Source organism: Brassica napus, chromosome A2 (genome assembly GCF_020379485.1).
Source record: "Brassica napus cultivar Da-Ae chromosome A2, Da-Ae, whole genome shotgun sequence".
Lineage (NCBI taxonomy): Eukaryota > Viridiplantae > Streptophyta > Magnoliopsida > Brassicales > Brassicaceae > Brassica > Brassica napus.
In genome coordinates, this window is record NC_063435.1 from 28,006,637 (window position 1) to 28,062,935 (window position 56,299).

The 56,299-nt window shown below is 32.3% G+C and overlaps 4 protein-coding genes and 3 pseudogenes across 4 annotated transcripts in view; 4 read left to right on the forward strand and 3 right to left on the reverse strand.

Moving 5' to 3' along the window:
• The window catches only part of LOC106404278 (protein DOWNY MILDEW RESISTANCE 6), a 7,422-nt gene extending 1,326 nt beyond the window's left edge, over positions 1-6,096 (reverse strand). Inside the window, exons 1-3 of the mRNA XM_013845010.3 lie at positions 5,680-6,096; positions 4,329-4,576; positions 1-109 (exon numbers count right to left, since the gene is read on the reverse strand). The exon at positions 1-109 is cut by the window's left edge and continues 216 nt beyond it. Coding sequence (XP_013700464.1) covers positions 1-109; positions 4,329-4,576; positions 5,680-5,877 — 555 coding nt within the window. The 5' untranslated portion in view covers positions 5,878-6,096. The remainder of the gene's footprint in view (positions 110-4,328; positions 4,577-5,679) is intronic.
• Positions 6,097-18,633: 12,537 nt separating this feature from the next.
• LOC106415171 lies at positions 18,634-19,753 on the forward strand (annotated as a pseudogene).
• Positions 19,754-22,076: 2,323 nt separating this feature from the next.
• Positions 22,077-23,569, forward strand: LOC106404287 (protein fantom). The gene is made up of 3 exons (XM_013845018.3): positions 22,077-22,914; positions 23,191-23,264; positions 23,357-23,569. Exons 1-3 carry the CDS (start codon positions 22,162-22,164, stop codon positions 23,439-23,441), a joined length of 912 nt encoding a protein of 303 aa, XP_013700472.2. The 5' UTR covers positions 22,077-22,161; the 3' UTR covers positions 23,442-23,569.
• Positions 23,570-31,629: 8,060 nt separating this feature from the next.
• On the forward strand, positions 31,630-34,092 carry LOC106404304 (two-component response regulator-like APRR5). The gene is made up of 6 exons (XM_013845035.3): positions 31,630-32,069; positions 32,244-32,405; positions 32,492-32,766; positions 32,854-33,098; positions 33,184-33,682; positions 33,760-34,092. Exons 1-6 carry the CDS (start codon positions 31,832-31,834, stop codon positions 33,868-33,870), a joined length of 1,530 nt encoding a protein of 509 aa, XP_013700489.1. The 5' UTR covers positions 31,630-31,831; the 3' UTR covers positions 33,871-34,092.
• LOC106404294 (general transcription factor 3C polypeptide 5) lies at positions 33,868-38,221 on the reverse strand. The gene is made up of 15 exons (XM_013845026.3): positions 37,970-38,221; positions 37,607-37,765; positions 37,300-37,528; positions 37,110-37,199; positions 36,922-37,012; positions 36,660-36,726; positions 36,521-36,563; positions 36,230-36,401; positions 36,050-36,148; positions 35,829-35,897; positions 35,357-35,495; positions 34,899-35,100; positions 34,510-34,613; positions 34,377-34,419; positions 33,868-34,279 (listed from the first exon to the last, which is right to left on the reverse strand). Exons 2-15 carry the CDS (start codon positions 37,739-37,741, stop codon positions 34,098-34,100), a joined length of 1,665 nt encoding a protein of 554 aa, XP_013700480.1. The 5' UTR covers positions 37,742-37,765; positions 37,970-38,221; the 3' UTR covers positions 33,868-34,097.
• Positions 38,222-44,584: 6,363 nt separating this feature from the next.
• On the reverse strand, positions 44,585-49,839 carry LOC106415180 (annotated as a pseudogene).
• A 1,290-nt stretch (positions 49,840-51,129) lies between these two features.
• LOC106404340 lies at positions 51,130-55,918 on the forward strand (annotated as a pseudogene).
• Positions 55,919-56,299: the final 381 nt, after the last annotated feature.

The following is a 56,299-nucleotide window of genomic DNA, read 5'->3' on the forward strand; positions in this document are numbered from 1 at the left end:
AAGCACTTTCTTCATGTAATCTTTTTCTAAACCTAAGCTCTCTGATATCAATTCCTCTATTTTAAATCCCAATTCTCTTATTTCTCTACTATATTTACTCACAACTTCCCTGCAAAAGGACTTGCACAAAGTAAGCTTACTGAAATAGTTAAAATGGTCAATTTATAGTTAAATCGTTATATATATATATATATATATATATATATATATATATATATATATTCACTTTTTAACAGTCCCTTTTTAACATGATACATATATTTAGTTAAATCCATGAAACTACATGATTTTGACTTAATAGTTTATGTTTGGGTAAATCATTTTTTCATGCATTGATCTATATATATATGTTAAAATTGTTTTTTTGTTAGAAAATTTTTTACATAGATCTACATGATAAAATTATTTTTCTTACATGAAATATTTTAATATAATGTGTTAATATTTATTTAAAATAAAATATACAAAATAATTATTTTATATATTTATTATAAATTATGAGATCCATAAATTTAGGGGCCACTCCAATGGTCCATGTGTATCCTCAGACCGGGCCTGGATATAATGTCTCAAACTAATTAACCACTAACTTAATTATGGTCTCAACAGCGTTTGAGTCTAGCTCTATTTTTCAACGTAATCTACTAAACTTGCGATGACCAAAAATATCTACTAAACCTGCAATCTTATTCAAATTTTGTTTATGTTTACATTTGAAATTATAGTTATTTTCTATAACGAAATAATATGTATTTGATAATTCTATAGTAAAAACGAAGATAAATACTTATCAACACAATCACAAAAAATCACAAAAAGTTCTTATGTATTGGTTCTCACAGTTTTGTAACGCCAACGTAGTGGTCCCCTTTTCACCAAAGGACATCTATCGGTTCGTTTAAGGAAAATTAAAATATTGCAAAAATAAATAGAATAGGAATTTTCTATTCCAAAATAGGAAATATGAATACTTTTGTTCTGTACTTGTCCATATTTTAAATACTTCTTTTTATATTTGAAAGTAATTTATATAGTATACTTTTTGTAGAGGTTCGAAGTATCTGGACGGATCTTCAGTAGTATTACTCCACTTTTATAAAACAGAAAATATTAAAGGTTGTTACGAGGAGCTGGATCTCGTAATAAAAAGAACTAGATTTTGAACCGCGCTTAAAAGCGCAGATTTATTTTTGAAATTAAATAATTTTATTTAAAATGAATTTCTAGAAAAAATAGTGAAAATCTAAATACATTTTTTCAGAACCGCGAACCAAACCATACTAAACTAAAAAGCCGAGACTAAAATTAAATTAAGTTTTATAAATGCTGCAGAAATTTATATCGGTGGAACCAAAAAAACTGAAACCGAATAAAAAAAAAGTGTGTACCTAAATTTTTAAAATAAAAACTATATACTAACAAATATTAATTTTATTTAATTGCTGAATAACCAAATATTTTTAAAATACTATTAATAAATTGAATTACAAAAAATATCGAATTACCCAAGTATTTTTATATTCAGATATTAAAACGGTATTCCAATTATCCAATATTTTTTAATCCGAACAACCTGAGTTACTTAATATTTAAACTCAAAACCTTAATTTATCTACTATTTTTAATTTATAAATTTAAAATTACCGAAGAAAGCAGAATTGAATCGGAACCATTGGACATAGCGTTTTTGGATATTTGTCGGTTCTCAACTTTTCTACCAAACAACTCAACCGAAACCAAACCAAATGTGTATATAAATGAATGGTTCCAAAACACAAAAAAAAACCCGAACAGAGTGTTGATGACTAATAATGCATTTACATTTAAATGGTGCGAGAAAAAACATTTTATTTTCTAAAAAAATATTTAATTCATTTTAGTGGAGGTACATATGTGATTTATAAATGAATTAAGACATCATGTTTTCATATCCTATCCGGAGATGCGACCTAACCAGTGGCCATATATAATATGAACTGACTTATGTTCTTCATAAAACATTCAATCATAGTTCTACTATTTGATATGCTTCCACAAAATTCTGGACATAATGAAAATCTATTAATTAAAATTTATAAAAACTCAAAACTCCGCCATCGACCTAGAAATTGACATAGGTTAGTCTGGCAAAAATCCAAAAAGATCTGATAATATTTTTCTAAAATCTGATTAAACTTTTCATATACTTTATAATAGTACAATAAACATAATAATTTTTTATTGTCATATAAATTAAATTTATTGTATTAATGTTATGTATTTTAATTTATAGTAATTATATAACTACTATAGAATAATTAATTGTTAAGCTGACGAACACTCTAACACCAAGCGGTAAGTCGACCATGTATAATTAAATCGTTTAAATTGTGATTTTAGGTTGAATTATTATTAGGCGAAAAAAATCATACAATTTGCACCAGAAAACATTTTTTAATGCTTGATAAGAAGAAAAATTAATGCTACACGTTCTCATGACTGCGTAAATATTCTATGAATTCAAATTAATATTCTATGAATTTGAATATAGTAAGAAGCCGGTGTTCATATTTTTGGTAGTAGTCTTAATTAATGTAACGCTATTGTATTGTTAGGATAAAATGTAGTAGTAATTATAATAAATGACTTGGTCCAACAACCTTCTCTAAATAGATTTTTTTCAAAGTTCTCCACTTTTAATAGTATAGACAGTGGAGTATGTCGTCAGCTTCGAACCAACCAAAGGAGATGTTGGCAAGAATAGTATAAAAAGAGAGAATCTATCTGTTAAAGAGAAATTTAAAACAAGTCCGACTTTTTTTAATGTTTAAATCAATATGAAAATTCAACAGAAGATTGGCATGATATCACGACTCTGACATCAACGCGGCTCACGAGTGACGTTTCTTCCCCGTTTACCACACATATCATATTTTACAAGGTTATATGATTGACCAACAAACATTTCACTTATATATTATTTAACTGTATTATGTCAAAATTACCTTTGCTAACATAGATTATGATAATTTGAAGCCTTTTGGATGGAATTTGTCAGATAACTGAGTTTAGTTAGTGTCTCCTAAAGAGTTTTAAAGATTGGGTGGTTTTGCTTTCAGTCTCCGCTTGATCTTCTCCACTGAAACTATCTTCAATCAATTTCTGTACTTTTTTAGAAAAAAAAGTTGTAGGAAATATAATTTTTATAAAATATAGAAGTGACTTAGAGATGTTCTAACATATCTTTTTATAACATTTATTTTTACTTATTTAAATACATAATCTCTCTATATATATATATAGACATATAGGTATCATAGAGTACAGTACACACACGTTGCTGTTAAAAAAATCAGTTGTATTCATGGTTGTAAGTTAATAGTCGGCCGAATTAATTCACACGGCTTTGAAGAATATGAAGTATGGTGACCACTTCTTATTATAAACCCAACAGCCACATGAATGCATAGGTATTGTGCAATGTACACATCTTAGCAATCCATGTGATCACATGGGGAACCAAATCAGAAAAGATAAAATACATGGGACCATAAGTTAAATTATATTTTACCAATCAAATTTTAAAATATATAACTAGTTTGAAGAAAAACAAAATCAGTTGACTTGACTCGGATGAAGTTCCAATTTTCTTTGTTCAAATCCAAAATCGACTTTTGTATCTCTAGGAATGAATATACCCAAGATTCTCGTTATAAAAATGAAAATAATATTATGGTGATTTAAATAGGGCATATGCTTGTTTATTTTATAATGTTATAATACAATAGACGATATAGTATGATATGAGAAAAATACCCACATTAAGGCTACTTCCTGCTGGAAAACATATAGCTTGCTCTACTTTTGTTTTATTGTGTGTTTTTAAGGAATCACGATATAGCTTCGAATATCTATAGCTCAGCCTATATATTTTCTTGATAGGCAGCCTATATGGATATATGTGCTTTCAGCAATTAGTTTATTTTCGCTAATAATTTATAGTATAGTATGATTATCTATATAGGGACCAGAGACAAAGAAAATAGATTCTGATGAGGTAAATGATAGTTTTAAAATAGATATGTAAGTCTATTTATAGCCTAAAACTAGCTTTATAAGTCTATTTTTTGGCAATCCTGACATATCAGAATTCACCAATAAAATAAAACCATGGCATATACCATAGAAGCTGACAGACCGTTCTTTACCTATTTAAAATCTGAAATATTGTTTATATTATTATTGACTATATACCGATACAAAATTAGAAGAATAGTTACTAGACATATTTAAGAAAAAGATGCAAACCCAAATTATAACAAAAACAAAAGAGTGATATAAGTGCTTACTTGAAAGAAGATGGGTTTGAAGGCCACTCATGGACATACTTGTCGATAGGATAACAATGGAGTCTTAGATAGTCTCTCCAATTGTTAACCTCTTCTTCCTTCACATTAAAGCTCGTCGACAATCTCGGTGTCTTCGTTGGATCGTCCGAGTATAGCTTCATTTTTTCGTCCATAGGCATGCCAAAGAACTCATGTGCAACAGTCACCATCTCATCTATAGTTGCTTTGCTAACACCATGATTTATAACCTAGATCCATCAAAAAGGTTAGTCGAAAGAAAACTTCTCTGTCTTTGGTAAATAATGTCACCATAACATTTTTTATTGTTACATCAAAATATTATTTAAAAATTCCAAAATAATTTATATTTATTTTAAATTAAATATTATTTATAAAATGCATCGAGCTTATAAATACATTAATTTGTCTCAAAAATTATTAGTTATATGATTATAATTATTAAGAAAATGTATTACGATTATCTTTTAAACTTGTTGGAAAATATCAATTGACACTCTTTAAAAACAGAAGGAGTATTAATTGTAAAGTTCAAATACTTAGTTATATTATACTTTAGTATTTGTTTCATATTAACTGTCATTTTAGTATTTTCTTTTGTTACAAAAAGAGTATCATTTTAGAATTTTAATGCAATTTTCAGTTTCAAATTAATTACAAATGCATTGATTTTATAAATAATTTCATTTATCTCAAATACTATTGGTTGAATATGTGTAATTAATAAAGAATTTAATGCATTTCAATCATTTTCTTATTCTGTGTGAAAAATGTCTATGAACCAGAAGGGAGTAGTCAATAACCATTTCATGTTATACTTAAGCTACATTAAATATTTAGTTGTGGTTTTGTCCAACGGTTAGTGAAATATTCAAGTTCCAATGAAAATAAATCGTAAAACATAAATTTGGTTATTACGTACGAAGCCCACAAAGCAAACCAATAATGCTAGTGCTTTTAACATTCATAATAAAAACAAATGCTAGTGCAAAAAAAAAGTTTTCTTTTTGTTTACTCCGTTTGGGTACAAGTAACCTATTATTAATAAAGAAAATGCATATTTTTTTTTTTTTTAAATATATATATATAGTTATTTATTCTTTAATGGATTCAAAAGTTCATATACTCAGGTACTGAAAATTTGGGGGTACTAGACCATTTAGTAAATATTTTAAAATTTTGGAGGCTAAAATTTTTTCTTTTAAATTTAGGAACTTTTTTACGTATAAAATTTTTCAAAAATTTTGGTGGCTCGAAGCGAATGTTTCATTAGGCTTGGCCCATGATCGGTCCTGCTTATCAAAACGTGTATAATACGAGTATATATAGGTACCTGAAAGAAACCGAAACGGGCACAAGCTTGGTGGATTTGTTGGACGAGCCGAGGTCGATCTGTGGCAGATATATCGATGAGAGGGAAATCTTCAAGCTGAGAAACTTCGGAGAGACGTGGACGGTCAGAGAGAGGCCGGACATAGTTTTCGGGCAAAGTAGTAAGACGGAAACCAGTGGATATTAGCTTTGCCGCCATGTTATGATATCGGAGATGAAAGAAGTTGTAAAGGGAAAGAGGAGATAAAGGAAGGCTTGAGTTTGACTATGTGCATCGTGTATGTGTATAAATAAACTCATGATATTAGGTCCTACTCAGTAAATTAATAAAAGTGGTGACATTTTTTTATTTCAGTATGTATATATTAACATATAATTTTGTGGAGTACGTGGTTTAACAGTTTAATAAGGGAATTTTGAAAAGGACAAATGTTGTTTTTAACCATAAAACAATATAGGATAGAAATCTATTTGTATGCCTGATATACTTTTGTCTTTCTGTCAAGCTAACTTTAAAAGAATAGTCGTCTCATCTTTAAACTGAAATTATATTCTACGGAGTAGCTTAGCATATATTTGCATTCTGTCACCTTATTCGATAGTATTATATTAGAAGCTGTTTATAAGTATAACTGTATAACTAATCATTTATTTCGGCCAATAAGACGCCGAGAATGTTATTAAACAAATAAGGGACAAAATAGCCAAACTCTTAAGACCAGAGAAATAAAAATAAAATAGCAAAACTATATATTATTGGGGAATTAATTATATATTGACATGGCGTTATTCCAGCGTCATAGCAGTGACGTCATGAATGATTTTATTGCTTGAGGGGTGGATAGTTACTCACTTTGAATTCTGAAAGAGATTTAAAAAAAAAAAAGATAATCGGCCCTCGTAAGAGAAAATAGTAATTTTCCCAACTTTTCACCTTTTATTTACCTCTTCAAATTATTTTGCAAATAGCTAGTTCTGTGATAAGTAAAGACCTAATAAACTCCATCATTCGATATTAACAAAATGTGTGAAAGTCTAATAATAGTATAAGAGAATTGGTCTTTTGTGCTTTGATTTCAAACTCTTTTTGATACAGGATATTATTTTAAATTATAATTTTCAAAATTCAAAAATCGAATTTATTAGAGAGTGTTATGGGTTGAATGTCAGAAATTTCCACATTCTTTAAATATCATCAGCACTCTATTTAAGAAAGATAATACATACAAAATAACTATCGGAGATAGAGGAGGATCGTTTTTCAAACTAAAAATAACAACAAAATATTTATAGGGAATATGGATAAAACAATAAACAACGGTAACCAAATTAATTGCGAATCTTATCATTAAAACTGGAAAATAAATGTGGGGTTGGGGCAGGCTGTTGGTGGCTTTCAAACGGCATTTTAGTGTATTCATTTTATGTTATTTGCTTGGAGAATTATTTTTCCTACTAATACTCTCTCTCCGTTTCATAAAGATAAATTTTCTACTATTTTCACACATATTAAAAAACACATTAAATTACTATAATAAATATATTATTTTATATAATTTTTAATATTTTTTAACCAATAGTAATTTAATAAATTCAATTAAATTTCTTAAAGTTTACAATTTTTTATAGAAAACACAAAATATATATATCTTTGTGAAACAATTTTTTTCTAAAACATCTATCTTTTTCAATCAGAAAAAATATTAAACTTCACCATGATAAGATTTTGGTCTAAATATATTTCTATTAGGATAGAACAAAAGCAAATTAGCTTACTTGGTCTAGCCACTAAATATCAATCACCGTCCTTAAACCTCAAAAAAGAGAAAAAGTCATCCCGGATTGTATAAGAGCATCTCCAATGTAAAATTCTATTATTTCTTCCAAAATAGAATAAAAAATAAAATGAAGTAAAATTGTTTCAACCCAACTTCACATTTCATAATAGAGTAATGAACAAAAAAAACATGTTACTTTATTTTTATTTATAGAATAAACTCCATTATGAAATGAGATATAAAATTAGGTTGTAGCATTTCTTATTCCATACTTCATTTCACTTTATTCTAGAATAAAAAATGCAGTGGGGTTCGAGATGTCCTAAGAACATCTCCAAAAGTAACTCTATAGCTTCAAATATAGAGTTTTTTGTTTTCTAAAAAAGAACTTCAAAATTTTCAATTTAGGCTCTATATGTAAACGGTGACCAAGAGAATTGGTAGAATAGTGAATTAATACGACCCTAATCGAAATGCATACATTTGTCTCATACACTATGGGGATGGTGAGAAGAGATATATTTTACATCCCAGAGGGGCTATATAATACAATGAATAATAATAAGTCGGCTTTTGAATCTTTTCTTATCGTTCCTTACAATTTACACCATTTAGTATGAATATTTGTTCTTATGATTTCCTTAAATTTTTTAACATTTAAGGAATAAAACACTACAATTATTCCTTATCAAATTATGAGAAAAAAAATAGTTTTTCCTCTTATTTTATTCATTTCCTTCTTATTCTCCATATTCCCTTAATGGTTACCAGTTAGAACTTTTATATTTGAAGTTTCACTATTCAAAACTCTACATTTAAAGTTTCATCTTTTTATTTTCATTTTGGTCCTTATAATTAATTATACATCACATTTATGATGCTTAAGCATTTTCTCATTCATAGTTTTAATCTTTATAACTTTTGTATATTTTAAATATTTCAAATTTATTTTTATGAATTTATATTTTACACATAATTTTTATTTAAAAAACTTAAAATAAGATTTATAATATTTTAAAAGTAGAATTAAATAACAAGAATATTACAAAAGAAACTTGATAAATTTTTTTAGAAAGATACATGAAGGCATAATTGTTACACAAATTTAAATATTACAACAACACTAATTTTGTGTAAGCGATAATGAAGCATTAAGAAAATAATTTATGTAATAATATGGCATTTTGCTTGTAGTTTAATATTTAATTATGTATTTTATTTATAATTTTATATTTTAGTGTAAGATTTTATTAATTAATATTACTATAATATTTTTTATATATGTGCTAGTTATCTAATAAAGTTTCATAGATTTATATTAATTATGACATATATAAAGAGCATAGTGTAATTACAAATACTTTTGAAGTTAAATTTAACTTTTACAGAAGAACACCTTGAAACTTCAAATATAGAGTTTGCAAATCTCCATAATAAAAAGTATTTTTATAGTTGCTCTAAGAACCCATTGTCGACAGTCGACACCGAGGTCACCCTTTCTTGAAGGCATGTGAAGCATAGGGTTTATGCCACAAATTTAATTTAATTTTAAAGTCACTAATTACTGCATTTGACCACATGTCAATTAACCTAATGTGCATAATAACACAATGGAATGGTATATCGATGCATGATTTTTGAATCGAATCCACAAAGAACTAGTGATATAGCATTAAAACTACACAAACTTTCCAGATTTAAACAAATAAGAAGAATATAACTGGCAACAAGCTAAGATCCTAGAATTGTAAACAAAGATGATCTCAAATCCAATCAAGACCTGCCTAACCCATGGATTCAAGAAGAATATACTAACTGATCTCCATGATAAACCTTAAACCCACGATAGATTAAAACTAATCATGTTAATGAGCAAAATAAACACAAATATAAGATGAAGTACTTCCTTAATTGATCAAAAAAATTAAGCTTTTACAAGATTAGACAAAATCGATGAGATAAAATCCATGTTTTATGTTTACAATTATTTATAGTAGCTTAAAATTTTGAACCGGGTCAACTCGACAAACTCGAGTTTGACCCAAAAATAAATGAGTAAGTTGGTCTCGATGTTAACTGCGGACGGTCTCGGTCCGTGGCCGTGTTCTGTGGATTTTCCATCCTAAACTTGACTCTTTGCCTCGGATCCGTGGACTGCCTTCACCCACAGTTTCGGTCTGCGGTTTGTACACTCCAAACTTGACTTCTCTGGCCCGAATCCATGGACGGGGTTGGTCCGTGGAATCAACCCGCGGCCGACTACATTCTTTGTTCTTTGCCATTTTAGTCGCCCAAAGTTTGATCTTCACTTTTTTTAACCCAAGATGGTTCCAAACACCTCCAAAAACTTCAAAAGAATACTCTGACATCTAATAGAAACATGTGCATGAAAATACAGCCTAATAGTGTCTAAATGCTTCTCTATATGATAAATATGTACACTAAATGGTAGTTAAGATCATGCAAATATATATGATATCAGTCACAATTTTTATGCTTTCTTTATAGTAATGGTTGTGTAATATTTTAATCTCTTACTACCTTATATGATAATTGCATCATCTAATTTTTTCTTTTTACTTTTGATATTCTTTAAATGATTTTATATTTTGTTACCATGCTTCCATTATAAAATTTTGATTAATGTATATGTTTTTGTTTAAAAACAATTAGTTAGGATTATATATATATATATATCGGTTTGACCATTCCTACTACTAGTAGGTCTCCTCTATACCCTTTTCCTCGGTCCATGAGTTATACCACCCAACCGATGTTTTATTCGTAGAGTTTCGAAATATTTGTTTACTTATCTTATATAATTATCACATGATATTTCTATATATTTTGATCTCACTTTTACGATATAGGAATCATTTCACAATTGATCACCTATTCTTCGATTAATTGAGGCCAGGTATGTTATTTTAGAACTCTTTCTGAATATGTATCTTAATATAAGTATTTTAAAATTTTAACATAGGATAGAATATACAGCAAAATTATTTTGTATGACAAAAAACATTCTTTTTTCTTTCTTTTTTTGAGAAAAATATTTGCTTATACTTATATTATAATTACTACATGATATTTTTACATATTCTAATCACACTTTTACGATATTAGAAATCATTTCACGATTAGTCACCTATTCTTCGATTAATGTAGTCCAAGTATATAAAATCCCTTTTTCTTTGTGTCACTAAAATTATCGAGACGGCACTTGTCGACACCAGACACCGACCAAAGAATTACAAGCTGGTGAAGACTATGAAAAAGAGTTTACAAAAAAAAAGGACTATGAAAAAGCCCACAGGAAGACATGATTGTGCAAATTAATGTAAATGTTACACACGTGTTTTTTTTCGATCTGAATTGCATTTATATATATACGAATTAATAAACCATACAAACTAACGACTAAAGATCCACACCACAAGAAAGGGATCCAAAGAGCTTACTTCTAGAGCACTGAGCACCCACGACGACACTACTTCCCCTATGCACCTATGTATTTAAGAACAACAAAAGTTATACATGTGTGGATAAAGATTTTCGTGTATTTTTGGTTCAAAGATTGAGATTGAGAAAAAGCAAGACACGTGTCAAAACAAAGTTATCTATATTGTTCCATCAAAATAGTGGACATGATCCTAGCTATATGGTTGTGACTTGATGCAAGTCAATCTTGATAAGCACAATGATGAATCTTGTACCGTGTCAAACACTTCTAATTAATGGCTCGTTGTGACACTATCTACAGTTTTATAAATATATACATACATATATGTTGATTTTAATAAAAATATAATTAATATGGTCGGTGGAAACCATGTCTCCCATCAGCATATTAATCAATTACCGATATTGAATCAAGATACATTGCCAGGAAAAAAAAAGACAAATTCAAGATGCATGAATGTGTTATGGGTAAAAAATAATATATACGTTCTTTTCTTTTTTGAATCGTACTCCCTTCGTGATTCATGTGTTAACCTGTTTTTTCTTTGCCTTCTCATGTGTGTTGTTAAATTTTATCATATGATCTTCTTATTGATTTTAATATATAATATTTTGGTGTAGTAATATACAACACAATCGTACCTAAATATGACTAAAACTGTGATCCACTCTCATACGTGATTCATGTGTTAAACTGTTTTTATTTCATAGGGTCTACACAAATTAGTTTTTATCACTTTGGCAACAGGCCTAATTCGCACCCAAGATTTTGATTAGAAGATTAATTAACACTTCACTTATATTATGCATAAGAATCACTATTCTATACTAGTCCTAGGAATATAATCCGAAATCCGAAAACTGTACCAGAACCGGTTCGAAAATTACAAAAATTCGAACGGTTCCGAAATTACAAAGACCCGAACGTTTCCGAAAATTAAAAAAACCCAAACGGTTCTTATATTTTTTAATCCAAAAACGAACCGGGACCGAACATATCCGCATATTTTGAATATATTAAAAATATTAATTATTTTAATTTTAATATATATAAAATATAATTTATAAATAAAATATCTAAAAAAATTTGAACGATCCGAATAACCAGAATATTTTTTGGATTTTTCCGGGTTTAACCTGGATTTTCGGGATTTTTTTGATTTTTTGGACTTTAAACCCGAGCCAAACCTAAATTATTTGTAATACGGTTCTACTTCGAGTTTTATAAAAAAAATAGAAATATGATCCGAATCCGACATTATCCGAACCTAACCGATCCGAAAAATGTCTGGTTCCTAAACGGTACCTAAACATCCTAACCCGAATAATCCGAAAATCGAATAAACCAAACATCCGAATGCCCATGACTATTCTGTACGATAATATATTTTATCTCAGATGATTATCTTCTTTAGTTTATGGTCATTAATTCTCTGTTTGTATATATCAAAACCATATAGAAGTCTGAGTTATCTTTGATGGTGTAGGGAAAAGTTGTGTCAGATCTGAAAAAGAATCGCTGATGAATTCTCTTCTGAGGATTGGGAAATTGCTGAAGATCGAATATGAATCAAGAGTGATGACTAGCAATTTCGTGATATCGATGTTTGTTGATATAGATAACATTTATGTTAGTAGTCATTTTACTTGTTATCCAATATTATTATGGGTGAATTGGTTTAAAACCCTATAAAAAGATGAAATACCTATGATGTGACTAGTTTGTGTCTATGGAGAATGGTATAACATTGTGGGATTTAGGGTATTTAATTAATTAGGGTAAAAGTTTAGTGTATGGAGTGCAATTTCCTTATTATTTATGTTTATTAATGTATCTTTTGTTTTCTATCGCGATTTGAGATAAATGGTTTGTTAACTGTTATTATTTAATTGTCGCTAATTGATAATATGTGGTAAAGTGTTATAAGCTATTTGTTGTTAGTAGATATAGAATTGGTTAGATGATACATGGTTTGTTAAGTGTTACATTTTGCTTGGTATTTGATTTATTAGCTAATATATTATTTGTTAGCTGATACATGTTTTTGTAATAGATACATTATTTTTTATTATGTATGTGATTGATTCTTTTAACACGCTACACATAATCATGATCAGCTAACAAAGCATGTTGTATGGTTTGTTAGCTGTTATATTATCTGCTGAATATACAGTTTTATTCTTGGTTTGTGAAATGATAAATGGATTGATAATATTTTGTGAGTTAAACATTGTCTGATAAATAATTCGTTAACTGATAAATGAATTGTTATCTGGTATATGTTTTCTTAGCAACCAGTTTTTAACAGCTAATAAAATATAATATATGCTAACTAAAAAACATACCAACTAACACATATGTTGTCAAGAGCAGGTTCTTTTTGAACTTCTGATACACTACCGCATGAATTATGGTTGAAGAAGACCATATCCTAAGATCGACTTCCAATGCCATATCAAATAACGTATCAGGTTAATGTTAATGAGTCATTAATATGTTAATTTCAAATTATGCTAAACTGTGAACTATTTTGACTATTATTAAGATCAAGGCACTTGATATAGAATATTTTTTGCTTGATATATCTTTTTATACAGAAAAACGTGGGACCTGAATCTGAAATTGGAGTAAACGTGGGATTCGGGATGAAGAAAATAGAGGTATGTCAATGTCAATCGACTTACCGACTTGTCCCTACTCTCTAAATTTGGACCCATCATTGTTTCTTGTCGCTTTTCTTTTTTTTTTGTTGTCTTTTCTTTACAACAAATAAAAGTAACATCTTTTGGAACATAAATAAAAGTAACTAGAACTAGAACTATTTTTTTTGGTTTAAGACACATATTATCGATGTTTCCTTGGATTTGTTAGGGATTACTGACAGCAAGAAACAGAAACATCTTTGGAAAATTTTTATGTTACACTTTTTTTTATCATTTATTCATCATTCATGTTTATCACCGTTAAATAGATATTTTCAAAAATACATTTTTTATTAAATGGTCGAAGATTCTTATACCCATATTATATATATAATAAATAATTATTAAAAAAACTTTTTTATGTTTTTGAATTATAGTTTTTCAAATTCGAATTTTTTATTTTTGAATTTGTTTTTCCTTTTTTTCAAAATTTCATTTTGAAAATCCAAAATTATTTTTGAAACTATTTTTTTAATTAAAATTTTAAAATATTTATTTATATATTTATTAGAATCTTAAATTTCACATTCCAAAAATTATATTACATCCCTCAACTTTAAACTCCAAGTTTAGATTAGTTAACCCTAAAAGATATGATATTTTTATATTAGAGTTCATTGTGCCCTATAGTTTTAACCTAACATTATGTGAATCATAAAACATATTATATAATTAAGACTTCGTTTCAAATATACCTTATTGATATTATCTTATACTTTGTACATTATAATGACTTATAAAACATGTTTAATTTCCAAATCCAAATATTTTTGCTTCCTGAATAATAAATTCTCAGATAATTTTGTTGTTCATGATATCGTTTGTGTAAAGAATATTAGCACATCGGGGGGACAAATAAATATTTGTTAACATATTATATCCTCTTTATTATTTCTTCTATCCCAAATCCTTAAAACTAAAAACAAAGAAAGATTGTATAACTTTATAAATATATTTCAAAAATAGGTGCAGCGAGATATTTATTATATTTATAGACATAAAATGAAAACTAATCTAAAGAGATTCAAATATTTTTAGTTCTTTAACAATAACATTCCGATCTTAATATGGACAACCAAAATGGATATTTACACAATAAATTCATTAGTTTGTAAATTAATTCCAAAAAATTGTTGCATCCACACCAAGTGTGGTTAAATTTTATATATTATATGTATAATTCACTCTTTAATATTATTAAAAAAATATTGGATCTTAAGGTATTTATAGTATTGATTTGTATAGAAAACATGTATTAGTTTACATAATTTTTTATTGTAATTATATTGAAATTTTACTAAAGTATACTTTCTTTGTTTCATTTTAATTGTCGTTTTAAATTTGTTCACACATACTAAAAAAATATTTTATTGTGTATATTTAGTTATATTATGGAATTGATGAGCCAAATAAGGCAATCCCATACTTTAAATATATATAGAATGCAATTCTATATTTTTTTCTTTTAAAAATTATTCCACGGTTTGAAAGTACGGTTCAAAGTCTAGGCACATAGAAATATGAAATTAACAAATATTTTCTGATTTGGTATATAACATTGAGATATACCGATTCTCTAAACATGTTTAAAATATAAAGACATTCAATAACACGAGATAAAAATTAGAAAATGTAACCAAAAATATAGAAATCTAAATCATAATCAAGATTGAAAACTCCATATCCCTATTCATACCAACACTCTCAGTTGAACTTAAAATTTTAATTGGGTTTCTAACATTTTTATTTGAACCAAACTAAAAATAAAAATAACTAAAGTCAAACTAAAACTAAGTTTATAAATAACCAAGAAGTTACTATATTTTTTGAACCAAAACCAAAAACCACATCCAAACCGAAACCAAACACAAAACCAGAAAATACAATATAGAAGTGAACCAAAAACCAAAAACGCATACCTAAAAATATCAGTGAATAAATATACATGGACAAATCTTCAAAATAACACTTTTCTAAGTTTATGTCACAAAAATAGCCCTCAAAAACTAAAATGACCAAAATAGCATTTTTATTTTGAAAATTTTAAGTTTTTTTAATTTTCTTAAATTGGAAATCATTTCCCCAAAACCCCACTCCTCAACTCTAAACAAAAAGGTCTAGGATTAGTTAACCCAAGGGGTAAAAATAAATAATTTATAAAATATTTAAGTGCTATTTTAGTCATTTTTATTCTTAAGTGCTATATTTGTGATAAAAACTTTTTTAGTGCTATCTTAGTCATTTTATCAATATACATGTTAGTAAATTTGTCAACAAAAAACAATTTTGTGATTTCAAAACACGGATACTACTCTAGTAAATCTCTAAAATAGAGATTGGATCGAAGATGATCTAAAAATGACTCTTCAAAATTGATAAACCTCTTCTTTAGAAAAAAAATAGATTAAAAGAAATTGATAACCCTTTCTGAAGTCCAATCCTATGCATAATAGCTTCTGTCGAGGACTAGATCGCATGAGTCCACAAACCATCAGCTAGATCATAGATGACTAATATCCAAGAATGTTGTCATTGACTCAGTCAACTAAATGAATAGTACCAAAACATTGTACGCTCTTCCATTAAGTTGACTAAGTCAATGACATCATTGTTGGATTTTTTAGATACTAATAGAGATTGATCAAAAAAAAAAGATACCATTAGAGTTTAGTCTGCAAATTAAAATTCATAATTAATATTGATCTGTTAAATATAAATTTGTGAAATTTAGTAAATAACTCTCATCAAGCTACAAAACGTATACAAAAATGATCATTCATTTTTCAAAGAAGTCGACATAATAAAAGTTGATGAACAAGCATATGTAGGACTGGACCCATCATTTAAAGGCGTAAAGCAAATTGATTAAATATTGATTTCAATCATTGTGTTTTTATGTTATTACTAGTTTTGGTTATTATCCATTTTCATCATCATTTCAACGTATTTAAAAATCATAACTAGAGATCTAAACTTTATATATACTGAATTAGTTGGTTTTATATAAATATTATCTAATTATTAATTAAAATTTTTATTTTAGTGGTCATGGTTATCTAATCGTGATAGATGATCCAAAATAATATAAATAAATTATATTAAATAGAAAATATATTTAATAAAAATCTAAAAATATCAAAACAAGTATTTTAAAGAAAAATATCGAAACAAGTATTACATAATATAATAGTCATAAAATATTAAAAGGTAATTCTAGATAGAAACGTTACCAAATTCATAAAGAGTATAAGTATTTGGGCAAATCTCCAAAATAGCACATTTCTAAGTTTATATCAAAAATATAGCACTCAAAAACTTTTTTTTTTCTTTTGTCGACAACATTACAGACTCATATAGACTCTGTAAACCACCCTGGGAGACATTGATCCATGTGGATGACGAAAGACGGCTGTTTTCTCACACTGCGAGCACTCAAAAACTAAAATGACCAAAATAGCATTTTATTTTTTGAAAAATTTAAATTTTTTTATTTTTCAAAATTTAAAATCTTATCCCCAAAACCTCACTTCTCAACTCTAAACCCTAAAACCTAAACTCTAAACCCTAAACCCTAAATTCTAAACCCTAAACCCTACCCCTTGAGTGCTATTTTTGTGACTTTTGGCCTTGAGTGCTAGTTTGAGAACAAAAACTTGATTTAGTGCTATTTTGGTCTTTTTCTCTAAGTGTTTGCTTGAACCAAATTTTATTTCAATATAAAATTTATTTGATGAAAAAAACTAAAAACATCAAAATAAGTGTTACATAATAATAATAATAATAATATAATAGTTATAACCTATTGAACAAGTAAATCAAAATAGAAACTTTAACAAATCAAATAAAATAATATAATTTTTGGAACATATTATAAAATAAATAACAAGGAAAATAGTTATATTCCATCAATTTCATGTGCGATCAAGTTTCATCATCTACATAATAAGTACATAGTACATCTATTATCATTGTCCTACTTTCCTCTAAAAGAAATACTGTGTGAAAAACTAGGATTGAAAGTCGAAAGCCCGCTTAGCAATAAAAGGTCCACAATCTATGCAAATAAGGCCCACTATCTATATAAACATCAAAATCTATACTATTAAAAGGAAACAGTCTTAAAAAATCTACTTATAAAAGGTTGTTGGACCCTTTCCTATTTTTATTTTTTGGTCTTTCTTATATATTATATGTTATCCCTATTTAATCTCACTTTGTTATCAGCAAAACAAATATTATTAATTGGGCTTTGGGCGTTTAACTTAAAAAGATAATTTAACTGATACAACCCATTCAGAAAAGAAAATTATAAATCTAATTAACTTTTGTTACAAAAAAAAAATTAACCAAATTAACTTTAGACCCATTTTTTACAAAATCCCAAATTATAAAGACCATTTTATACATAAATACATATAAATGTAACATTATTTAAATTGTATGGATTTCTAATAATAAAATATCTGTCACAAACTGATTTTTTTTAAAACAAAATTGATAATAGTTTGATAGAAAATTAAAAAAGGAAAAAAATAATACTTGCTTCACTATTTTGGTAGATTGATAATTAATATATTTATAAATAAACTTAACAATATTTGTTAAAAGAAATTTCTCATACAAGTCAAATGTATATTAATGTATCAAAAATTTATAAAACAAAAAACAAATTATATTTTTCTCAGTGGGTTAATAACGGTTTTTTTGATTTTCAGATACTTTTACTATATTCATTTTATTATATTCTATTCCATTATATATGAGTTATTAGATCTTACGGTTCGACCACAAGTTTGATTCGGATATGAAAACTCAATGAAAACATTGTACCGGACTGAAATAATAATAATAGAACAGCTTTTAAATATTTTAGATATCTAATAATATATATAAATTCATTTAATATTTGAGTTTACGGTCACCAAAAAATACCCGCGCTTCTTAAGCGCGGGTCAAAAAATCTAGTTACTGATTAAGACAGAGGGTTTAGCCCGTATACGCATGCCGTCACCATGGGTCGTACTGACACTAACTTTACAATTTCTTTTACTAACTTTACAACTTTCTGTCTGAAGAACGAGAGATGTGGTCGTGTACGAATCAAACACCGAATCAAATCATGTATAACTCAGTTCTGGATTCTTTCTCCAGATCAGAAACAGCCGTCACGTACGACTCTCCTCACCCACTCTGCGCCATGGCCTTCTCTTCTCTCCACGCAGGAGCCCCTCCAACCACCGCATCGCCGTCGGAAGCTTCCTCGAAAACTAGCGCACAATAAGAGGTTCACGACATAGCGTGGGAAGAAGCTAGTGTCCTTGCGTCTGTCTCCGCCGATGGGTCCGTCAGGATCTTTGACTTGCGCGACAAAGAACACTCCACTATTAAGAGTCGTGTGGAACAAGCAAGACTTGAGGTACATGTCGACGATTATAAGGTTTTGATTCTTGATATTCGCTTGCCGACGATGCCTGTTGCGGAGCTGGAGCGGCATCGCCTGATGGCCATCAGGGTAGTGTTAATGGTGTAGCTTGAGCTCCGCAGAGCTGTAAGCATATTTGTTCGGGTGGTGATGACACGGAGGCGTTGATTTGGGAGCTGTGCCGACTGTAGCTGGACCTAATGGGATTGATCCGATGTCGGTTTACTCGGCTGGTTCGGAGATAAACCAGTTGCAGTGGTCTTGTTCGCTGCCTGATTGGATCGGCATTGCTTTCTATAATAAAACGCAGCTTCTTAAAGTTTGAGGTTAGAGTTTATTGCATCCTACGTTGATATTTGCCTTCTTAAGCCTAAGTGATGAAAGTCTTGTAGCTAGAATTGGTTATAGGGATTCTTGATTGGCGCTTACCACTAAACGCATGTTTGATATAAACATCTCTTTGTGATTGCTAACCATTTTCATAATAACTCATTTAGAGGATTTAGAACATTTCCTTTATGATTGCTAACCATTTTTCAATTGATGTCAGATGCAGATGTGAAGTGATGGAAATGGGATTTAGCTATAGACCCGTAGGTTTTGGTGCATGAAGACTTTTGACGTCTTGGTTCGCAATGCCTCTATGTATCTAATCTGATTGTAACTAAAACTTAATTCATTTGTTGAACCAAATGCTAGTATTTTGATCTCTCGTTGTGTATAGGGCTGGGACTTCGGATATTCGTTCGAGTTCGGATAGGAACCGATTGGGTCCGGGTTTTTCGGATAAATGAATTCTATACCCAATGGGTACTTAGTAGATTTCGGTTCGGATTTCGGATCGGGTACTACCGGTTTCGGGTCGGTTCCGGGTACCCGTTTCTTATGTGAATTATATAAATATTTGCAAAATAAAATAATTATATACCAGTTTTTTATTTATTTATTTTATTTTTTAAGGAAAAGTAAATAGAAATCGTATATATATTAGTAACATGAATTAAATACAACAAAGTTGAACTAGTCTAGTGGTATTACAGTTGTTGCTTTGCCTATCCAACCCGGATTCAACCCTCAGAAGATACAAATTTATGTTTTTTTAAGCATAGAATTTGGGTTAAACGGGTACCCGTTCAGTCTCGGATAAAAACCGGAACCGAACCGATACCCATGGATAATTAACACTAATACCCATCGGATAAATTGTCTAGGACCGAAACCGAACCGAACCGGTCCATTTCGGGTCGGTTCCGGTTCGGGTATTCGGTTATGGATAAAAATCCCAGGCCTAGTTGTGTATAAACCTGACCAGAATATAGATATAACGAAACCCTTTCTCTCTAACTTTTCTCCACTTTCTCTCCTCCGGCAGTGATTTACTAAAGCTTCCTTGCTCCGGCGAAACCAGCGGTGGCGCACGTGGTCGCCGGAGGCGTCTTCCTCTCCTATCCCTCTTTCCTTTTTGCTCCGATTCATCTTCTGTTGTTTGTGCTGTCGATATGCTTGAGCCTCTGGGTCGTGCTCTGCCACGGGATCCTCTGCAGCTGCTCCGGGGGGTTGTAGATCCGAGGCTGGTGGCCTCCGTCCTGGAGATTCAGTGAGGCGGTGTAGCGCGTGGGTGTTCAAAGTCGGCTTTTAGGGTAAATACCTTCTTTGATCTAGTTTTCTCTTTTAGATCTGGAGGTGTGTTTGTGTGGTGGAGGCGCGTGGTGTGTTGGTGCGATCTCTCCTTGTTCTCGATGGTTTGTATCCAAAGATTGTCTTCGCGTGGAGAGGTGCGTTTTGCTTTTCGTCTCGCCGACGCAAGGGTCTTGTGTCATCAAGCGGGCTGGGCTGCTTTCGCTCATGGGAGACGGCAAGTTTGTTGCTTGTCGGTTCGTGCACAGGGTTTGTGTGGTCGTGTGGCTATCGTTCTCATGTGGTTATGCGTCTGCATCCTCGGAGGTGTGGTAAAGGTTTGTCGTCTATGGCTTTCTCGTCTCCATCTCATGAGGGTGATCTCCCTTTGCTCTCTTCTCCCATGTATCTGGTCGAGCTTCTGTGGCTTTGCTTCGTTTCGTCTTTGACGGGACCGAAGCGCTCAAAGACCGAGACAGGTGTTTTGTTTCGGATCAGGTCGTCATCTTGTAGCGCTGGTTGGGTCAGCCGGTTGCGTGGACGGTGAGGTCACCTGGTTAAGGAATGATCATCCCAGTGTTTGGACGGCCTTTTGGTTTTCTCAGCAGGTCGTTTCTTTTCTTTTAGCGGCCTCTGAAGTGTTCTACTCAGGTTTGTCTCCATCACAGCCTGTGTTTGTGTTTGTTTTGAATAAGACTCGGCGATCTAGCGGGTGTGTTAGGTCTCTGGTCTGCCGGTCTATTCATGTTGGACTCGGATTAGGAAGTCATTAGCGAGCTGTTCTTAGATGGACCTTATCTTAAAGACTTGTTCATCGGGTACGCCAACTTTTCCGGGCTCAAGATCTCGTTTTCACAGCGGTCCATCTTTTTGCGGCAAGCGAAGTGTACCAAGTCTGATGTGTTCAGCGTGTTGGTCTTGTAGCCGGTTGTATCTTCCTCTGTTTTTCCAGTTAGAGCTTCTGTTTAGTTACATTTTAATTTTCTGTTTCTTCGTGATCTCTGTATTCTGTCAAAAACTAAAATTGGTAATGATAATTTTAACATTTTTACCAAAAAAAAAAAAAACATGACCAGAATAATAATTTATTGTGGTTTCTGGTGTTTAGAATAGTAATTGGAGCTTAGCACAATGCACATCTGCTTTTTTTTATGTGTTTCTAGTGTTGATTATACACTTCATATCCTCGATTATCATTTAAATTTGTAATTTATAATTGGAACTAGAGCTGAGAATATGTAATTTGTAGCATCTTTCCACTAAAAATTTCATAAGCAGTAAATTTTTGTTGCAATTAAAATACAATAACATTAACTATTGGTTTTACCAAACCAATGGGTAAGTCTCCTAATGTGTGAGGATTAAAATAATATGAAGACGACGCGTAGTTGGAGTCAAAATTGCAATTGTAGTTTTCCTGTTATCCGAACGGCGCACTGTTTTAAATACACACAACAAGAGAGTCAAAACATTTTATTTTCTTGTAACATCGTCGTCTCCGATGCTCAGCTCCGACACGCCCGTCGCCTCCTCCACTTGGCTTGACCGTCTCCGCGTAAGCAAAGGACTCTCCACCACCGAAGACGACGATGCTTCCGGTACTCCTCTTTCCCTCGACGACTTCCTCCGCCGCAACCACCATACCGATTCTCCTCCGTCTGCTCCGACTCCATCGGATCCGGAGCTGACGGATAGTCCGTCGGATCCAAATCCGGGAGAATGGTACGGCGTGATGAGCGATGTTCTCTCGGAGCTCTTCAATTACAGCGGCTCCTCTCGCTCGACGGCGACGGTTCCGGGGAAGAAGCTCCCGAGGAAGCAATCGAACCCTAAGCATTGCTCCGTCGAGACTCCTCCTCCTCCTCCTCCCCAACGGCCAAAATTCGCCACGGAGAAGAGGGAGAGGAAGAGGAGAAGAGTCGTTGAGGAGGAAGACGACGGCATCGAGGAGGAGGAGGAGGAGGAGGAGGAAGGAGAGAAGGATCTGGTCGGGTTTTCGAGGAGCGAGGTGACGGTGATCGACACGAGCTTCAAGATCTGGAAGGCGGAGAAGGTTGTGTTCCGGAGGAGAAACGTGTGGAAAGTGAGGGACAAGAAGGGTAACTCGCGTGGTGCCGTCTCATCGAAGAAGAAGAAGAAGAAGAAGACGATCAAGATGAAGAAGAAGAAGAAGAAGAGGAAGTGCGATGTTGACGGTGGTGAAATTGGTCGGAAAAGCAAGAAGATGAAGCTTTCAAGATCAGTTTCAGACAACGTGAGTACTCTTTTTTGTTTTGTCTAATCTCTTTTTAGTGTTTGATTCTCCGACCGTAACTGAGCTTAATTAGTAACATTGAGTTTGGTCGAGCTCATTTAAGTTAGATTAGTTCTTTTAATGAAGTAGTAGGTTTTGAAACTGAACTGAGAACTAGTGTCGGAGAATTTAAAAATGTTTGTAGATTGAAAGTTGTTATTACAGATCCTTGTCTTAAAACTGAGTAAAGTAATAATATGCCATGCTTCAGTACTAAAATCTATATGTTCATTTCAGAGTCCACATTACTCAAGTGAAGATCTTCGTGATGATCCACAAAGCAGCAATGCCAACCGAACTCTCTTGCGTAGGCAAGTTTAGTTTAGCTACGAGTCTTACGAATCTATGGTTCCTACTTTTTTTTTTTTAATTCACTTGTCTCTTATTTCTTGTCTTTATCCAGATTGCCATCTAAACCAAGAAGCCTACTACATACTAGCAAGAAGAACAGCGAACCTGAGGCTCGTGGCCATAGGTCTTTGGCCTGATAGAGCCACTAAGCTAAACCTTTGCCTTTATGTATATGATGATTCTGTTGTATGATTATTATGTAACATTCTTGTTTATGCTATTATCTGATTTATTTAAAGAGAATTAAGATCGTATTTCAGATTCATTTTCTTTTACTTCAAAAAGTAAAACAGAATTAAGTACAGAGAGTCGTTTGACCTTTTTTGGTATGTACACAGAACCCTAGCTCAGTGGTGGCATCTCAAAGTATTTGGTACGGACAATAACCGTAACAAAAGGATCATTCTTCTTTGAAAACAATGTTCCTTAAAGTACCATAGAAACTATTAGTTAGCTCCTAAGATTTTAGCTAATGGATTTGTACTATGGATACATAGTTGCTTCGTCATTAAATACCAGCAGTATATGGACGTGAAAGAATGGGTCTGTATATAGAGTCAAGACTCGACAAATCGACAAGAATGACATGTTTACCTTGCCTCTACGGATCCAAGCAGGGTCCTTTACTAAACTCTTCTCCTCTAACATTGAGTCTTACATTAACTTCTCTTACGAGATTCATGTGTTTCTGAACAGCTTTCCTATTTTCTACTCAACATATTGCTTGATTGGCTCTGATAACTGTCGCAGAAAGATTTGTAGTTTAAAGAATATTATTGTAAAATGTATACTTACCGAGAATTTTGTCTTTTTTTAAAAAAATCTTGTGCTTCACGTAAAAATAGAGGTATATAACTCACTTGATTGAGTTTACAACCGCAGAACAGCCGCAAAACTGAACCGTTCAAACTACTAACACTTATCAAACTAAAATGATGATATGTTATGGTGCATTGTGTAGATTGAGAATAGAAAAAAATGAATGGTGACTAATTTATAATTCTGTTACTATTTGAAACTGAATTATGTGAAAACAACTTTTTACTGGTTGAAATAACTTAAAAATAGTATTGCTAAATGCTTCATTCTCTATTTTTAGTTGTATTGGTTTCACATTCATTTAAAAAGTGAATGATAAGAAATCTTAGACACAAGGGCATTTGCCTCAAAGCTCTTTATCCTAATGCATAACAAGAGTGATATAGTTTTCTCAACATCGGTAGATTAAAATATATATTATTAGCACCTGCATGATCATTTTTACAAAGACAGATGAAATGAGAGAATATAAAAACGATGGGTATTTGATGTTGGAGATCTATCTATCTTTATACCAATATACAATTAAAATAGAAAAGGTCTTAAAAAATTTACCAATAAAAGTTGTTTGGACTCTTTTATTTTTTAGTCCAACCTATAATATAAAACCAAATGTCATAGCATGCGTTTACTATAGCAAGTAGCAACAACTTAAAATTTATTACGTTTTGATAAATAACTCACTATTTTCAACAATTATTATAACGAAAATTGTTATACTTTTACATTTTAGCATCCCAAATTATTTCAATCACACGAATGTACAAGATATCTTGACTTTCAAAACATTTAGTTTAAACTCTTGACTTTTGAAAATTTGATTTAAAATATATCAGATGTTTCATATGTTAGTTTAGTTATACCAATATACTTTAATATTTCAACATTATATCAAAGGAGATAAAATGTTTTGAAACATAGGGCTCATGTTTAGATCTGTGGGTCTGGGTTATTCGGATCTTAAACATTTGCATAACTAATTATTTTAAAATCTATAGTTTAAGTTAAGGTCGGTTCTTTTTGGTTCCGGATTAGTTTGGACTCATAATTCAAATATCTGTAAAATAAATTAAATTTTTGAATACATAACATGATCGGATTGGTTTGAGTATTAGAATCCAAAAAAACATGAAGTACCCAAAACACAAAAATACCCGAAATCTAAATAAATACCTAAAAAATATTCATATACTCAAAAGCTCCAAAATTTTACCCGTAAACGTAATCCGGAGAACCGAAACACCCAAAATTTTACCAACCCAAAATATATTTTTCTAAAAGTGAAATTTTACCCATAACCCCAAACTATAACCGAAAACCCGAACCAGAAACTTAAATATAAAGAAATGAACAAAGAAAATAATTGAAAACCAGAACCAGAGATTAATACATAATATATATTTCTTGTAAGAAATCAGTTTGAATATATAAAAAATATGATACAATAAACATTTAGCACAAATACATAATATACCTTAAACTTGGTGAAAAATAGTAAGCAAATAATAATTTAATGAAAATACATAATATAATCTTATAATATATAAATTTCCAAAATAAATGTCTACATTTTTTAAAAGATTAAAAATTATTTACGATACTGAATTTTCAATTTTATCAAATTCTAAAAGAAAGTAAAGCAAATAATGTTTTTTCACTAAACTCAAATATAGAGAAACTTAAAATTGATGGAAAACTACAACAAAAAATTAGTACATAATCAAATAAAATATTGTGTTAAAAAAACAGAAATATAACCAAAACAAACAAAATAAAACAATTCAAATTTTGAGAATTACATAATATAACCAAAATATATAATATAACAAAACTACAGAGTTTAAAAATATTATGAAAAAAATTCATAATAATAAAAATTAGGACAATTCATTAGCAATATTTTAAAAGGACTGAATATGACAGTTTTTCTCCTTGTGGTTATTAAAGTCAATGTAAGTAAAAAGTAAACCACAACAAAGAACTAATACATAATCAAAACAACGATTTCAAAAAATAATATAACAAAGAAAAAAATAAACATAAGAACAAAAATGAAAATTTTATTTTATTTTTATATAAAAAAGACTTATTTAAATGTATATGGATTTTTTTTTTTAAAAGTGACCTCATGAATTCCAAAACCTTTTTAAGTATAAATTTAATACTGATAAGAATTTTTTTTAAAAAAATGACAAAAGATTGAATTTTGAGTAATCTAATCTTTCTTTCTTTGAGTAATCTGAGTTTATTTCATATTTTAACATGATTAGTCTTGCCGTTCGTCGTTCATGAGATTTGCATAGTTTGTGCGATTCGCGAGATTCCTTCGTCGCCGTTCCTCTCCGCCTGTTTGTCGCCGTTACTCTCCGCCTCCTTCAGGAAGAATGGCGTACAACCACGTCCCTCCCATTACCTTACCTCCCCACATTGCCAACATTGTTGCAGCTTCCGTGGTGCGTAGACTAACCATTGTCGAGTGGCTTACGATCTTCCACAATGCTGACTTGTTCGGGCCACCGATAAACCCGTACCGGATCCCATCGTTGACGGCAGGGTTGTGGCGGGTTGACAATCCCCACATTTAACCAAAATGAATGGATCCAAGGTCAAAGCAGCATACAACAAGACACTGGAGCGCCGGATGTCATCTTCCGCTGCAGATTGGCCCGCGGCGTGCTTCGCTTCGAGGCTGAGACTCATGAGCTTAACATGGATCCTGGATACAATGGGCCTCTTTACGCCTTAAGCAGGTACACCGTCCGAAATCATCAACCCGAGCTTCAAATTGTGCCACCAACCATTGCCTTTACGCAATATTGGTTTGAATTTCTTTGAGGTTGAAATTCTCTTTCTCTTTATATCTCTGATGAACCTACTCTATTGTTGTTGAACTCTCTTATCAAACAACGTTTATTCCCAAGTGGTCTGTTTGTTTTGACAAAAAAAAATGATTAGTCTTGAATCTATCATAGGTTTAAGGTTAAACATGATGATTAGTAAGTAGACTCTCATTGTATTCATGGGTTATGATGATTAGATTGATTAAGTGAAGATGTAGGGTGTTTAGTATTAAATCTCTATGTTTTCTTGCTTATCTATTGTACTTAATGCTAGATTAGAATTGACCTCTCTAATCTAGATCATTAGACATTTCATATCCGGAAGTATCTGATGAAATGTTTGAACCAAATTGATATTGATCTTTGACTTTGTAACAAATGAGAATTGATGTAAGTATGCTTAGATATTTATTAGACGTGCTCTTAATGATTGATTGGTTGGATTAAACCAATGTGAATTGATGTTTAAATGGATCGCAAATGAATATTTATCTTGGGAAAGAACTTGTTTAAATTAGTGATCCAAACTTAAAAAAAAACTTTTAATTGAAAGATTGCCACACTAGATTGAATCTTAGTCATTTGAAATCAAATGCCTAATCCCTCATATTTTCTCTTATTGGTTGAAAGTTTGAATTGCATTTAGTGTTCTTGTGTTTGAATTGTCATTAGATACTTGATTCAAATCAAATACCTTATGAAATGTACTTTTGGTGATTGAGATAAGTTTAAGATTAGATTGATCCTTTTTTTTTTTTTATCAAAGATTGATTCTTAAGTGGTACATCTAGACTTATCACTCAACAATTGGATTATGAAATTTTGTTAATGACAACGATACTTATCTTTTATATCATAACATCAAATAACTTTAAACGAGTGGATGATTGACATATAACATCAGATAATATATAAATAAAAGCAATCACGAAAATAATGATTGACATATAATATATAACTAAAAATTTCGAAAAATATGTAAATCATAATGTACAAACTTTTCGCGTGAAGCGCAACCAACCGTTAGTATAAAATATGATTTTATCACAAATGTTACTAAATGATGATGCAACATATGAATAGCACATAAAACAAATATGTATTGTTAAGCTAATTAGTAAACTTCTTTTTATGAGAAGTTATTATAATCCAAATTGTTACTAAACGTTGTGATCAAAAATTTAATAAGGGATCCCTACCAAAAAAAAAGTTTAATAAGGGATCGTCAAAATTAGATAATAACTTTTTAATCACTTTGACAAGAGTCTCCAATCCGTCGGACTCAAACTTAGGATCAAACTAGAAATAAACAAAAATGATTACAAGTTTTGAAAAGCGAACATAAAAATAACTTTAAATTTTTTAACAAAAAAAATATTTTATTTAATACTCAGTTCTGGATGTTGTCATATAGCTCACTGAATTGCAAAATGAATCCATAATTGGAAATAAAAACTAACCAATTTACTGGTATCAAATGGAATATGTAACAATTTCAGGCAAATACCTAAAAATATGAGTTTATACCATTTTAAACGAAGATGCCATGTGATCTTGGATATTTACTCGAATTGTCACTTCTAGTGAACCAAAAGTAATATAATTTTCATCCACATATTGAAACATGTTTTTGGTTTTCAATCATCACATGTCACTAATTGTCAAATGTGTTGGGATTGTGAAATCCCGTGTCCAACTCTATATTATCCGATTAGTACGATATTGTCCACTTTGGGCCTAATTGGCAAGCCCGCATGGATTTACTTTTGGTTTCCATCTCAAAAGGCCTCGTACTATTAGAGTTGGACATCTATTTATATATTAGACACTCCTTGTCTAATTCTCCAATGTGGGACTTAGTTTGTTATATCACATTCTCCCCTTCAAACTAAGGATCACATTCATCTCGTGTCCCACAACTGACTTCCAGAATCTTCTGACTTGATTTCTGCCACACACCTCTCATTCCTAACTCATAGGATACCCATTCATCACTCATTCATCACTCAAAGGGTATTTCGGTCTTTCTTGCAGATTTCTCGTCAACCGGCTCTGATACCAATTGTTGGGATTGTGAAATCCCGTGTCCAACTCTATATTATCCGATTAGTACGATATTGTCCACTTTGGGCCTAATTGGCAAGCCCGCATGGATTTACTTTTGGTTTCCATCCCAAAAGGCCTCGTACTATTAGAGTTGGACATCTATTTATATATTAGATACTCCTTGTCTAATTCTCCAATGTGGGACTTAGTTTGTTATATTGTACATTCTTCATTGCGAATTAATATATATATACTAAATGACAAAATCTAAAAACATCGTTCTTACATTAACCTTTCCATAGGTCAGCTAGATAGGTTTGTAGGTCGTAATTATTATTTTGAAACAAGATTTGCAATCTTTTATCGACCACAACATCAATATCCCTTCAGCTACATAAATACGGAATCATTGGTGGCTAAGGGCATCTCCAACCCCACTTCATATTTTATTCCAAAATTGAGAAAATTGAGTGGGAAATGGAGTAATGAACAAAAAATAAAAGGATTACTCCATTTATAGAGTAATGCTTTTATTTTTTGTTCATCACTCTATTTTCATTCCATTTTTTTCCATTTTGGAGTAAAATATGGAGTGGGGTTGGAGATACTCTAATGATTGGTCTCATTTCATTTATGAATCGATTGGTTAGATTGTCTCAAGTGGATGTTAAACGCACATTATTGTCTACTAGTTAACTTTTTATAAATGAACAAGGCAATGGCCATATGATGCTACTGAAAAATATCTAAAATAGTCTTAAAAAAAAAAATATATCATACTGTAAAGAAACAAGAAAAATATCAAAATTTGGTTGGCCACGCACGAAAGAGAGGATGATCTATGGCACATACATAAAGAATCTGATTGAAAGAAGTGGATGCATGTTCGTTTAGGTTAGGCCACAAAATATCTTTGGATTTTTATTCCTTAAGGCTTAAACCAAAAGTCATCACTTCATCTCTCCACCACACTTGTACACTCACGTGCGTTATCATCTAACAAAGTCACAACACTTTATATAGTGACCAATTTATGCCATTGATTGGTTTGATAAATACGTCAACGACTAATTTCAACAACAATCAACTGGTTTTTGGTGACCAAACTTTCTTCGTCTGATATCTTTAGCGATCAATGACCAAAAACAAAAAAAATATCATAGCATAATAAAAACTGATTTTTAAAGATTGAACCATATTTGTGAGATGAGTGGATCATGAGATTTTCATGACCTTTTCAAAAATTCTTATTTGAAATTTCCTTTTCATCCTCTCATCTTTTGGTTATAACAGAGATGATCAAAGCATTAGAACTTCATTAACTCTGGCTCTTAGTCATGAGTTTTATCAAAAGAATAATTTTAAAATCAGTGAATCCTACTTATTTTTTAATAACTGCATCTTTTTTTTCTTCTATAAGGGCCGAATCTTGAGTGGTTTTTAGACTGTTTTTGGATTTTACCGACATGTAGCGATCCGTGATTGGTTATTTTTTAATTTTTTTTTTATCAGACAAAAAAATTTCAAAAACCTACCTACCAAACCGTGCATGGGTTAATGGTGATCTTAGTCACTAATTAATTAAGAAAGAAACTCAAAAGTCTTTTAAGGAAAATGAGTGGATTATGAGAGAGCGAGTAGACATTTTTGATCAAACTCTTGGCGCGTGAAGAGACATAAAAAAATAGATATTTAGTCAGAGCTGACAGATACCACCGAAGGTGAAAGGTTCTGTCAGAGACTTGGATTACCACCATACACGTGTTCTGTTCTTGTCCACCAAGACCACAAGGTTAAAGAAGTGTCTCGTTGCCTTATCCCTCCAAAATATCTAGCCGAGGAAAAAACTTTAAAACTCTTCACATGGTCCCTACCTTGATATGTGTTCATCATCATCCTTATTCCTTATGATAAATTTCGATTGAACCATGATGATCATTTGTTCAATATTTTCCTCGTCTCTAATCAAAATAAAATATTATTATTTGAAGACTAAAATAATATAGCCATAACAATGATTTAAAAATATGACATCGGTTTGTTGATTCTTATAAAACTCTGGTGTGTATTAAAAAGAGAAGGAAAAACTTATGTCATTTTTATAAAAAATATTGAAACATCATGTACTATTATTCTAGCCTTTTTTTTCTAAACTTGAACTAATATTAACCATCGAGATTACGCGATCATTGTTCTTACAAGAGATTTTGACCACAATTACATAGTTTGAATTGATATAATATACACATAACATTGAGAACTACTTACACTACCTTAACGATCTACTCGAAAGAAAGGCATTCTATTAGCCTGTTTGTTGATAGAAAAATCATAAACATTATCGTAAGCTTCAATATTTGATGATCTATAATTATGCTAAACACTGTAAGCTATTGACAAACATTTCTCATTACGAATCGATTTTTATGACATAAATATTTTGGTAAGCATAAGATCACAATCCAACTTTAAATACGAACCACAAAAGTAATCAACACCCCAAGTCCACACCAATTTTCAAAGAATAAAAAAGGCCATATGTCGTATTTGCTGACATGGCAAACGTGGGACATGTCAGCGAACTCTATTAGATATATATTTTTCGAATTTTGCTAGCTTCGTGACCGTTGGATCAATATTAGTTACTCGCACTAGTCTAATCTCAGCCGTTGGAATCATTCGCTAGATTTTTTTCAAGATATTTTTCTTCTTCTTTTTGAGAGAGAATAAGATTTTTTTCCACTCTTTATGTTTCTTTCCACTCTCAATATTTGTTTAATTTTATTTGCTAACTTCTTCTTCTAGAGCTTCAAGGTTTCAAGATGCAAGAAATGAGCGACGAAGTTGTTGAGGTAACGGTGGTTGATAAAGCATCTGAAGCTGACGGAGGAAAGCCAACGCGGCGGAGGATGCGGAGGAAGGACGCCGCAGAGGGCGGCGATGGTTTGATGAAGTGGGAGAGGTTTCTTCCGAAAATCTCGCTAAGAGTTTTGCTCGTGGAAGCAGACGATTCTACCAGACAGATTATCTCTGCTCTCCTCAGGAAATGCAGTTACAGAGGTCAGTTTCTTGTTTCACTGTCGTGTTACTTTGAGCTTGCCTGATGGATTGTTTAAAGGGAATCTCTTTGTCTGAAAATCTGATTAAGTAATTAGAAGCTTCTCCAACATGTGGAAAGACTTATTCTTTTAATCTAAGCTGAGTTTTTTTTTTCTTTCTATGTGGTCTTCTCAGTTGCTGCTGTAGCTGATGGCTTAAAAGCTTGGGAGATGCTAAAAGGAAATCCCCAAAGCGTTGATCTGATATTGACAGAGGTTGATCTACCTTCAATCTCTGGATACGCTCTTCTAACACTCATCATGGAGCATGATATCTGCAAGAACATCCCTCTCATAAGTATGTTATATTTTTATATATATCTCCTGCTTTTCTTTTTCTCATGTTTTCAGCTTCTTAACTTGTTATTGTTTTCTTTCTTTCAGTGATGTCGACGCAGGACTCGGTGAATACCGTGTATAAGTGTATGTTGAAAGGCGCGTCTGACTATCTTGTTAAGCCCTTGAGGAGGAACGAGCTAAGGAATCTCTGGCAACATGTCTGGAGAAGAAGACAAAATGCTCCTGGTAGCTTTCCACTAGATGAGAGTGTTGGTCATGAGAAGCCTGACGGTGCGTCTGCAAACAATTCGACTAGTAACCAGGAGAATGCATTTGAGAGAGACCAACGTCCTGTAATAGGGAATGGTGGTGATGACCAGGTTAGATATGGTTTCATTGCAGCAGCTAAGTTCCTCATTCTGTTTGTGTTTGTTTCTAAACTTTTTAGTTAATGTCTTTTCTTGTAGAGCTCATGTTCTAGACCAGAGGTGCAAGGAGAGAGCGCAGACGTGGAGGACTCAACTAAAGAAGCCATTGACTTCATGGGCGCGTCGTTTAGAAGAAACACACAACGCAACAGAGAAGAAAGTGTTGCTAGATACGAATCTCTGATAGAGCTTGATCTTTCTTTGAGAAGACCTAACACTTGTGAGAACCAATCTTCAGGAGAAAAGCCCTCTCTTCATCCTTCTAGTGCCTCTGCCTTCACACGGTTAGTTCTGGTTCCTTCTTTCTATCAGTGTTTCATCACTTGTCGTTCTTTCAGCTGATTGTGTCTCCTATGTTCTTGTTGCCAGGTACGTTCACAGGCCACAATGTTCGGTTTCTCCCTTGGTTTTGGATCAAAGAAAGAATGTTGCAGCAAGTGAAGATGATAACATCAACCAATACAATTCATCTGAACCGCTTCCAAGTGCGCCAAGAAGAAACGAGGCCAGCTTTAACAATAGAGCTGACTCATCTCAGATGAATTCTTGGCCAGGAAAGGGTTCTTACCCAACACCAGTTCCCATCAACAGCATACAGTTTAACACAGCTGCTATGGCTCCTGCTTCACTGTCTCCAAGCCCGAGCTCCGTTAGCCCGCATGAGCACAGCTCAATGTTCCACCCTTTCAACGGTTCCATGGATGCAGAGGAGAGAAGACACGTCTCTTCTGCAACTGAACATAGTGCAATAGGGAATCACTGCAGTACTAACTCGTCATCTGTGGGGAAAATTCAGCAGTCTCTTCAACGAGAAGCGGCTTTAAACAAGTTCAGGATGAAACGCAAGGACAGATGTTTTGACAAAAAGGTATATAAAACTCATGACTACATGGTGGCTATGTTAAGGAGAATGATTCTAACCTTTTGGATGATACTTTGCACCAGGTCCGTTATGAGAGCCGGAAGAAACTGGCTGAGCAACGTCCGCGTATCAAAGGGCAGTTCGTTCGTCAAGTTCAATCCACTGAGACATCAACACAAGAAGCTCCACAATGATCCAAACATATTGATGTAATATAGAGAGCTCAATTTTGTTTTCACCGATACAAGAGGTGTTTCTTGAGCTAACTCCCCACGTACGTAGTCGTGTGTACATACAGCTTTGTTGTTGAGTTTAGTTAGTTAATCTACTCTTACGTTATCTCCTTACATTACACATACCTGATTGTGTCTTCTACAAGTCTCTTAATTACAATGAAAATACACATTATGTTCAAAGTTCTTCATTCATCATCATCACCATCATCTTCATCACCATCATCATCCAAACCGTTGGATTCTTGCTCGTAGATCTGATACTCTCCATCGCTATCCGTACCATCCAAGGCTGGTTTGCTGCTTGGAAATCTATCGAACAATCCTTGGAGATACGTTCTCGAGTTGTTGTTGTTCTCCATCTCACCATCTTATCATCGTTTAAAGAATAACTAAAACCAACTCTCTTATGTATAAATCATTCATTAATCGGCTTGTGTTAGCAAAGTTTATGATTTGAAGGATACATCCATGCGAACTTAACGATATCTCATCATCATCATCTGCAGTCTGCGAAGAGGAACAAAGCAATGATGAAATGGATTTTTCGAGGGAAATAGTGAGTGAAGCAAATAAGAAATTTTTTATAACAATGATTACCACATCGAGTTCCTCGTACTCCTCATCCACGTCTTCAGCATCTTCATCCGCTGATACCTCTTTCTCTTTGTTTCTGTTTTTGTGCTTCTTCAGATCTTCCCCACCTGCGTATTATCTTACATCAGTACCTGTTACTTCCATATATTCTAAGGAGAAGAATGTGTTCGATGGCGAATGATTATAAGACTCTGGCAGATGAGTCCCACTTATAATATTTTACGTTATATACTCCTAGAGAAATGTTTCCAACAAATTTATTCGGATTTAACTTCACCATGCTTTAACTCAAATTCAAATCCATTGAGACAGAAACACATGTCAACAGTCACTAACTAGAATAATTAAAACGTAAAGAACATGACAACGTGAAGTTATGTTGTTGATCTTACCTTTAGTTTTCTCCAGTTGATCTGGTTTGCAAGATGTCAGTGAATCTTTCTGAATTCGTGTCTTCTCTGACCTCTCAAACTCATCTTGAATAGATTTAAAAACATCTTCGAAACCTGGCTCAGGAAACACAGATACAAACCTCACAGCTACACGGAGTCTCAGATTATCAAGCAGTGCTTCTGAGAACCATCCTGTTTTGTACTGCCAACAAAGCACATCAAATCAAATAGCCAAAACATCATATGGAACAAAGGACTTGTCAAAATTTTATGTATTTAAGTTATACATGATTTTTTGTGTGATTGGTGAGGCGTGTTTTGGTAGTGGGATTTTAGCAAGTGCATATAAACGTTTGATCTGTAACTTTTTCATAATGTAGCAACATGTCATATCTATCCAGCGAGAGACTAATTATTTGGTTATCACTTCATGACCAAAGGTTTAGCTGACAACTCACATTACAAGTAGTTTGCTTGGGAGGCTTTCTTATCTCTCGCTGAATGTACTCGTCTTCAAGTTCAAATAGCTGTAGAAATGTTTGGCATTTGAAAGGGAAAACTTTAAAAGCACAAATGTCCTCCCAGTTTCGCTTTGACCTGTCACAAAGAGGAACTTAATTACCACCTTATAATCCAACGGTTCAGCTACAACTTTTCGATGTATCATGATAAATCCATGATATGCACCCACATAAACTATCTTAAATTCGCTTGAGGTTGAGATCATCGGAAATTTGGACAAATTTGACTTAAAATTTCTACAAGTTAATTGATACAAATGTGATTTCTGGAGAATTTAGACACATTTCCTTTCTCCTACACTTCAGCACAGATCAATACTTTCAAAGAAATGTTAAAATGTTTTCTATTTTCCTGTCCCTTTTTGAGTAGAGAAAAGATTTGAGTTTATAAGAAATTGGTAACGCTTACTTGTTACTTGCATTGGCATCACAATAACCCCTTAATTCAGGTGGAACCCTGAACTCCATTCTCTGGTATCTGAAAATAAATTACACAAAGTAAATAGCTTTGACATACATCTACAAACTGGATGCAAATAAAGAGACTTGACATACTTTTTCTGTTCTAGTTTGAGTTTTGAGGTGAACAAAATGAGAATTCTACATTACATATAGAGGGAGAGAACTCACACACGAGACTCAGGATCTTTCCGTGGATCATAGCCTCTTTTAATCCAGAACCTAAGAAAAGGACCACCCGAGAAATAATATGCAGACCGAAGAAGAAACCTGCAGAGAAAGCTCCAGAAAGTTGGTTATTGCAGTACTAAGACAACTAATACACATAAGAAACCCACAGAATCTCTTCACCTGTTTAACATGTGATGTGTGCATTTAAGACCTTTGTCAAGTAGTCGTTGGACTATGGAATCTCTTGTCCACACAGGTCGCTCGTCAAACAATGCAGACACTGCTACTTGCCATTGCCATTGGTCGGAGCTGGGAACAATGAAGTCTTCCCAGTTTAATACCTTTGGGATCTGTATGAACGCTAAGGACAGATCATCGATATCCAAAATGACAGAAAAGTAACAAACGAACATGGCTTCATACTAGGCAATAATAAGATTTGGAAGATCAGAAAAACAGAGAAAAGGATATCTTTGACACTGAAATCAATTGCAAATACTGGGCCAATATCTTCCTGCATCATTAGTAAAAACAATTAAAAAAAATGGAGAAGTAGCAACCACATACAACCTATTATGCCACCATTAATGGAGAAGTAGCAACCACATACCTCACAAAGGTTCTGAGTTGGTGCCTCGTCTTTCTTTTTTGGGCCCGATGTTCCTGGAAGTTTCAGCCTGTGCTCAAACAACATAAGTGAAATTTAAAAATAGAAATTCAAACACTTTAGTCAACTACGTCTTTCTTCATCGTTCACCTATAACTAACATACTCCTTACTAAGATTCACATGAACACAAATAGCTTCACGTGGACATAATTTGTGTTAGCAGGTAAGAATGTAAAAAAACAGTGAAGACAGTGTAATCTTACACCAAGTTGTCTGGCATATCTTTGGGTGCAAAGAACTGTGGCAATAACATCATTACATCTTCATCAGCCATGTCCATTAGATCATCGTTTCCTGTATAATATTACAGAGTAATTATTTTTAAACTATGCTACAAAACCTTGAGATTTGGAATATAACGAAAGACACCAAATGAACGGAGGAAAACCACCTGCAAGCGGCTTCACCTCCATCCATTTCCTCTTCCTCTGCTGTGCAACATCCGCGTGAATAGGAATCACATGCTGGTAGTCAACCATGCCTTTACAATAAGAGTCGATACAATGGGAAACTTTAAGCAAAAGCTCATTCTACAAGACGCATTTAGAAGCACATAACAATTGGAAGAGCTAGGTTCTCACCATCGAAACAATACGATTCAGACACACGAGCTACAATATCAGCACACAGAGCTGGGCATGCACCGCTAGTGGCAAGAACAGGTTGAGTTTCAGGAACTCTCTTAACATCCTCCTTGTAAATTCTAAACAGAAAACCATTACAAGAACGTCTCTCTCCCCACGCAGGATGTGCATAAGGATCTTCAGGGCGAAAATGCAGCTCAAGCTTGTTTGACGTTGACTCTCTTGCCTTAACCAAAGTGAATAAACCAAAAATTTGATACTAATCAACTTCATATCTTTCTTGAGTAACTCAGGAAACGCTTACCGTTGTGATCCCTTGGATTCCTCCAAGAGTCTCCAGGGCTCGGGAGATAGAAGATGGATAACCAGGGTAATGCACTACAAACGTCTCCTTGCTCGGCAAGTTACCTGATACAGTTCCAGTTTCTATGATTCCCATCGTTTCTCTCCAAATCTCACCTCGCTGTGATACACACATACATCAAATTAGCTTATCTGTTACTATGTGTTGATGCTCTTCAAGCTCAAATTACAATGAACCTAGTGACTGAAACCTAGAGCTGGAACTAGTTCGAGACCATGGAAGCGAGAGAGAGAGAGAGAGAGAGAGAGCGAGACTTATAGTCAAATCACGCAGAGGCTCTAGACAGAGATAACGATGGTGTACCAGAAGTGGCGGTTACGGATCGGAATGGATCTCGAAATTGAGACGGAGCGGGAAGTAGTTGGAGAGCGCCGGGAGGAGAAGGAATCACCGGAGCTTTCTTGCCTCCTGCCTTTGTGGCGAAATCCCAAATTGTTAAATTTATGAAGTTATCGGAATTTATGCATTAATGTTTAGAAAAAGATTGACATGATTTTGAGAATTTATGCATAATGATTAGGAAATACTTCCTTCATTTGTTGAAAATAAAAATAAATTTAGCATATTGTATCTATCAAATTGTATAGTATGAAATGAATTAATAATGTGTAATATTTTCCATGATCCACATGAAGACATATAATCGGACTGAAATTGTGGAAGTTACAATAATCCAACTAGATTTTGATCCGTGCTTGAAAAGCGCGGAGTTATTGGATTATAGTATAATATAAAGTTTTATTATATCGAAAAACATAATTTTTAACAGTTATATAATCTACAAATTATTTTATTTGAGATTTTATATGTACACTTTTACGTAAGTTTCTTTTCGACATGAGAATTATATACAGATAAAAAAAACAAACCGAACCGACCCAAAATTATAGGTTTAGTTCAGGTCCAGAGAAGATAACATATTGGGTTTTTTTTGACCTGCAGGTCTTTGTTTGAGTCCGGGTCCCATCCTAGACCCGATCATAAATATGTGTTTATTAGGTATATTTGGATATTCCGAATATGTTTCCGTTATTATGGATATTGTTTTTAAGTTTTTGGTTAATGATTAGAGTTTTGATTTCAGGTAAATTTTTCAAATTAAAAAAAAATTGGGTATTTGGATAAAATTTTGGATATTTTTCAGTTCATCATGTCATATTTTGAATAAGATTTTAAAATTTTAGGTATTTGGATTTTTTTTAGTATTTGTTTGGAGTTTCAAATACTTTTCGTGTTTCAGATATTTTTCAGATTTTTCATATATTTCAAATTCTTTTAGGATCTTAAATACTCGAACAGATGTGGACTCATTACGTTCATATCAGGTCCAACAACTTTTTGATATAGATTTTTAACGTTGTTGTACAAAAAACATGGTTGATGAAATATTTTTCTGAGTAAATGTATCATAAGAAATAATATTAAGATCTCTTAAAAATATTTAAAATATTGTATGTTTAGAATGATTAATGTATTATCAAAAAAATAATAAATAGTTATACATAACTCCTACAAATTTTTTATATTAGATTTTTTTAAAATTCTTTCCTTTTTAATAGTATTGATTCGTTTTAAGTGAAAAGTATATAAAAGTATAATATCTAAATAAATAATTTTCAAAATCTTGAATAATCAATACTGATATCGTGAAGTCAGGTTAGTTTTAATAGAACCAATGAATTTCTTCATTTTTGTGAAGGTAACATGAATATTCAGAAAAATTATTTTTAAAGATGAAAATATTATCAAACTATAGACGGTTGAAAGTTTAGTATATGATATGATATTTTAGTGGAAAAGTTTATATATGATATGATTACTTTATTATAAACGAAAGAGGAAGTTAGAATGTACACATATATATTTTGTAATTTATCTTGCTTTAAATCATATATTATATGATAAAAGTTATAATATAAAACATTAGTTTCAATGCTTTTACGATTTAAAATCAAAATGATAAATATAGTAATAGTAATGATTAGGATTTAGGAGTGAGATTTAAATAAATAAAAGAATTGACTAAATTATTGTTAGAGAAATATATGGTAACATATTGTTATTATAAATTTAAGGGAAGACCAAAAAATAATGAATTAAATGAAAGGGCCAAACAACTTTTATAGGTAGATTTTTTTAGACTCCTTCCCTTTTAATAGTATTGATTGTTTGAATTTGATATTAAGTTTTGAGATATGTGTTAAAAGATGTATGTTAACTAATAAGATAACTTAAGGCTATGTGCATACCTTAAAACACCTATATGGACACTGTATTGTTCATCTTTTATAACATCAAAGTTTGTATATAGAATTGCATATAACAAAATGACTAGAATCACAAAAGAACATGAAAATTAAAGTTTTACTCTAAAAATCAAAGTTGTACATAATCAATAAATAATTGGTGTTGATGTTGATGATTTACAAGAAGAAATATAATCGATTAAATTGTGAAAGTCATATTCTAATCAAATTGCTTAAATTTCATATTAAGTTTGAATATTTGTATGTTAAAATATGTCTCTTAACAAATAAAATAACTTTAAGCGACATGCATACTTTACAAATAATTATATTGACATTGTATTGTCTGTCTTCTAATAACATCAAAACTTGTATACAAAATTGCTTATAATAAAATGAACATAAACACAAAGGATATAAAGACTACAACTTTACTCTAAAATCAAAGTTATACATAATAGATAAATAATTGGTATTGATGTTAATGATTCATGAGTAGAAATATAATTAATTTAAATTGTGGAAATTATACATTAATCCAATATTTTGAATTTCATATTAGTTTTCAACCTATATGTGTCAGAAGATGTTTGTTACTAAAAATATAACTAAAAGCTACATTTATACCTTACAAACACCCTTGTATTGACATTTCATTGTCAATTTTCTATAACATCAAAGCTTGTATACAAAATTGCTTATAACAAAACAACGCAAGATGCAAATCTGAATGAAGTGTAATTGTGGAAATGACGACAATGACCAGAAACAATGATTACTCATTCTTTTTTTGAAGACTTTTTGATAGTCATGTGCCTATTTACTTAGTTCCAATTTAAATTTGGTTTAATTTTCATACATGAAACACGTTTTTTATATTCATTGAGATTTTAATGGAACATCATGCTTTTCTATTAGATAATTTGTTGGTTGAAATATGCAAATGGTAAATTGCGTAATTTCAATAGACTAGACCACACGTATCAGATTTTGATGCAACAAGAGTATGAATATGTATATTCAAAAAAAATTAGTATGTGAAAAAAGATTTAATGAAAAGTATACATGAACCTCTTGGATTATCCAATAGATGTTCATATATCACAATCTCTAACACTTTATGGTTTTGTTAGAATATTGCTAATACTATATGTGATATTTAGCAACGGAAACACCAGTATGATGTGTGTTTTGATTGAATTCAAAGAGCTTGTGAAAAATATTGATGATTACATTCACCAAAGTACTTATGAAATAAACAAGAATGAATTACATAAGGTTTTCTTTATTGACGTACATTTTGGCAACATGGATCGCAACTGACATAACATTCTTATCCAAATAGAAGCTAACATACTATATATTATTCTTTTTTATCATGAGATTTTTCCATTCAAAATCTAAACTAAAACTTAGTACGCAACTTGTACAATCTTTGTTGGTTACATATGAAGGATAATAGTTTTAATGAAGTTCTATCTGTAAAATATAACAATTCTACACAAAAATCTTGATATCATTGCTGATATTGAGTGTGGATGGGCATATCTTCAACGACGGAAATTTGGGTTCAAATCCTTTGTGGAAGATGTGGAAGAAGCAAAAACAAAGAATATTGATTTTGATGTGTTTCAAATCACTGAGATCAATTCAAATCACTGAGATAGCTTCAAATTTCATGAACTATTGGTTTCAAGAGAGAAAGTTCAGTGTTCTGGATACTACTATTGTTGGTTGCTGGGAGTTTTACTTTGACAAAGATTACCATGTGCCTAATTTTGCGGATGTGATGCGGAATAGCAATTTTGAAAACTTTCACGTCCATGCCCGTCAGAGGATTTGTTGCAACTGTGGAAGAGAATATCTAAAGGTTAATTCCCTACGTAAAACAAGTAATATCATTTTCAAACTACCACTAAATATTTTTAAGAAAAACGATACATTTTTGAAAACATTTCAACATGTTTGATCAATCCATATATAAGTTTTGGTTGTTGTATTGTAGCCAAAACATTTTATGTGAATTATATATGTTATCAAGTTTGAAAACATGTAGTTAACCGTATTCAAATATCATTGTTATCCAATAATATATATTGAATAGGTCAATCTTTTTACAAATAAAAAAAATTGGATAAGAGTTTATACATTTTTACATTATTTTCCTAACTTCTTATAATGTAATAAAACAAAATCCATTTGCAAAAAGAAAATGGTTTAGAGTGTTGAAAATAAAGAATTTTTTGTTATTTCAAATAATCGCATTGACAATCAACTTATTAGATTATCATTGGAAAACATAAGGAAAAAAATAAAAAAACATAATAATAATTGTTACACATTTTATAGTTTTTTGTTCTTAACAATTTTTATTTATTGGAAACAATATAACATAATATACATGCTACATTGAACATAATAATAACAGTTACACGATGAAACTCTGATCAAAATATCGCAGCAACCAACAATCGTCGTATCCAGCAAAAATAAGTCCTCTCCCTTGAAACCAATGACGCATGAAATCTGAATTGATTTGAGTAATTTGAAATACATCAAAAGTAATGCTTCTAGCTGCTGCTTTCTCCACATCTTGTTTGATGTTTTCAAGATCGAGAGACTATTTGAACCCATGTTTCTTTCGATGAGAAGTCTACATCAACAAATGTGAATCGTTTTCGTAAAGCAGTCTCAACACACCATAATTTTGGTGGGTTTTTTCTGGGGGTGTAATCAAGACTTGCAACAACAACCATTGTCACTCTCAATTGATAGTCAAATTCACGTCCAACACAAAAAGAAAGATTGTAAACACAAGATTTATACTTACCATGTCTACTATTGTTTACCCTCTTCGTCTTCTGCTTTTGTTCCAACGGCTGATTATCTTCGTCAAATTGTGTTTGTTTGAATAGTTATCAAAAGACAATGTTACTTTTAACTGGAAGAAGACAACAAAATTGGGTTAAGAGAATGTTTGGTTTTTATGGGCTTTTACATACAATTTTTTTTTATAATTTTGTTGTGGATATTGGTTTTTCATAACGAAATATGATAGATGAAAACGACGCCGTTTTAGTGTTTAAAGGCGAATTGGTCTATATCTGATCTCATGCCGGTTAGTGTATACCGGATTAACCGGTTTGATCAAATGTTTCTTTTTATACTAAAATGTTTTTTTCTTATAATAATCTAAAACCGATAAAATTAAAGAAACTATAAATCTATAAAACATTAATTATGAAATAACAATAATTTGTATAAAACTCATAAATGTTTGTATTATTTTTTGTTCAATGTTTTACTTTGGAATTCTTTTGTTTTGCTTAGGAAGTTTATTATAATTACTTTTTTTTTTTTGCATTTATGCTCATGGGAAACATTTTGATATGCATGCATATGTACACATGTTCAGCCTACCGAAGACATCTTTAACTCTTGACAAATGTTTTCAACTGAATATTTGATAATTTGGTCTGAAATTAAATGATGTTTTGAAATTTAGAACATAAGATGTTTAAACACTTAGCAATGATAATGTGTACATATATAAATGATAAAAAAACACAAAGTTTGAAAATGTCTGAACAAAACAAGAAACAAATTAAGAGTTGACGGATATACTTTACTGATTTATAGTTAAGTATACATAACAATGATTTAAAAAGATTTGTTTTGATTGCCTTTTGAGAATATAAAATTTTGAAATTTATTGAATGTTGTAAATTTCTATTTATCAAGATTTCTCAAATGTCAGTTTAATAAAATAACCAGTTGGTAATTTCCAATTTGTAAGCTAAACCCTGAATGAATTGGAATGTCATAGCTAATGATATTGATGGGTATATCAAATTTCATAAACTTTTAGGTAGTGAATTAGATATAGAAGACATTAGAGAAAGTTGAGTGTTTAGTTTTACAACTAGAAGTAGTATATATCTAATACTACTATTTAATTACTCTATGTAATTTAACTTCTTTGCTTGAAAAGCTTGAATAATAGTATGTTTTTTCTTCGGAGTAAACTTTCATTTATTCAAATCAAGATTACAAAAATTGTGAGCAAAACCATAGAAACAAATTATTACATAAACTGTTATTAGATTATTTGTTTAGTGGGTCGGGAAATTACCTAACTGGATATTTGTTCATTCTCTTGTTGAGTTTTCAAGTAGAGTTTTTTATTGTTTTTATCTATCAATTTGTTAATATTTACATTGTTGTTTATTATAGATCGATGAAAAATATGCAATAGATTTGAAAGAACTTTTTTGTCTGCCCGCCATCGTGACTATGATGTCAATATATACTTAGATCTTGAAACTTATGGGTTTTCTGCGAATTATCAGTTCGATAATTTTGCATATATGGCTTATAGCGCATTACACTGTTGTGATAGTTCCTATTTCTTAATAATAATTTAAATTTTATGATGATCTTTATAGTTACCCCAACTTAAACCATTTAACTTTGTCTGTTGAAAATACTACAACTGAAATCATTGTTAAGCATTTACCAGAAAGGAAAACAGTAGGTAAACAAGTAATTTGATGTAATGTTGTTGAAAAAGGAAGTACGAACTCTGTTTAAGATGTTATTAATTATAAGTTTTCTTTTTCATCAAATTGCTAAAATTTTATTGTTTTCTGTTTTTTTACTGAAATTTTTTTTTTTTTCAGAAGGTAAACATTTTTTAGCGACATATGCTCTTAGAATAAAGATATTTTCTCAAAGTGAAACTGGAAAGCCACCATATATGGTGTTGCTGGCAACCTCTGATGCAAACTTCATTAAGACGATTAAACGACTACATAAAGATGATATTGTTGTGCTTTTAGCATGTCCGTATAATGGAGACGAGAGCCTACGGTCAGCGGTTCTTGTGAAGTGGTGGTAAGCTAATTTTATAATGGGAGCAGAGTACATGTGAAGAGCAGTTGACTAAACATCTTTTTTTTTTGCTAGAATTATTTCAACTTTGGACTTAAAATGTTTAGAATTTAAATGTTGAGAGCTACTCATTTCCTTGCTATGAAGATGCTCTAAAGACTTTTCATGTATGAACTATAGTTTGGGTTAAAGTCCAAATTATTAGATTTTGAGGATATTGAAATCTATATTATCACGACCAGTTTAGTTAGCAAAACGAATTTGAGAATGTACAATATTTCCTCAATTTATTATTTCTTAAAATTTATTAAAATAATTGTTCAGAACTTCTCGTGAACTACTTTATTGATTAGTTAAATATACATAACAATGAATTAAAAAAATTGTTTGATTTCCTTTTGAAAATATAATTTTTTGAAATTTAATGAGTATTGTAAATTTCTATTTAACATGATTTCTCGAATGTTACTTTAATATCTTTTTTAAATAATCAGTTGGTAGTTTCCAATTTGTAATCTAAGTGATAAATGGATTGGAATGTCATAGCTAATGATGTTGATGTGTCTATCAAATTTCATAAACTTTTAGGTAGTGAATTAGATATTGAAGACATAAGAGAAAGTTGAGTGTTGAGTTTTACAACTAGAAGTAGTATATATCTAAAACTACAATTTAATTTATGTTTGGAATTTGACTTTTTTTGCTTGAAAAGCTTGAATAATAGTCAAATATTTGTTTCTTCTTTGGAGTAAACTTTCATTTATGCAAATCAAGATTACAAAAGTTCTGAACAAAACCATAGAAACAAATTATTACATAAGTTGTTATTAGATTATATATTTAGTGGGTTGGAAGTTATCTAATTGAATATTTGTCTATTCTTTTGTTGAGTTTTCAGGTAGAGTTTTTTTTATGGTTTTTATCTATCAGTTTGTTAATTTTTACACTGTTGTTTATTGTAGATGGATGCAAAATCTAGCAATAGAGTCGAAAGAAATTTTTCGTCAGCACGCCATCGTGACTATGATGTCACTATCTACTTAGAAGTTGACACATATGGGTTTCCTGCAAATTATCAGTTCGATAATTTTGCAGATATGGCTCCTAGCGCGTAATACTGTTGTGATAATTCATATTTCTTAAGAAAAATTTACATTTACGGTGGCCTTGATTGTTACCCTGGCTTAAACCCGGGTTTTTTGTCTGCTGGAGATATTAAGCTGAAATCATTGTTAAACGTTTCCCAGAAAGGAAAACTGTGGGTTAAACAAATTGTTTGTCGTAATTCTGTTGGATAAGGAGGTAAGAAATTTATATAAGATATTATTAATTTTTAAGTTTCCTTTTTTTATAAAATTGCTAAAATATTATTTTTTCCTGTTTTTGTTTTGACTAAATATTAATTTTTCCTGTTTTTGTTTTGACTAAAATATTTTTTTTCCTGTTATAGAAGGAACAATTTTTAGCGATACTCGTAAAAAAGAGATATTTTCTCAAAATGAAACTAAAAGGCCACCATATACGGTGTTGATGGCAAAATATGATGTGAACTTCTTAAGGAGATTAAACGACTACATAACGATGATGTTGTTGTGCTTTTAGCATGTCAGTATAATGGAGACGAGAGCCTACGTTCAATGGTTCTTGTGAAGTGGTGGTGGCTAGTTTTAGCATTCTTGCCATGTAGAATTATCATGGATATGCACAGATGAACCATTTGGAGGTAAAATCAAAATGAATTGCTGTTTCAGTATTTCCAGAGACTCTAAAGGTTTCAAAACCTTGATATATAGTCTAGAGTTCTCATAGGTCTGATCAAGTTGACTGAGGAATCCCTTGGAAACTCTCTGCACTTCCAAAATCATTATCTTTTCTACATTTGGATGTAGATTTTAGTCATGTATCGTTTTAGTCAAAAACCTTGTTATTGACATATTTAACAACTTAATATGAAAATTCAAAAATCTAAATGTGTATGCTTTCCACAAATCTTTTGTTTTTTCATTCGATTAGAACAATGCACAAAATTTTGTATTTTTGATATATTATTGTCATTCTATTAATCTCTCTAATTAATTATCAACAACGATTACTCGTTCCACACAAAGACTATTTGATAGTCATGTGCATATTTACTTAGTTCCAACTTAAATTTGGCTTAACTTTCACACATGAAACATGTTTATTTTCATATTAATTGAGATTTTGATGGAGCATCTTGCTTTTCTGGAAGATAATTGGTTGGTTGAAATATGCAATTTTGCATAGTAAATTTTGTAATTTCAATAGTGTAGATCATATGTATCAGATTTTTGATGCAAAAAGAGTAATATGTATATTCAATAATTTTCAGTATGTGAAAAGAAATCAATGAAAACTATATGTGTATCTCTTGAATCCTCCAATAGATGTTCATATATCACAATCTTTAACAATTTATGTTTTTGTTAGAGTATGCTAATACTATATATGAGATTTAGCAACAGAAACACCAATATGATGTGTGTTTTGATTGAATTCAAAAAGGTTGGTGAGAAATATTGGTGATTACATTCACCAACGTACTCATGAAATAAACAGAGATCGCAAATTGTACACTTTTTGTTGGTTATACTTCAAAGAAATGCTTCTGGTGAGAAATATTGGTGATTACATTTGCCAATGATTAGTCAAACTTAAGATACATCCCAATCCTTAGTTGCAGGGTTTATAAGGTCAGATATTGTTAGGTTCACATGCTGCTCGTTCGATGGTCCCATAGGTCGCATCTGATCGTTTAAGCTCAGCCAAGGATCGTTCCAAAGCATTAGAATAATTTCAGAAAACATTCAGTATAAAACTACTGAAATTAGAATAACTAAATAAAACAACATGTTTAGTGTAGGATTACCAGTTAGAAGATTCATTGGGTTATAAAAATTATTTCAAAATATCATAATCATTGCAGAATTCACAAAATTTTAATTTACTATATGTATATCAATTTGTTTAATAAATATATTTATTTAAAGTACACATTTGCATAAAATCACAAAAGCTGGAAACATGTAGATTAATTTATTTTTATTGTTATCAGTTATTTAAGTATGAGATAAAAATGATTAAATTTCAGTTAAAACAAACTAAACTTCAAAATTACAAAACAGTTAAAAATATATAAATTTTACCTAGATTCTTAAAACAATCTAACTTGATTTCAATTGTTACAAGTCAATATCCAATAGACACTGAAAAAGAATGGAAGAAGATGAAAAAAAATAATTTTTCACAACTATACCATTGTTACAACTTCAATGATTAGTTGTTTCAGTGGTAACTCAGACAAAAAATCCACAACTATACCATTGAATATAAGTTACTGATTCCACAATGAATGCAGGAGGCTCTACTGGCTCAGTAACTATCAAGTCAGGTAGTGCTGGAGATAAGAACAACTAATCATTTATTTCTCTTTCACACTTAATTGTCTTAAGAGAGATCCTGCTCTTTAATGCAAAACTTGTACGTTAAGTTTACTTTTTGATTAATATAACAAGTCAACGAAGCCATGCCACATCACAGGTCATATGGTACTAAAGTTCAGTTTTGTTGTACCTCAAGTAGCTGCTCATTTTTCAGAAGGCTCTTGACTCTATATATTTGATGCTTAGCCAAATCTTGGTGTCTCAACAGTTTTGTATCTCTTCTCAACAGAACTCTGTTCTCTTTCAATGCTTGACCAAGCAACTCCCTAGAAGTTGTGTCAATAAATCAACTGATAAATTATAAGAAATATTGTAATCAAAATTTTATAATGGTAGCTTAGAGAAAAAGTACCTTGAATCTGGCTGCTTTGAGGGTGGAACTGCAGCATCAATCCCTTCAACCTAGAGAGTTGTTCTATAAGCATGGAGAAATAAATTTAACACAAGCTTGACAGAGATTGATATAATTACCATCACATCCAAGAGCAGCCATCACCGCCCAAAGATGAATATATCCCATGGTGGTGGACCTTGCCTGTCCATAGAACAGACCAAATGCTTATCTGTGTTCACATTCTTCAACGAGGCACCACGTCTTCTTGATTTCTTCTTGGAGATCCTTGGTAGAAGATCAGACTCCTTCAAGTTCAACATGATCTTTTCCCCATACTTCCTGACTATCTTCAACAGGTTCTCATCGTGTTCAGCATCGTTTTTCTAGAAACCACTCCGTTGGTAATGCTTTGGCTATTTTGGGTCATTGCTCTGATAACATCTGCAGCCTTGCACAGTTTGGCCGTGACAATCTTGCTGGTACAGTCCGATCCATTGAGAATATCTTTTAAGCCAACGTTTATATCTTTAGGATCATGCAATGTGATTTCTTCAACAAGATTTGACTTGAACACATCGAATATTTTTTGGAGCAAGCAGTAAGCATCTGTTGCAGCGTATAGTTTCTGTTCTTCTGTTAGAGGACGGTGTGACCAGTCACTACATTGAAGCTCCTAAAGAACAAAACCTCGTTAAAAGCCGTATAAACAGTACGTTTCTTAACCTGCCACCAACCTTAGAAAAGCACTCAAGTCTAACATCACTAGAAAAATGTGTCTAAAATCCAAATATCAACACAACAGAGGACATCGTTTTCATTACATAAAATGTGAAGTAAGACGATACAACTAAAGAGACAGAGACAGAGAATTTTTTCATGGTACTAAGATCTACCATGAAGAAACAAACCAAAATGTCTAAATATCACAGAACATAACTCCAGAAAAACAAAGCTACTCTCTTGGATTGAAATAAAACAAAAGATGATTCAATGACAAACCTTCGACAAAGAAATGTCCAGGAAGGGGTATGGATTTATATACTGTTTTTTTATAAGGATGGGATTGAAGTTGTTGATTGTGTGCTCTGTAATGTTTATATTTGTGCAAAGCTAAGGATAAGTGGAATGTCATGGCAACAATGGTCTGAAAGCTACCAAAGATACATGATTAGATTTCAAGATCCATTGTACTCTCATCTCTAGATCTACATAACTTAGTAAGCAGATGTCCTTACCCATTGCTAAACAAACTTACTTCCTTTAAAGTTGCAGGTACCCATGCATGGTTAAGTGTTTTCTTCATTTTTGTATAAAGCTTTTGTTTCTGCTAAATATATTATGCTCCATGTATCATGTTAAAGTTCTTGTTTCTTAGATGTTTTCTCTTTCAAATTTTGGAATTTTATTTTTAGATATGGAAAGCAAGAGAGTGCCTGAATATTTTTCAAGTAGCCGGCCTGACTGTTAAAGTCATTGATGCAGTGTCTGTTAGGCTTTGGGGTTACTCTCTTACCTGTTCAGCTCAAACAAGTAAAAGACCCAATGGAACTTATCTAGATGGCAATCACAGGACATCATGGGGCTTATCTACACGTTGAAGAAGCTATATTGCTAGAGACGCTGCAGCTGGCTTTTGATCTATGCCTTGTTATATCCAAAAGGGGGCATGATCCTATTTGGGATTTAGGTTTTGGAACCTTTTACAGGCTCTGGAAATCATGAAACGGCATTTCATGTTTGGGGACAGTTTTTGTTAAGCTAGATGGGCTTCCAACCTAAAACCAATTGGTGCTAAGTGGAGTGATCCATCTATCTTATATATTGCTTAGGATCCCTTCCAATATCCGATGTGGGACATTTATCCCTAATACGCCCCCTCGAGATGATGGTTCTTTGAGCGTCAATCTCTGAATGCTCGGGCAAGGATCGATGGGCCGACTTTGGGCTGGATCGATAATGGATCGGATTGGACTGCGTGGATCGGACTCTGATACCATGTTAAGCTAGATGGACTTCCAACCTAAAACCAATTAGTGCTAAGTGGAATGATCCATCTATCTTATATATTGCTTAGGATCCCTTCCAATATCCGATGTGGGACATTTATCCCTAATAGTTTCTTTCATGTTTTGGGGAACTCTTGTTCAAAGCGACAGTTTCTTTCCTCTGTTATCTAGTTGATATCTCGGGAGTTCGAAGAAGCAAATACAAGTTCGGAGACATGTTTTGGGGAACTCATTTTCCCATGTTTTATCTCAGGGCTTGTAAAGGCAGACCAGAAGATATTAGCAGGGTTTTTGGTAACAAAGTTCATGCATAGTAAGTAAGTAAGTTACCCATCTCTGAGTCTGATTAATGTAAATTTCTTTAAGATTATTCCTTTTGTAAACGTAAAAACCTTAGAAACACAAAACTGTCAAAAGTAGAGATAAGTAAGTAAATAATTAAATTAGTTTATTCTGTTTTAGGTCCACCACTCCCAAATTATTCAAAATTTATGATTAACCTTAAAAAAAACTAAAGTAACGAAGAAACATGTTTTTGGTTTCCTCTTTGCAGAGACCACATGGTCTTTCGGCTCAAAAAAAGTAAGTGGCTATAATAGATTAAACTCATCATCGTGAATACAGCTGGTTTGTGTCGTTTAGTGTTGACTAAGAATAATCAAGTACTTGGTCTTCAGTTGCGTTCTAAGCAAAAACACATTCGCATATACAGATCAGTTGGAAGAAAAGCGATTTTCAAGAGGTGATTTTTATTTTTTGTATTTTTCATATTTATTTCATCTCAATTGTTCATATCATTCATAGATTAGATCCACAAAATAGTATATATTATCTAGACTAAAATATGCAGAAAAATATTATCCGGACTATGTATTAACTCAAGGATCTTGCTCTCGTGTGATTATTGATTACTTATTTCATGTTTGAGCAGGAGACTTATGGCTGAGCTAGCAGTGGCACTTTTACCGTTTGCAGTCGAGAGGCTTTGGAACCTCCTTGTCCGAGAAACTAAGCAATTTCAAGGAGTTGAGGAGCAGTTCAAGGGATTAAAAAATGATGTGAAAACGTTAAGGTGCTTTTTGAAAGATGCGGAGGCCAAGAAACATTCAAGTGAAATGGTGAGAAAAGTTATCAAAGACATCAAAGAACTTGTTTTTGATGCAGAAGATATCATAGAAACCTTTCTTCTGAAGAAAGAACTCGGAGAATCAAGCAGCAGCAGCGTCAAAAGATTTGCATACGTTACTGTGAAAAGCATGGTGCTTGGGTTTGATATGAAACCTATAAGTAAGAGGATCTCTAAGGTGATCCTTGATATGCAGAATCTTAGCGTACAGAAGGTCATTGTCAATGAAGAGGATATGCAGTCTCTACTGGTAAAAGAAAGAGAAATGCGACAAACATTTCCTACAAGTGACGAAGACCATCTTGTTGGGTTAGAGAGAAGTGTTGAGAGATTGGTTGGCTATTTGGTGGAGGAGGATAGCAGTCAAGTGGTTTCTATAACTGGGATGGGAGGTCTTGGTAAAACCACACTCGCAAGACAAGTTTATAATCATGAGACGATAAAAAGTCATTTTCCAAGAGGATTAGCGTGGGTTTGTGTTTCGCAACAGTTTGAAAGGAAGTGTGTCTGGCAGACAATCTTGCGACAACTGATCAGGCCAGAATGTGATGTGTCAAAGATGAAGGAAGACGAACTATTAGAGAAGATTGTTCGAGTGTTGGAAACACAAAAGGCTTTGATCGTCATTGATGATATATGGAGAGAAGGAGACTGGGACCTAATCAAGCATGTGTTTCTGCCTAGAAAAGGTGAATCTCCTTATGTTACATACATTAGGCCGTCTTTTAAAAAACTCAAGATCTGATTATGAAACATTACAAATATATGAATGTGTTGCAGGATGGAAGGTTTTACTTACTTCTCGCAATGAGGAAGTGGCATTACATGCTGATAAACAATGTGTCACCTTCAAACCAGAATGCCTAACTTTTGAAGACAGTTGGGATCTTTTTCAAAGAATAGCATTTCCTATTAAAGACACAACTGGTAAGTTTTCAAAGGCGGCCTACTTGGATTTTTTTTTCTGTTATAATAAATTAATGAAAAATGACTTTCATATTTGCAAGACATTTAAGATTGAAAAAGACATGAAAGAAATCGGTATGGAGATGATTAGACATTGTAGAGGTCTACCACTGGCTATTAAGGTGTTAGGGGCGTTATTAGGTAAAAAATACTCATTGCATGAGTGGAAAAGGATACGTGAGAATATTAAAGCTCCGACCGTTAGAGGGAGTGGCTCTGACGACAGCAATTTCAATTTGAAGGTTTACGGTGTTTTGTATCTGAGTTTTGAAGAGCTGCCTGCCTATTTGAAGCATTGCTTCCTTTACCTTGCGTGTTTTCCAGAAGATTATGTGATAAAAACGAAGAAACTTTCCTATTACTGGGCTGCAGAAGGAATACTAAGGCCAATGGATTTTGATGGAGCGAGCATTCGAGAGGTTGTAGATGGATACATAGAAGAATTGGTGAAGAGAAACATGGTTATTTCTAAAAGAGACGTTGATACTTCAAGATTTGAAACACTTCAGTTGCATGACATGATGAGAGAAGTTTGTTTACGCAAAGCTGAAGAAGAGAATTTCATACAAACCATTGGCACATCAACTGCAAATTCAAAATCTCCTTGTAAATCTCGCAGACTTGCTGTTGTACGTTGGCTTGATGAAACATTTAATGTCGATACGGAGGTGAAGAATCCAAGCCTTAGAACTCTCTTGTTTCTCGAGAGCAAAACACCGATGGCAACAAGTTTATTCTTTACAAGATTTAAGCTGATGAGGGAAGGTACCCTCTAGCATCGGGAAGCTCATCCACTTGAGATATCTTAGTTTTGAGTGGTCAAATGTAAGTCAACTGCCTTCTTCTATGCGGAATCTGAAGAAACTGCTCTATTTAAACCTGGATGTATATTGTTACTTCCCTGAAGTCGTCTACATGCCCAGTATATTGAACGAGATGCGAGAATTGACATTCTTGTCTTTGCCAAAGAGCTTACACGATGAGACAAAGTTGGAATTGGGAAATTTGGTCAACCTGGAGACGTTGGAGAATTTCTCCACAAAACATGGGAGAGTGACGGATCTGCAGGGCATGACACGGCTCAGATCTCTTTCTATCTATATTACAGACGAGAGGTATACTATGGAAACTTTATCTTCATCTCTCAGTAAACTTTCACACTTGGAGAATCTTACTATAAATAACGACAACAAGTTTTATACTCCCACGAATGATGATGAAGAAGGATTTGTTTGGGATTTTGTTAATCTCAAAGAGCTCAAGTTGGAGATATATATGCCAAGGTTACCTGATGCGCAACGCTTTCCTTCTCACCTTACAACCATATATCTAAAGTGGTGTTGTTTGAAGGAGGATCCAATGCCGATTCTAGAGAAGTTGCTTCACTTGAAAGGGGTTAGATTAGAGAACAACTCTTTCTGTGGGAGGAGAATGGTTTGCTCAAGGAATGGGTTTCCTCAATTGCAGACTCTATTATTTGATGGATTAGAGGAGTGGGAAGAGTGGATAGTAGAAGAAGGATCTATGCCCCTTCTCTGTACTCTCTGGATTTACCAATGCAGAAAATTAAAGGAGCTTCCTGATGGGCTGCGATTCATCACTAACTTGGAGGATCTGAGTGTTTATGATATGGGAGATGAATTCGATTTGAGATTGTCGGAAGGATACTTGCCTTCTCACCTTACAACCATACATCTAAAGGAGTGTCGTTTGAAGGAGGATCCAATGCCTATTTTAGAGAAGCTTCTTCACTTGAAAGAGATTAGTTTACATGATCGATCTTTCTGTGGGAAGAGAATGGTTTGCTCGAGGGATGGGTTTCCTCAATTGCAGACGCTAGAATTTGATGGATTAGAGGAGTGGATAATAGAAGAAGGTTCCATGCCTCTTCTCCATACTCTAAGTATTTGGTCTTGCAGAGAATTAAAGGAGATTCCTGATGGGCTGCGATTCATCACTTCCTTGCACAATCTTGCTGTTGGTCAATCAAGTATTAGATTGTCGGAAACATGCTTGCCTTCGTGCCTTACAACCATAGGTCTAATTGATTTTCGTTTGACAGAGGATCAGATGATGGTTCTAGAGAAGTTTCTTCACTTGAAAAATGTTATGTTAAATGGTTGTTTCTGTGGGGGGAGAATGGTTTGCTCGAGGGGTGGGTTTCCTCAATTGCAGACGCTAGAAGTTGATGGATTAAAGGAGTGGGAAGAGTGGATAATAGAAGAAGGCTCCATGCCTCTTCTCCATACTCTCGAAATTGAATCTTGTCCAAAGTTAAAGGAGCTTCCTGATGGGCTGCGATTCATCACTTCTTTGAAGAGTCTGACCTTTTATAATATGGGAAAGAGATGGGAGAAGAGACTGGCGAACGGAGGCAAAGATTATTACAAAGTCCAACACATCCCTTCTGTTGAATTCATTTAAAGTTGATCTCGGCAATGATGAGTCAGACAGCAGCTGAAGGAGACTCTCAGCAATTACGGACTCTCAGGTATATATTATCTAGGAATGAACTTCTCGGCAACTTCTTTGGATTTTCTTAAAGTACACTTTAGCTAATAGACTAATCCGTTCGTCGGGTAACAACAGAGAAATATGAAGTGGGAGAAACGGGCCAGCCATGCTATCTATAAGTTGAAGAACGTTTTCAGGCATGCCCAAAGCAATGTATTTGCTGCAGCCAACAAGCATGTAAAGGATGAGCTGAGACTACATATTGTTCCAAGTCCTGAAGTGTTTCAATCTAAGTCTTGAGACTACATAAGGTTAACTGAAGCTTCGGTTTTCAGGCAACGCTTGGTTAACATACAAGGACAAAAGCAAACTTACATGAATGATGTTTTCAAACCATCGTCATAATAATACTGATGAAGAAACCTTCAAACTTTCGTATTGTGACTTGACTTATTTCTTCACCATTAGCTTTGATGAAAAATAGGGTCTCCTTACCATCCACAAGACCAAGAAAATAATGATTCTCGGACCATATTCCAGAAGTAAATGATCTTGATATGCTGGCAGATACAGAGAACAAATGTTAGAAGACCATAGTAAGGTTTCACAAAACGATGAATTCACATACTATATTATGTGTATCAATGTAATAACTATATTTATTTAAAGTACACATTTGCATAAAATCACAAAAGCTGGAAACAGGCAGGTTAATTTATTGTTTACCGATATCAGTTATTTAAGTATGAGATAAAAATGATTAAATTACAGTTAAAACAAACTAAAATTCAAAATTACAAAAGACAGCTAAATATATAAAAGTTTTATCTAGATTATTAAAACAATGTAACTTGATTTCAGTTGTTACAAATCAGTATCCAATAGACAATGAAAAAGAGTGAGTGGTGCTCGTGATGGTGATGGTGATGGTGATGGTGATGGTGAGTGGTGTGGTGGATTTGCTCTCAATATAGGGTCTGGTGGAGCTTTGGAGGGTCTACTATGGCCTTGTGATTGCTTGGGAAAAAAACATAAGTAGACTGGAGGTGGAAGTTGATTCTAAAATGGTGGTGAGTTTTCTTACGACAGGGATCGAGGATACTCACTCACTGTCTTTTCTGATACGCCTGTGCCATGGCTTCTTGAC

Bases quoted from the DNA above. Each gene is read 5' to 3' on its own strand.
- LOC106404304 (XM_013845035.3), top strand. From the start codon at position 31,832: ATGCAAGAAATGAGCGACGAAGTTGTTGAGGTAACGGTGGTTGATAAA. The intron at 32,070-32,243 runs GTCAGTTTCTTG...TGGTCTTCTCAG, and splicing joins CAGGAAATGCAGTTACAGAG to TTGCTGCTGTAGCTGATGGC. The intron at 32,406-32,491 runs GTATGTTATATT...TCTTTCTTTCAG, and splicing joins CAAGAACATCCCTCTCATAA to TGATGTCGACGCAGGACTCG.
- LOC106404294 (XM_013845026.3), bottom strand. From the start codon at position 37,741: ATGGGAATCATAGAAACTGGAACTGTATCAGGTAACTTGCCGAGCAAG. The intron at 37,200-37,299 runs GTGAGAACCTAG...CTTATTGTAAAG, and splicing joins TGAATCGTATTGTTTCGATG to GCATGGTTGACTACCAGCAT. The intron at 37,013-37,109 runs GTGGTTTTCCTC...AATATTATACAG, and splicing joins GGAGGTGAAGCCGCTTGCAG to GAAACGATGATCTAATGGAC.
- LOC106404287 (XM_013845018.3), top strand. From the start codon at position 22,162: ATGCTCAGCTCCGACACGCCCGTCGCCTCCTCCACTTGGCTTGACCGT. The intron at 22,915-23,190 runs GTGAGTACTCTT...TGTTCATTTCAG, and splicing joins CAAGATCAGTTTCAGACAAC to AGTCCACATTACTCAAGTGA. The intron at 23,265-23,356 runs GCAAGTTTAGTT...GTCTTTATCCAG, and splicing joins AACCGAACTCTCTTGCGTAG to ATTGCCATCTAAACCAAGAA.